This window comes from Pseudopipra pipra, unplaced genomic scaffold (genome assembly GCF_036250125.1).
Source record: "Pseudopipra pipra isolate bDixPip1 unplaced genomic scaffold, bDixPip1.hap1 HAP1_SCAFFOLD_203, whole genome shotgun sequence".
NCBI classification, from domain to species: Eukaryota; Metazoa; Chordata; class Aves; order Passeriformes; family Pipridae; genus Pseudopipra; species Pseudopipra pipra.
The window spans coordinates 1-66,445 of NW_026990682.1; the positions used below are offsets into that span (position 1 = coordinate 1).

At 57.6% G+C, this 66,445-nt stretch overlaps 5 long non-coding RNA genes across 7 annotated transcripts; 1 reads left to right on the forward strand and 4 right to left on the reverse strand.

Annotated features, from left to right (window-relative positions):
* The first annotated feature begins 2,054 nt into the window (after nucleotides 1–2,054).
* Nucleotides 2,055–4,658, forward strand: LOC135408153 (uncharacterized). Its single transcript, XR_010427288.1, has 4 exons — nucleotides 2,055–2,291; nucleotides 2,405–2,822; nucleotides 3,672–4,103; nucleotides 4,186–4,658. It is a non-coding gene; the product is annotated as an uncharacterized LOC135408153 (long non-coding RNA).
* A 4,903-nt stretch (nucleotides 4,659–9,561) lies between these two features.
* Nucleotides 9,562–16,797, reverse strand: LOC135408155 (uncharacterized). 2 transcript variants are annotated; one of them, XR_010427290.1, is made up of 4 exons: nucleotides 16,667–16,797; nucleotides 16,013–16,124; nucleotides 15,685–15,807; nucleotides 9,562–9,715 (listed from the first exon to the last, which is right to left on the reverse strand). It is a non-coding gene; the product is annotated as an uncharacterized LOC135408155 (long non-coding RNA). The 2 variants fall into 2 exon arrangements; XR_010427291.1 differs by lacking the exon at nucleotides 16,013–16,124.
* Nucleotides 12,610–13,700, reverse strand: LOC135408154 (uncharacterized). The gene is made up of 2 exons (XR_010427289.1): nucleotides 13,645–13,700; nucleotides 12,610–12,661 (listed from the first exon to the last, which is right to left on the reverse strand). It is a non-coding gene; the product is annotated as an uncharacterized LOC135408154 (long non-coding RNA).
* Nucleotides 16,798–22,090: 5,293 nt separating the features above from the next.
* LOC135408157 (uncharacterized) lies at nucleotides 22,091–26,629 on the reverse strand. Its single transcript, XR_010427294.1, has 3 exons — nucleotides 26,372–26,629; nucleotides 22,779–22,883; nucleotides 22,091–22,654 (listed from the first exon to the last, which is right to left on the reverse strand). It is a non-coding gene; the product is annotated as an uncharacterized LOC135408157 (long non-coding RNA).
* Nucleotides 26,630–27,270: 641 nt separating this feature from the next.
* LOC135408156 (uncharacterized) lies at nucleotides 27,271–30,079 on the reverse strand. 2 transcript variants are annotated; one of them, XR_010427293.1, is made up of 3 exons: nucleotides 29,952–30,079; nucleotides 29,268–29,424; nucleotides 27,271–27,597 (listed from the first exon to the last, which is right to left on the reverse strand). It is a non-coding gene; the product is annotated as an uncharacterized LOC135408156 (long non-coding RNA). The 2 variants fall into 2 exon arrangements; XR_010427292.1 differs by having other exon boundaries at nucleotides 29,268–29,427.
* Nucleotides 30,080–66,445: the final 36,366 nt, after the last annotated feature.

Here is a 66,445-nt window from a genome sequence, read left to right on the forward strand (position 1 = left end):
TCCCCCCTCACCTTGCCTCCCACCCCCCCTCCGCCACTACTCCCCCCTTCTCCTTCCCCCCCCCCCCCCCCGCCTTCCCCCCCGTTCCCCCCCGGGCAGGGGGTCCCGGGATGGGAGGAATCGCGGGGCGGATCTCCCCGCTCTGACCCCTCCCACCGCAGGACCCCACTCCCCCGGACGGGGGTCCCCCCGACCGCCCCCCGGGGCGGGGAGTCCCGAGGTGGGAGGGGCCAGAGGGAGGAACTCGCCCCTCCTCCCCTCCCACCCCGGGACCCCCTTTCCCGGAGGGGCCCCGCCCCCGACCGCCCCCCGGGGGAGGAGTCCCGGGGTGGGAGGGATCAGTGGGAGGAGTTCCCCCCTCTGACCCCTCCCACCCGAGGACCCCACTGCCCTGGAGGGGGTCCCCAGGCCACCCCTCAGGGCGGGGAGTCCCGGGGTGGGAGGGGCCCGACAGGGGGAAAACTCCCCCCTCCCACCCCGGGACCCCCTTCTCCGGAGGGGATCCCCCTGCCCCCCTCCCCTGGCCCCTCCTCCTCCCTCCTCCCCCCTCCCCGAGCCCCCCCTGCCCCCGCCCACCTCCCCGAGCCCCCTCCTCCGGAGGGGACCCTCATCCCCTGCCCCCCCCGCCTCCCCCTCGTCCCCCCCGAGCCCCCTCCTCCGGAGGGGACCCTCATCCCCTGCCCCCCCCGCCACCCCCTCGTCCCCCCGCCCGCGGAGCCCCCCGTGTGATGTCGGGACGGGACGGAGCCCCGGCGGTGTCGGGCGGTGCTTGTGAACTGCAGGGGGGACCCGCCGAGCGGGCCCGGCCCCGTGGAAAGGGGGATCCAGGGGGGGCGCCGGCTCCGGCCCTCGCGGCTTTATTAAAGCGGCGCCCCCAAGCCCGCGGCTGCGGGGACACGGCCCGGGGACAGGGGGACGGACGGGACGGGCGGGGGGGCAAGGACGGAGCGGGGGTGCGGGCAGGTCGGGCTGTGCAGCGGAGCAGCGAGGGGGGAGCAGGGGCAGGCAGGGGGGGCCGGGGGCAGGAGGGGGGGCCGGGCTGTGCAGGAGGGCAGCGACAGCGGCCGGGGAGAGGCGGCGTGCGGGGAGCGGGTGGAGGGTGGGGAGGAAGGGAGGGGACGAAAAAAAGGGGAAAAGCAAAAGAAAGACAAAAACAAAAGCAAAGAAAAAGGGCCGCGGCAGCGAGAGGCTCCCGCGGCGCTGCTGCCTCCCCGCGCACTGCCCGAGCAAATGGCCGCGGGGGCGAGTTCCGGCGCTTAAATACCCCCGCCCCGACCCGCCCCCTGCCCGTCCCCGCCCCGCGCACCTGGACGGGCCCCGCCTCGCACACCTGTGCGGGCCCCGCTCCGCCCCGGCCCCGCCCCGGCCCCGCCCCGGCCGCGCCGTTTAAAGCCGGCAGAGCCGCGCTCGTCCCGAGTTTGCGGAGGAACCTCGTACCGGGATGCTGCGGGAGCGGTCGGCGCGTCGGAAGACCGAGGGTGGCGATGGAGCTCGGCAGGAGGACCGGGACAAGGATCGGGGCCAGGACCGGGACCGCGACCGGAGGAGCGAGGTTGGTTTGGGGCTGGGATGGGGCTCGGCATCCGGACGGGGACCAGGATCGGTGCCGGGCTCATCCCAGCCCGGCCTCGCCGCCTGTGCCCCGGCAACGCGGGCGAGAAGAGCCGCTCCGGGCCGGGCGCTGGGGCCGAGCGCGGCGGGGCCGCTCGGGCCGGGGCTCGGCCGGGGCCCGGTCGGGGGAGAACGGCGGCGCGTTCGTCGTGTAGACGCGGAGCCGGGGCTGGGACCGGCCGGGGCGCGGGGACACGCCGGGCCGGCCCCGGGACCCCCGAGGAGGGGTGCCGCCCGTACCCCCCGCGGGATCGGAGCTTCCCCGCTCGGGCACCCCCGAGGCCACCGCACCCGCTCCCGGGGCGAACATCGCCCGTCTCCTCCTTAAACGCGGCCCCAGGAGGTTCCCACCCCCAGGGCCCCCGGGAACGAGGGCTCTGGGGCCCGCCGGGGCTCCGGCCACGGGCCCGCTCCGGCCGCGGGGAGCTGGGGCCTGCCGGGGAGGGAAGAACGGCGGCAGCCCTTTCCCCGTTCCTCCCGTGCTCCGGGACCCCGAGCAGAGCTGCTCGTTTGTCCCCGTGTCCCTGTGTCTGTCCTCAGGCGGCCCCAGGAGCTGGCACTGACCGTGCCGCGGCTCGGGCACAGGCTGCTCCCAGCTCTGCCTGCGGAACTTCGGCAATTACCGACAGCAGTTCTTTGCCCTGCCATCCAGAAGGTGCGGCTCATCTGACACCAGCCAGGTGAGACCTGAGGCTCTCCTTCCTCTCCCCCGCTTTCTCGGCAACTCGCACCCTCCCGGGGCAAACCCTCTGGTTTTCAAAATCCCGTTGAAACATTTCCTCTTTATTTGCAGACGGGGAAGGCCTTGCCTGGGAGGGAAACGGCTACAGGGGAGGAAACCAAGAAATGCTCCAACCGGATGGTGCTGCGCGAGTCAAAAGAGGGGCAAGACCGCGGGCAAATACAGTCAGGAAATGAGCTTTTATTCAATCTCTGCAGGAGCCCTTCGCAGCCACGGGCCGGAGGGAGCGCGGCCGGCTGGGCTGTGCCCGGCTGGGGACGGGCACCAATTCATCACTGCCCTGCTCAGGGAGGTTTTCCGGCCCCGTCCGGGCTTCACCCGACGGCTGCAAAGGTGCTCGTGCGGCATCCGAGCTCATTTCCAGGGATAAAGGAGCCAAACGAGTCCGGAGGGATCCCTCGCTCCGAGGCAAAGGCGTTTGGTCGAGTGTCGCCGCCTGGTCCCGCCTGCGGGGGAGCGTCTCCTCCAGGTGAGCCTTCGGAACCCAAAATGCCGGGGGGGCTCAGGTCGGGGCCGCTTTTCGGGCCCGGAGTTGGACGGAGCCCTCGGCGGCTCCCGCTTCCCGCCAGGAACGTTCTCGGGGCTCCCTGGGCAGTCCCAGCAGGGCAGGGAACGCGGACCGGGAGGAGGCCGGAGCGACAGACAGCGACCCAGCCCTGCTTGGGCTTCCTATTGCCAGGGGATGGATGAGCTGTGCCCTGGAGCCGTGCCCTACAGCCCCCGTGGGGTGGGCACGGGGAAAGGGCTGCCCGCGGCTCCTCAGCCGGGCGCTGCTCTGAACGGGCCCCCTGAGATGCCTCACCCTGGACACGCCCCAGCGCCAGCCCCAAAGGACCCAAAGAATCCAGCTGGCACTCGGCAGTGTCGGCACGGCGGGGCTGCAGAGCAGCGCGGGCAGCCATTCCCAGGGCCCACCTCCCAGAGCTCCCCCGCGCCCCCCACGTGTGTCCCGCCCGCCCCAAATCCCTGCCCTTCCAGCCGGAGGTGCTCTGAAAGCAGGGCTGTGCATCCCTTTCTTCGGGAAAAGAATTCCCCGGGGTCGCTCCCGAGGCTCGGAAGGGACAGCGGCTTCCCGGCCCGGAGAGACGTCCTCGCCCGTGCTCAGGGGCTGCCTCGCCCCGGGCCGGGAGCGCGTCCGGCCCCCGCCTTCTCCTGGGCGAACACATCCCCTGGAGCCCGGCCCGGGGCGGAGAATCGGCCGAATTCCAAGGAACTCGCTCAAGTCCCCCAGCGACACCGGCGGGGCTGGGGGAGGAGGGTTATAAACAGCAAAGTCTGTGGAAAATGAACCTGTCCTTGTCCCGATCCCGCTGAGCAGACCTGGAACCGTGGCTGCTTCCTGGCAAACCTGGCGTTAAAGTGGCAGCTCTGCGGGGGAAGATCCGGGCTCCAGGAGGCACTGGGAGGCTATTGCAGCAGGAATTCCCCATGGAATTGCGGGCTGTAGGTAGAATTCATCCAAACCTGCAATGCTGAGACCGGAACCCAAACCTGGGCCCCCCGCAGAGAACAATCTTTTTGCTGCCCTGTCGGCCAAAGCCGCTGCGCTGAGAGATCTTGGCAGCCTGAGGGAGGGCATTCTCTGCATCCCAGCAACCTCCATCTCCCTAGGGGACAATCAAAGTCCCAACCAATTCCTTTTGCCTTTCCACAGGGACACTGACCCTTATTTGGTCCTGCTCTTCCACGGTCCATTTTGGGGGATGAGTTTGTGCTGGTTTACGTTCCACGACTCCACCCACAGCTGGAGGTTTGGGGTTGTGCTTCTCTACTCCCAGCAAGTTCCCCTAAGGAGCCAGATACTCCAACAATCCCCTCGTTTGACTTTCTAGGTGAATTGTGCACAAGCCAGTCCCCCATTCCCTATCCAGGCTGGGAGTGCTCTTGCCCTTGGTACAGTTGGCTCTGGCTGGGCAGGAACTGAGAGCAGGACACGGGGCAGAGTGGATCAGCTGCCCAGGGAACCTCTAGGAGATGAAGCTACGGGATCCTCATTCCAATCAAGGGAACACATTCTGTCTCTGGCAGAAGCCGGGAGCCAAAGCAGATCCCGCCTGGCCAGGCTGGGGGGCAGCAGTTGGATCCACTCTGGGGGAAACCCCCTGTGCCTGCCAGGAGCTCTGACTCTGTTTGTCCTGCCAGCTCCTGACCAGTGTCAGGGCCCCTGGGAGGGATTCAGAATCCAAAGAAACCCCAAATCCTACCGCAGGATTCAATCAAAGGAAGAAAGCCATTATTGTCATAAAAAGCTTAAAAAGCTGTTAAAAATTCTAGGACAGCAATACTGGGATTCCCAGGAAACTTAGTAGTGTCTTGGTTCCATTTCAATGTATCTTTAGACCCTCAATGAACAGCTTGGAGAACTTCCCCTGGGATTTGGAGGCTGAGCAGGGTTTGCTTTGGATTGCTTGGCACCTCTGGCCCCAGCTGGTGCAAACACAACTTGGGCCAATGTGGTTAAACACACTTTCCCACACAAACAGTTGCTGTATCCTGCAGAAATTACCCCAAGTTTGCAGATAAAACCTTCATCTCTGTCCCTCCTCAGTTATCCCAGGTTTTCCGGGCTGGGAGTTACAAGGAGGCTGTAAATTCAAAGGCAAAAAGAGAAGGTCTGTCAGTAAAAGGCACAAAGAAGGGGAGAGGTTTCAAAAAACATTTCTGCAATCCAATGAATACCTCACTGAGGACCTCATTTATCCTTCAAAATATTCATTCTCTGCCCTGGACATTCCCTCAAGTTTTACCCCCAAAGGTTTCCCCTCCTGCCCACCCCTGACTGCCTCAGTGTCCATCAGGAGGTACATCCTCTCTGCTGCAGGTGACCTCACACTGGACCCACTGCATTTTCCTGACCTCTCCACATCTCAGCAACTCACTTCTACCTCAAGATGTTCATTCTCTACCCAGCAGACCACCTCCAGTTTACTCTCAACACTTTCCCCACCTCTCCACCACCCAGGAACTCATTTTCACCTCAGAAGATTCACTCTCTGCCCTGCAGATTCCCACAAGTTTTACCCCCCACATTTTCCCTGCAGGTCCGCAAGGTTTACCCCAGTTTACCCCAGGAGGTGCATTCTCTCTCCTCCACATGACCTCTGATTTTACAAACACAAATTTTCCCTCCCTGCCCACCACTGACTGCCTCACTGGACCTCAAAAGCCTCATTTTCTCCCCTAGGTGACATCCACACTTACCCTCACAGTTTTCCCTGCTTGCAAACTACTTATTACCTCATTTTTACCTCCAAACATTCATCCTCTGCCACAGAGATGACCTCAAAGTTTCCCCCAAAACCTCCTCACCTGTCCACTACTGTTTGCCCCAGTTTACCCCAGGAGGTGCATTCTCTCTCCTCCACATTACCTCAGGTTTGACAAACAAAGATTTCCCTCTCTGCCCACTGCTGACTGCCTCCCCTTACCCCAAAATATTCATTCTCTCTGTGACAGATTGCCCCACATTTTACTCCCAACATCTGCCTTACCTGTCCACGTCTGACCAGCTCCTTTGTACCTACAGAGGGTCATTCTGCACCCCACACACACCTCAGGCTTATCTCAAACCTCTCCCCACCTGTCTGCCACCCAGTGCCTCATCTTTACCTCAACAGGTTCCTTCTCTTCCCAGCAGATCACCTGAACTTTAACACCCACAATTGTCTGTGTCTCTCACCACTCATCACCTCAGGTTACCTCAGTGTGTTCATTCCCTGCCCTGCAGAGAATGAACCTCCTTTTTAACCCCCAAACTTTCCCCTTCCAGCCCACTCCTGATTACCTCTTCTTGAACACAAAAGAGTCATTCTCTCCCCAGAGTCTTCCCTACTGCACACTCCTGATTACCTCTTTTGGACCTCCAAATATTCATTCTCTGCCCTGCACATTTGCTCAAGTTTCACCCTCAGAAATTCCTCTGCCTCTCCCCTACTGACTGCCTCACTTTGTTCCAAAATGTTCCTTCTCTCTGCTGCACATTGCCACAGATTTGACCCCCACAATTTTCCCTACAAGTCCACCACTGAGTACCTCATGTTCATCTCTCGATATTCATTCTCTAACATAGAGATTGCCTCAGATATTTCCCTCCCAATTTTCCCTACGAGTCCACAACTGATTACCCCAGTTTACCTCAGGATGTACATTCTCTGCTCCACGTGACCTCAAATTTGACAAACACAAATTTTCTCTACCTGCCCAACACTGACTGCCTCACTTTACCCCAAGATATTCATTCTCTCTGCTACAGATTGCCCAGATTTTACTCCCAAAATTCTCCTTACCTACCCACACGTAGGGGTAGGTCAGCTCCTCTGTACAAATACATGTTCATTCTCTACCCTGTGAACTAACCCAAGTTTACCCTAAAACACTCCCCAACTGTCCACCACTGAGTACCTCATTTATCCTTCAAAATATTCACTCTCTGCCCTGGATGTTCCCTCAAGTTTTACCCCCAAAGGTTTCCTTTCCTGCCCACCCCTGACTGCCTCAGTGTCCATCAGGAGGTACATCCTCTCTGCTACAGGTGACCTCAAATTTGACAAACACAAATTTTCCCGACTTGCCCACCACTCACTGCCTCACTTTATCTCTAAATGGTCCTTCTGTCCTCTACAGATGAGATCAACTCTTACCCCCAACATTTCCCTTCCTCTACATCACCCATTTTCTCTTCCTGACACCCCAAATTTCCATTCCATCCCTACACATTCCCTGAGTGTTTCCCTCCCAAGCATCCTTCCCTTCTTCCCTGTTTAAGAACTCACACTCCAGCCCCAGGCTCTCCACTCCCCCCTCAGTGGGACCCCTCCAAAATGCCACCTCCCTCCCCTCTGTAGCACCTCACCTTTTCCTACACAAACAGTTGCTGGGTCCCCTCGAAATTACATTTCTGCAATCTAATGAATAACTCTTTCCAGTTTCCCAGGGAGAAGAACAGGAACTCACAGCCACCAAGGCCTGACAGTCCCCTGCAGCCAGAGCTCAGCACGCAGCCAGAGCTCAGCACACAGCCAGAGAGGCAATTCCAGCATCTAAAAGAAAAAAAAGAAGAAAAAAGTGATTTATTTTGGTTTAAAGTTATTTTAAGTTGTTCCAAGCAAAGCAAGCCTTGCTCTGGTTTCAGTTGGGTGAACAGTGAGCGCTGGGCACAGGGCATGTCATTAATGCCCAGGGGATGGGGCTTTGTGGGGGAGGGAAGAGCAGCTGATGGAGTTGCCCAGTCCAATTCCTGCCCCAGGCCTGACTGGCCCAGGACAAACCCTCTGGCAGGCAGTGGTTTTGTTCCCTCTCATGGTCTGTGCCCAGTGTGTCCCTGTGGGCAGTGCCAGGCTGGGGACAGGCACACGCAGCTGGCAGCACTCTCTGCTCCAAAGACACTTCTGGCCTCCTTGGCAAACTGCCTCTGACACTTGGTTTTCTCCAGCAAAAATTAAGGAATTGCTCATGGCAGTTTGGAGATGAAGTTATCCCAAAGGGAAGGAAAGAACAAATATTCCTGTCAGAGCCCTTGGGATCTGCTGGGCTGAATTGGGAAGGGTCCATTATCTGCAGAGCAAATACAGGACAACCTCAAACACAAAGCCCAGCCTGTCCAGTGGGGTGTGAAAGCACCACTGGGACAAACCTCCACTCTCCTGATTCTTTTCAGGGACTGCTCCAATCCAGCTCTGAAGCTGCCAAGCCCAAACTGTCCCCAGTGCTCTGGAACAACAGGATCTTCTCAGGGATGATGCATTGGAAGCACAGCCCTCGTTCTCACCTTCCACACGCTCCCAGGCTCACCCCAAATTCAGGACAAGGTGCCAAAGGCCCCTCGGGCCGGGGCTCTCTCTGTCTCTGCGGGCTCAGGGACTGCAGCCACCAGGGCCCTCCAGCACGGACAGCCTGGACCCAGAACAGATCCCTGGGCATTAGCAGCATCCTGGGCATACCTGGAGACCCACTCAGGGCTGGCTCCTGTTCCCTGGAGAACCTGCCCCAACCCCACTCTGGGCCAGCCTGAGCAGAAGCCACTGGGCTGCACAAGGAAGAACCCTCCCCTGGCTGCTGCAGCTGGAGGGAGATCCAGCTCCCAATGGAATCCTGGCAACAGCCTCCCAGAGGGTCTCTCCCCAGCCCTTGGCAGTGGCTCAGAATGGCAGCAGCTCCAGTGCCAGCTGGGTCCCTGCACGAGTCCTTGTCCCAGCCCTGCCACACGGACACACACGGGAGACACCCACGGGCACACAGGCCTTGCTTGCACGATTCCTCACCCACAGCTGAGGGAAAGCCACACAATATCAAGAAATACCCTGGGTTGAGAGCACTCATCACTCCAGTCCATCAGGACTTGGAGGCAGTTGGGGAGGCAACAGACCCAAATTCTAATCCTACCTCTACATTTCTAACAGGTTCTCTTAGAAAGATCCTGGACAGGAACTCAGACAACAGAACTCAAACACTGCACAAGCAATAGCAGAAGGTTTGCCAGGAAGAACAGAAGTTCCTTGTTTTCCTTAACACTCTGGGACTGTAGGACCCAATCTTTGCAACCAGGGGACACCAGAGATGTGATTAATACTTAAACCTCTCCCCCATGGTTCTGTCTCAGAGAACTGGGCCAGCCCTGAGCTACTCCCAGGTGCCTGCAGTGCTTTGGGGAGGGGCAGGACAATGTCCCACTTCTGCTTGGAAACATTCCAGATGAGGAAAAGCCACTTCTCTTCTCTCTCTCTGACCCAGAACCAAAGCAGTCCTGTGGGACAACACGGACTATGCACAGAAGGCCCGAGTCAGTGGGGGGAAAAAAACCTAAACAAACCAAACCACCCCAAATTTCAAGATCAAAACAGGCTGCTTCCTTAACAGGAGCACATCAAACTCATTGAAGCCAGAGAGGAAATTACAAACAAACAAACAAACAAAAGACCCAAAGAGATACTTTGCATTGATCATTCCGAAGGAAATTCTCCACAGATCAGAAGCAAGTACCAATACTTTGTCCTTTGTTGAAAATTAATGACTTGAGGGGCTGGACATGTCCAGTGAGGGTTCAGGGCTCTGGTGGGTCCTTTATGGCTGATCCTGACCGGCCCAGGCCAAACCCAACCACCCCCATCCCAAACCTGGGGGCAACATTCAGACAGTTTGGAAATACTGCCCTTCCCTGCTACTGCGTCCTTCCTTACACATCCAGGGCCCAGGGAGCAAATGCCAACACCAGGAGGAGAGAAACGTGTCCCTCTGACTTACCCCACCCCACGGGCAGCACCAGGAGCCCCCAGCCCGGCCGGCGGGGCTGCAGCCTCTTGCCTTTGGCTGCTCCCAGCCCAGGGCACTTGGCAGAGCTGGGCTGGATCAGGGCTTTGGCCTGGCCTGGAAGAGAAAAGAACAAGGCAATTAAGGGCACGGGGCAAGTCAAAGGCTCCTGCCCTTCACCCTTCTCTTCAATTGCTCACTAGAGAGTTTTAGCCATGAAAAATCCAGGGGGGACAACAAATAAAATGGGACCTTTTCCAGCATTTTTATTCCTGTCTATTTCAGGCACTAAAAGGAGGCTCATCTTTCTTACTGCATTCCTTGCCCCATTTGAACAGAACCCTTTTCATTCCAAACCTCCCTTGGGAGTCAGTCAATCCTCTGCCATTGGACTTTGGGCAAAGGAAGAGACACCTGGGACGCTGGACCCCAGGAAATGAGGGAGAGAAACCTGACAGGGAAAGGATTCAAGGCACTCCAGAACTCAGAAATGTGTTCATGCCTTGCCAGCCCACCCCCATTCTGTGCCACCCACCTGAGCTGGGCAGGTGAGGCCAAGGCTCCCCTTCCTGCTGCCAATCACTGTCCCAGCACATGGATCCCTGTGCTGGACAGCACTTGGAAAAACCTGGGAAAGGCAAAAGGAAAATGGCACTGCCTGTCAGAAAACATGTCTGTGAACAAACCTTCTGGACAAATGTAATCCCATCCCTCTGCCCCAATAAACCCAGGGCAGGCAGGTCTCTCCAGCCCAGGGAGAACAGGAAGGAGAACTGCAGGAACACAGGCAGGCACAGGCAGCTCTGGGCACTGATTCCCTGCAGACCTCTCTGCACCTGGGGCTCTTGGCACTTCATTTATAAGGAATGGGGGGACAGCAGCCCAGGAATGCCCCTCAAAAACAGGGGCCTGGGCACCTGGAGATTAGAGGAGGGGAGTTGTGAGGGGAGACACGGAGAGAGAACAGGAACAGGGGTTGTTTGGGAACAGGCTGTGTGTCCAGCAGGGACGGGAACTGTAAGGAGGGAGGCTGGAGGAAGGCAGGGGGTGAGCACGGGCCTGCCTTGGATGGATCCTTTTTCCCTTTGCTCAGGGGCCTCAACTCCACCCTCTCTGAGAGCAGCAGGGAACTGCTGCAGGGGAAGAGTTCATTTAGGCACAAGCCAGTGATGCAGCCACTGGGGCAGGGCAAGAGGGGAGAGGAACTGACACAAAAATGACACAATCACCACTGAAAGGGACTTTATTGAGCTGCAACACAAACACATTCACAGCAGGCCAGGGCAAGAGGTGCCCACAGGACACCAACACAGCAGCTGGGCTTGAAGGAGCATCATCTACTCAAGTTATGGAGCCAGGGGCTGACAGTTGGGATCCATCCCAAAGATGCACTCAGGCATCAGGGCAAAGTCCTGCCCAGTCACTGCAGACAGTTCAGCCCCAGCAGCAGTGGCATTTTCTGCCTCTCCCTCCAATATTATTTGGGACCCAACAGCTCAGTGCTGTGGAATTTCAGCTTCATAAATGTTTTACAAAGTTGTACTTCCTGAGAACTGGTGCATTTTTGAGTATTCCTGACTCTTCCAGGGCTGCACTTGCCAGGATCCTTTGGGCCTGGTGTTTTGCTGACAGGCAGGGCACTCTAGGAAACAACTCCTCACCACTCATGGAATAACAGGAACAGCTGGAATCAGAGTGGGGAAAGGAATTCTGTTATCCTGATGATGTTGGGCTGCAGGACACAGGCAGCAGGTACCCAACAGTTGGACCAATATTCGCCTGGGGAGGATGATGCCAAACTGTGCCATCCCCTGCCCCAGCCGATCCCTTTGCTCTTTTGGCAGCACTTCCCAGAACAGCCCAGCAGGCAGAGCCCAGGGGACGGCCCTGCTGCTGTGACACTGGGGCTGTGACTGGCACCGCTCACACAGGGGGACAACGATGCCAGGGAGACCCCCCGGACCCAGCACCGTAAGGGAAACTACAGCACTGCATGGCAACAGTGCTCCCAGCCCCTGGAATCACATCCATCCAATCCCACTGAGGGCACCAACAGCCGCCCGCACAATGAGCCCGACAGACCCCGGCCCTGCCAGAGAGTCCCCCCGGGCACAAAGGGAGACTGACCCCTGGCCAAGGGCCATTTGCTTCCCAGGTCACCTTGTCCTGGGGTCCTGGTTTGGAGCTGCTTTTCCACCTCCATCCAAATCAAACCAAGGCACCCGACCCAGGCACCTTTTCCAGGGAACTTTCCAGGGAACAGCATCGCCCAGAGGGACCACAAGGGCTGTGAGGATGGCCAGGATCCACAGTTTCTGTAAGATATCAAGCTACAACATGGCAATATCATTCCCTCCACTAACATTTATTCACAGGAATATATTCCCATTTTCCTTGTCTGCATTTAATCACTAATTCCGTGATGGTGTCACTTGGGAGCCAAGTAGCCAAACCACTGCCAACTGACCCCAAATCCCTACAAACCTGACACTGCCCTAGTTCTTCCTGTTTCATTCCCACAGGTACAGTGTCTCACTCAGCTCATGGACTACTTTTGCCTCCCCCTATCGTGACTTCAAACTCCCTCTGGCACGGGTTATAAGCTCCTGCTTTCCAAAAGTGCTTCCCACTGACAGATGTGGCTGACCCAGCAGTGAGCCATGCATGCTCCCTCTCTGCTCCCAGCACTTGCTCTGGGGCTTTTCCCCATTTCCCCAGTGATTTGTGCTCACTGTCCAGGGGATCGACACTTGTTGCTTCAACCACAGGGCCAGGGGCAACTCCCTCCCGAGGCCTCGCTCCTGCCCCGACCCCTGCTCTGGCTCTGGCTTGGATCCACCATCTCCATTCCATGGGGCTGCCTTCCTGAGCAGGGCCTGGCCTGGGCATCCTGGAGGAGCTTTTTACCCAAGGCCTTAGGGGGATTTCAGGCCCTCTTATCATTTATTAAGTTTCCACTAAAGCCCAAGAACATACTCAGAGCTGCTTCTCCAACAGGGTGTTATCTTGGGCTGGCTTCCAGTAACTTCCTATTCCCAAATCCTAAGGGCACTTCCTTCCTACCTGGAACAGTTCATTAGGATACAGGCCCAGAATAAAGACAAGTGCCACAAGCATTCAAACACACAAGATATCTTTATTGCAGTGAGAATAATAATAATAATAAACTTAGCAAAGAGAATCAAAAGTTAAAAAAGGATACAAATGAACTGCCTTATCATGTGGCATTAAAACAAATACTAAGAACAGCATTCAATACAGTATAATATTAACTAGTGAAAAGGGAGTTAAAGGGATACCAAAAAGGATCTTAACACAATATTATGGATAACTATTAACACGATATTTGGTCAGTACAAGGGGAAAGTAAAGGGAAAATATGAATACTAAATAAAGGGTATTAAAGGAACACTATAGGATGTTTAAAGTCTTCTTTCTCAGTTGCTTCCTATCACTAACCTGTGCCCACCCCCACAGCCAGGCAGGGCTGTCAGGATCTGCAGCAGCTGGTCGGTGCCCATCCCTTAGCGGGCGTCCCCGCGGAGCAACACAGGCTCGGTGGCAGGATGAGGATCGCTCAGCTCAGCAGTCCTGACAGCCCATTTGATCAGCTCCACATTACACCACGTAGGGCCAGGACACAGTGTAAGGGGAGGCCTGACTGGCAGCCAAACCCCGCCTGATCATTGCCTGGTGGCAACAGTCTGGGCCTGCCCTACTTGTAGGGCAAGGGGCCAGCCACCCCTGCCCACATCATCTTCCTCTCACCATCATCTTTCTCACCCCTAGGTATGACCTCTCCCATGGTGTTTCAAGGGTAGATGTACCTACCTTGCAAGATGTAGCAGAACCAAGGAAGAACTCAGCTCTGATAACAGGGGATATCAGGCTGACTTGCTGAAAAGCACAATGGACCTTACAATTAGCTTGTGCCATCAAGTTACATTGTACCACACTCCAGCTGGTTTCACAACCTAATATGATTTCTTTCTCACGCCTCTATGCTCCATTGATCATCTAATTCAAAAGTACCCCCCTTACATTACCCTACTTCTGCCAGAGGCTCCAATTGGCATCATTAGCACTGGCAGGAACCTTCCGTTCCCCCTCTGGAGCTCGTATTGGCCACAGGTCTGGAGCCTGTTGAATTGCTCCCTGAGCTGTTTCCAACCCTCCCTGCTGCTCATTTCCCACTCAAACTCACACTTCTGCCCTGGGACTTTATGGCCCAGGCCAAGGATTGGTCCCAAAGGAGGACCTTGTTGTCACCAAAAGCCAAACCAACCAATAAACTGCTGGGCTTCCACCTTGCTCTGGGGGTGACCAAGCCTGAAGTCTCCTGCCTAGTCCTGGGCAACAGTTCCTGGGGACCACAACACCTCTGAGTTCCTAAAACTATCACAGGTTGGGCAGGTGCTTGAATTCTGTCTGGATTAACTCCCCCCTTCCTTTCCATGTGCTGCCCTACTCATTCTAATGGTGCTTGTACTCCCTGAACCATTCCCTCACCCATCCAACCATCCCTTGTGCCCTCTCTGGCAAGGACAGTGGGTCCAGGTGTTCTGCCACGCTCCCAGGGCAGAGGGTGAGACTGTGGAGCCACCCTCGAGGGGGGAAACGTGCCCTGCCTGCCCTGCCCAGGGAAAGGGAACTGCCCCCAGTGTTCCCCAGCACAAGGCACCCTTGGGAATATCCACTGCAATGGGACACTCAGGGACAGCAACAAGCACTGCACAAGGCTGCTCTGGCACAGGACCAATTTTAAGCTCAGCTTTTCTCTGGACCACTGCACTTTGTTTCCCACCTCATCCTGCAGTCAGAACTTGCTGTCCTTGCAACTTTTTAGGGTGACCATAAATTACAGAGGCCTCTGCTCCAGCATCCACAAGGGCCTGAACCATCTGACAGGATCCATTTTTCCAGGGAATTCAAAGCTCCACCTAAGGATTAGGGTCTTTTCTCACCCACCCCTGTGCTGCAGCTTGGCTTCCATCTCACTCTGCTTTCAGTTCTCTCCATGGTTGAACATTGGCAGCCCTGGCCCTGGGTGGAGCTCGGCATCCTGATCCCATCCCTCCTGGCCCCGGAACCGCTGGCTCAGCAATGGGGGGCCCTCCATTGCCAAGGGCACGGTCCCGTCGGGGCTCACGGGGGGAGCAGGAGGTCGAAGGCTCCATCCCTGCTGCTACAACCTTCCAACACTACAGCCAACAGAGGGGCCTCTCAAGCCCTGCCTCCCAAGGCATCCTGAACAAACCCATCCCAACTCCACAGGACAAACTGCTCCCTCTCTGCACAGTCCAGTCTACTCTCAGGAATGCCTGAATCCATGGGAGGGACCTTGCTTTGAGCTCCCCAGGGCCGGGCACCCCGAGGATCTCCCCGAATAATCCTTTCGGTGCGCGCTGGAGTCCTCGGGGTGCCCCAACCCGGGGGGCACCAACAGCACTGTCCCTCCAGGGGGCCAATTTGGTCTCAAGCTTGCCATGGACAGCCCAAAAGGCATTTCAAGAGGCCTTCTTTGGAACCCACCAACGGGGACGGGGAGGAAGCCACAAGAAGGCCTCATTTCTAAAGGCAGGGGGGTCTTGCCTGTGTCCCAGACTGGTCCGGGGATCTGAGGCCCTTCCCGAGAAAATCTCGGTGCCGGCGTGAAGGGCCAGAGATCCCTTGGAGCCACGGGAGAGCAGGCACAGAGTCCCTCCTGCAAGGCCAATTCTGCTGCCTCAACTCAGCTCTTCAAAGAAGCCTCTAAGACTCAGCTGGTGAGTTTCAGAAGCCAGGCATTCCTTGCTTACAACACCCTGCCATGATCCCAGGCCCACGGGTGCCCTGGTAATCAGCTCCCAAAGGGCACACACAGGTATCTCTACTACAGCTGATGGGAGGGGTCAGCATTACAGGAGGATTCATTTTCCTCCCCTGCATTCCTGTTCCACAGTCAGGACATTTTCCAACACTTATCACCATACACACCTACCTTTAGAAGGTTTCCAAGGGGCTTCACTAAGGGCCTTCCCAGGTCTGCTCTGTCTGGAGCCCTCAAAGTCCTCAGTGCCTGTCTTAGGAACCTCAACACAACTCACCTGCTTACACAGCAACTTGCTGCTGCTTGGCTGCTGCCTCACTTTAATTCTTTCTTCACCTCCCTTGGTTGGTCCCTTTCAATCCCTTGGCTCAGCTCTGTGCAGTTTCCAGGCTACATCCCACTGCAAAAAGGATCAGCTCTTGTTACATCTCAACATGCACATATCATTCCCACTTTATACTTGACCCTAAGGATCCACTTTGTTCTGCTCACCAACCAAAAGGAGCTTTCTGAACTAAAGAACAACAGACCCCAGGTCCTTTTTCTGCAACTTCAGCTGCTATCAGTGTGACCCACAAGACCTGGAAAGGCCCTTCCCACTTCACCTGCAGGGCTGGCAGTGCCACCACTGGACACAGACCCAGGGGCTGGGCAGGAACGGAGGGGCTGGGGCGTCCAATCCATCGGCCCAGGCGGCACCAGGAGTTCCTGGAGTTCCTGCAGGGGAGAGCCTCAAGACAACAAAGGATTATGGAGATCATTTTAAACTTTAATATGTATATCTCCTCGAATATGGGGACTTTGACAAGGCCTACTGGGGCAACAAGGACACACTCAAGGCTATCTATTCAAAGGATCTACCAGCACTCAAAAGCTATCACTGTCCTTCTTTCAGGGGGAACTCAGAAAACTCTCTTGGCCAAGAGCCTCCTGGAGGATTTCCAGCTTTTGGGGCTCCCTTTTAACCATTTTTCCCATCACTGTAGCTGGGACTATCACCTGCCCTACAGGGGGAACAGCCCACAAAGTTCACTTGCAGGGATGCCATTAACTCAAAGTCCCTTCTCAGGGGGGTCACTGCACACCTTGTCCTTTGTTTGCCCTCCCCACCAAAGATGCTTCCAACAGTTCTGACACATCTGGCAGACCCAGAGCTCTCCTCAGGGAATGCTTCAGCTGCTTAAATGTTGCCCTTGCACCATCTAGCCAAGGCAGCAAATGCTTACAGGCTGTTTGAGAAGTTGGCATAACAGTCTTACCACACATCCAGAGGGAGCAATCCAGAGTCCATCCTGTCCTACCATTCCCAGGAAGGCAGTTCATGGGCTGTCTGGGGCTCAGGGAGGAGTCAGGGGGCTTCTTTTCTTCCTTCCCGTTTTCCAGATTTTCTCCTGCCAAAGCATAGGTTTCTTGGCTTTCCTTGCTCAAGGAGATGCAGCAAAGGCCATCTTTGCAATCCAATACTGGAAACTGCTTCACGTTGTCATTGAAGATGGTTCTCTCAGGTCCTGCACTAATCAATCATCTTGGCCATTGGTTTCTTGGCAGGTTCTTGCATTCAAATCCTACAAGCAAACCAGGAGGAGCAAATTTAGCTGTTACTGCAACCAATCCAGTCTGGCATTCTGATTTTAAAGGATACTGGGTTTGCCTTACCCATATAGATCCCACATCAGGGGTAATACCCACAGGTTCTGCCCTCTCCCACTCTCCTGCAATTCCACTGGCCCACACCACAGGAACAACTGCAGCTGCCACTTCAGTCAGGACCTTGCTACTGACAGGAGTTATTCCCTGCACAACAAGAGCTGCTGCTTGGACACATTTAGTTTCAGCAATTACAGTTTCAACATCCCCAGTTTTCAATTTCATTTCTGCCTCAACTTTTCCAGTCCATCTCTTCCTAGCACAGGTTTGGGTGAGTCTGGCAAATAGACCAACCGAGGAATTCCCCAATGTTTTCCCAGTTTAACCCCTGTCACACCCATCACCTTAACACTGCCAGTCCTTAATTCTCCCTCTACTGGGTTAAGGACTGAGGAAGTTGGACCTGTGTCTGACCAGGACATGTGCAAACCAAATGCTGGGGACTGGAACACCCACCTGGCACTCCTGCAGCTCTTACCATTATATTCAAGAGAAAACAGCCAATTGGACCCTCACTGCTCATTTCTTAATCCCAATCCCACACTGCTTTGGCACTTGGAGCACCACTTTTAGAACCCAATTCCAGTCCATTAGAGAGCTCCATGTCTAGCAGGGACAGGGACCCCTGGGATACTCTCAGCAATGCCTGAAACCATTGCAGGGACCTTGCTTTGAGCTCCCCAGGGCCGGGCACCCCGAGGATCTCCCCGAATAATCCTTTCGGTGCGCGCTGGAGTCCTCGGGGTGCCCCAACCCGGGGGGCACCAACAGCACTGTCCCTCCAGGGGGCCAATTTGGTCTCAAACTTGCCATGGACAGCCCAAAAGGCATTTCAAGAGGCCTTCTTTGGAACCCACCAACGGGGACGGGGAGGAAGCCACAAGAAGGCCTCATTTCTAAAGGCAGGGGGATCTTGCCTGTGTCCCAGACTGGTCCGGGGATCTGAGGCCCTTCCCGAGAAAATCTCGGTGCCGGCGTGAAGGGCCAGAGATCCCTTGGAGCCACGGGAGAGCAGGCACAGAGTCCCTCCTGCAGGGCCAATTCTGCTGCCTCAACTCAGCTCTTCAAAGGAACCTCTAAGACTCAGCTGCTGAGTTTTAGAAGCCAGGTATTCCTTGCTTACAACACCCTGCCATGATCCCAGGCCCACGGGTGCCCTGGCAATCAGCTCCCAAAGGGCACACAGACCTATCTCCACTGCAGATGATGGGAGGGGTCAGCATTACAGGAGGGTTCATTTTCCTTCCCTGCATTCCTGTTCCACAATCAGGACATTTTCCAACACTCATTACCATACACACCTACCTTTAGAAGGTTTCCAAGGGGCTTCACTGAGGGCCTTCCCAGGTCTGCTCTGTCTGGAGCCCTCAAAGTCCTCAGTGCCTGCCTTAGGAACCTCAACACAACTCACCTGCTTACACAGCAACTTGCTACTGCTTGGCTGCTGCCTCACTTTCCTTCTTTCTTCACCTCCCTTGGTTGGTCCCTTTCAATCTCTTGGCTCAGCTCTGTGCAGTTTCCAAGCTACATCCCACTGCAAAAATGATCACCTCTTGTTACGTCTCAACACTCAGAGAGCATTCCCCCTTTATTCTTGACACTGGGCCATCAGGCCAGTGTCTCATTATTTAAAGCAGAGTTTGACTCCTCAGTGACAACAACAGCTACAGCCCTGAATCCTAACACAGGCTGAGACACAAACACGGATGGGAACTCTGAAGGATCCACTTTGTTCTGCTCACCAATCCAAAGGAGCTTTCTGAACTCAAGAAAAAGAGACCCCAGGTCCTTTTTCTGCAACTTCAGCTGCTATCAATGTGACCCACAAGACCTGGAAAGGCCCTTCCCACTTCACCTGCAGGGCTGGCAGTGCCACCACTGAACACGGACCCAGGGGCTGGGCAGGAACGGAGGGGCTGGGGCGTCCAATCCATCGGCCCAGGCGGCACCAGGAGTTCCTGGAGTTCCTGCAGGGGAGAGCCTCAAGACAACAAAGGATTATGGAGATCATTTTAAACTTTAATATGTATATCTCCTCGAATATGGGGACTTTGACAAGGCCTACTGGGGCAACAAAGACACACTCAAGGCTATCTATTCAAAGGATCTACCAGCACTCAAAAGCTATCACTGTCCTTCTTTCAGGGGAACTCAGAAAACTCTCTTGGCCAAGAGCCTCCAGGAGCATTTCCAGCTTTTGGGGCTCTCTTTTAACTATTTTTATCATCACTGTAGCTGGGATTGTCACCTGCCCTACAGGGGGAACAGCCCACACAGTTCACTTGCAGGGATGCCATTAACTCCAAGTCCCTTCTCAGGGGGGTCACTGCACACCTTGTCCTTTGTTTGCCCTCCCCACCAAAGATGCTTCCAACAGTTCTGAGGCATCTGGCAGACCCAGAGCTCACCTCAGGGAATGCTTCAGCTGCTTAAAGGCTGCCCTTGCACCATCTAGCCAAGGCAGCAAATGCTTACAGGCTGTTTGAGAAGTTGGCATAACAGTCTTACCACATATCCAGAGGGAGCAATCCAGAGTCCATCCTGTCCTACCATTCCCAGGAAGGCAGTTCATGGGCTGTCTGGGGCTCAGGGAGGAGTCATGGGGCTTCTTTTCTTCCTTCCTGCTTTCCAGATTTTCTCCTTCAAAAGCAACAGCCATCTTTTAAACCTAAGGTTGTCATTGAAGGGGGTTCTCTCAGGTCCTGCACTCATCATTCATCTTGGACATTGGTTTTCTTGGCAGATTCTTGCATTCACATCCTACAAGCAAACCAGGAGGAGCCAATTTAGCTGTTACTGCAACCAATCCAGTCTGGCATTCTGATTTTAAAGGATACTGGGTTTGCCTTACCCATATAGATCCCACATCAGGGGTAATACCCACAGGTTCTGCCCTCTCCCACTCTCCTGCAATTCCACTGGCCCCCACCACAGGAACAACTGCAGCTGCCACTTCAGTCAGGACCTTGCTGCTGACAGGAGTTATTCCCTGCACAACAAGAGCTGCTGCTTGGACACATTTAGTTCCAGCAATTACAGTTTCAATAGCCCCAGTTTTCCATTTCATTTCTGCCTCAACTTTTCTACTCAATCTCTTCCTAGCAGAGGTTTGGGTGAGTTTGGCAAATAGGGAAACTGAGGAATTCCCCAATGTTTTCCCAGTTTCACCCCTGTCACACCCATCACCTTAACACTGCCAGTCCTTAATTCTCCCTCTACTGGGTTAAGGACTGAGGAAGTTGGACCTGTGTCTGACCAGGACATGTGCAAACCAAATGCTGGGGACTGGAACACACACCTGGCACTCCTGCACCTCTTACCATTACATTCCAGAGAAAACAGCCAATTGGACCCTCACTGCTCATTTCTTAATCCCAATCCCACACTGCTTTGGCACTTGGAGCACCACTTTTAGAACCCAATTCCAGTCCATTAGAGAGCTCCATGTCTAGCAGGGACAGGGACCCCTGGGATACTCTCAGCAATGCCTGAATCCATGGGAGGGACCTTGCTTTGAGCTCCCCAGGGCCGGGCACCCCGAGGATCTCCCCGAATAATCCTTTCGGTGCGCGCTGGAGTCCTCGGGGTGCCCCAACCCGGGGGGCACCAACAGCACTGTCCCTCCAGGGGGCCCAATTTGGTCTCAAGCTTGCCATGGACAGCCCAAAAGGCATTTCAGGAGGCCTTCTTTGGAACCCACCAACGGGGACGGGGAGGAAGCCACAAGAAGGCCTCATTTCTAAAGGCAGGGGGATCTTGCCTGTGTCCCAGACTGGTCCGGGGATCTGAGGCCCTTCCCGAGAAAATCTCGGTGCCGGCGTGAAGGGCCAGAGATCCCTTGGAGCCACGGGAGAGCAGGCACAGAGTCCCTCCTGGGGGGGCAATTTTCCTGCCTGAACTCAGCTCTTCAAAGAAGCCTCTAAGTCTCAGATGGAGAGGTTTAGAAGCCAGGCAATCTTTTATTCCTATGCTCTTGAATCATTCCAGACCGCCAGGTGCCCTGGCAATCAGCTCCCAAAGGGCACACACAGGTATCTCCACTGCAGCTGATATGGAAGCAATACAGGAGGGTTCACTTTCCTTCCCTGCATTTCTGTTCCACAGTGAGGACATTTTCCAACACTCATTACCATACACACCTACCCTTAGAAGGTTTCCAAAGGGCTTCACCGAGGGCCTTCCCAGGTCTGCTCTGTCTGGAGCCCTCAAAGTCCTCAGTGCCTGCCTTAGGAACCTCAACACAACTCACCTGCTTACACAGCAACTTGCTACTGCTTGGCTGCTGCCTCACTTTCCTTCTTTCTTCACCTCCCTTGGTTGGTCCCTTTCAATCTCTTGGCTCAGCTCTGTGCAGTTTCCAAGCTACATCCCACTGCAAAAATGATCACCTCTTGTTACGTCTCAACACTCAGAGAGCATTCCCCCTTTATTCTTGACACTGGGCCATCAGGCCAGTGTCTCATTATTTAAAGCAGAGTTTGACTCCTCAGTGACAACAACAGCTACAGCCCTGAATCCTAACACAGGCTGAGACACAAACACGGATGGGAACTCTGAAGGAACCACTTTGTTCTGCTCACCAATCCAAAGGAGCTTTCTGAACTAAAGAACAACAGACCCCAGGTCCTTTTTCTGCAACTTCAGCTGCTATCAATGTGACCCACAAGACCTGGAAAGGCCCTTCCCACTTCACCTGCAGGGCTGGCAGTGCCACCACTGGACACGGACCCACTGGCTGGGCAGGAACGGAGGGGCTGGGGCGTCCAATCCATCGGCCCAGGCGGCACCAGGAGTTCCTGGAGTTCCTGCAGGGGAGAGCCTCAAGACAACAAAGGATTATGGAGATCATTTTAAACTTTAATACGTATATCTCCTGGAATATGGGGACTTTGACAAGGCCTACTGGGACAACAAGGACACACTCAAGGCTATCTACTCAAAGGATCTATCAGCACTCAAAAGCTATCACTACCCTTCTTGCAGGGAGAACTCAGGAAACTCTGTAGGCCAAGGGCCTCCAGGAGGATTTTCAGCTTTTTGGGCTCTCTTTTAACCATTTTTCCCATCACTGTAGCTGGGACTATCACCTGCCCTACAGGGGGAACAGCCCACAAAGTTCACTTGCAGGGATGCCATTAACTCCAAGTCCCTTCTCAGGGGGGTCACTGCACACCTTGTCCTTTGTTTGCCCTCCCCACCAAAGATGCTTCCAAACAGTTCTGAGACATCTAGCAGACCCAGAGCTCTCCTCAGGGAATGCTTCAGCTGCTTAAAAGCTGCCCTTGCACCATCTAGCCAAGGCAGCAAATGCTTACAGGCTGTTCTTAAAAGCTGGTATAAAAGTCTTACCACACATCCAGAGGGAGCAATCCAGAGTCCATCCTGTCCTACCATTCCCAGCAAGGCAGTTCATGGGCTGTCTGGGGCTCAGGGAGGAGTCAGGGGGCTTCTTTTCTTCCTTCCTGCTTTCCAGATTTTCTCCTTCAAAAGCAACAGCCATCTTTTAAACCTAAGGTTGTCATTGAAGGTGGTTCTCTCAGGTCCTGCACTGATCAATCATCTTGGTCATTGGTTTCTTAGCAGGTTCTTGCATTCACGTCCTTCAAGCAAACCAGGAGGAGCCAATTCAGCTGTTACTGCAACCAATCCAAGCTGGCATTCTGATTTTAAAGGATACTGGGTTTGCCTTACCCATATAGATCCCACATTAGGGGTAATACCTACAGGTTCTGCCCTCTTCCACTCTCCTGCAATTCCACTGGCCCACACCACAGGAACAACTGCAGCTGCCACTTCAGTCAGGACCTTGCTGCTGACAGGAGTTATTCCCTGCACAACAAGAGCTGCTGCTTTGACACATTTAGTTCCAGTAATTATAGTTTCAACATCCCCAGTTTTCCATTTCATTTCTGCCTCAACTTTTCCAGTCCATCTCTTCCGAGCACAGGTTTGGGTGAGTTTGGCAAACAGACAAACTCAGGAATTCCCCAATGTTTTCCCAGTTTCACCCCTGTCACACCAATCACCTTAACACTGCCAGTCCTTAATTCTCCCTCTATTGTGTTAAGGACTGAGGAAGTTGGACCTGTGTCTGACCAGGACAAGTGCAAACCAAATGCTGGGGACTGGAACACACACCTGGCACTCCTGTAGCTCTTACCATTATATTCAAGAGAAAATAGTCAACTGTACCATCACTGCTCATTTCTTCTGTGCCACAGCAACATCATTCCAGGCCTCTCACTGCCAACCCTATGCTTCTCCCAGCAGCTCCAGTGGCACCAAAACCTGTCCTGAAGGCACAAAGGCTCCTTTTGGGAGCACCATGACCCACCCAGACTGTAGCACTGGAATTCCATCTCCTGGACAAGCTGGGAGAAGCAGGGAAGAAAAACAAGGACCTTACAGGTCAATTGGAGGCACCTCTTCATCCAACAGCAGCTCCAAGAAAGGTACTGAGTCAACACCTCACCAAAAACACAGGAAAGCAAGTGCCAACACCTCGACAATCACTCCAGTTTTCAACTGATAAAGCAACACTGAAGAAAAGCTTTTCAGACACTTGGGAAGAGTCCAGCCCACTTGAACCAGTGTGTGGGACTCGTTCCCAGCCTCCTGAGGTTCATTTCCCACCTCACTGTTACGACCCGCCCCAGGAAAAGGGGAGAGGGGGGTAACTCAGGTTTTTATCAATAATTCCTTTGGGGTGGATTAAAGCGAAACGACACTAGATAATCGGTGTATGAAAACATATATTGATAAGATTTATTTTAACAATTTGGAACTAGTAGGTAAGTTAACATTTTTTGGGTGCTGTCATACCACAGTGTGACACAGAGATAACCTTTTGAGTGGGGGGAGAAAATGCATAGGGGAGAGAAAGGCAGGATAAGAGCAAGGGAGAGTAAGAGAAAGAAAAGCTGAGAGAGGACAGATGTCTATAGTCACCGCCCACGGGGTCCAGCGATGCTTCCATGTCTGTCAGTTGAAGTGGTGAAGTGATCTGCTGGGGGTGAAGGAGGGAAGCCCCCATACTCCAAGAAATTATGGGTTATTATATCCATGGTTAGTGTCACGGGCCGTGCCTCGAGCCTCCAGCATCTCCTGGGTCTGTGCTGAGTTTTTGTGTCTGGCCTGGTTCCCGCCCTTTTCCCGACAGGCAGAGGGGGGGGATGAGCTCCCATGGGCCATCAGAGGTACAGTGTAACAGTCAAAAGCCTGCAAGCTCGGCTCTTCCCGCCTTTTCAGGGCTTGACATCTTCTGCCCTGGAGGAGGGGGGATGGGCCCAGTTGCCCATCAAAAAGTCAAAGCCTGCAAAAGTCTCCTAGAATGCATAAATCATCAAACACTTCAGTCTCTGACACTCACTCAGGGCTGCAGTACACCTGGTTCTACACACACACAGGGAGCTGCTGCTCCTGCATTCCAGTCTCCTGGTTCTCCTTGCAACTCCTCCAGCTGCTTGCCCAGCTCTCCAGTGCCCATTCCTTTGCCCACTGCACTTGTTCACAGCCCCAGGGCTCCCAGGGCCACCCTGGGCTCTCCCCTGCCCTGACACTCAGGGCCCTTTCCCAGCCCCGACTCCATCCAGCACTGACCCAGCTGCTGCACCTGCAATTCTCCTGCTCCTGCCCTCCCTCTGCCTGAAAAACACCCCTGCCAGCTCCTGCACCCCACCTCTTACCTCCCAGCTAAGCAGAGCTGCATCCTCCTGCATCCTCCAGCTGGATGCTGCTGGCTCTGGGCAGCTCCCACCCTTCAGCAGGGAATGCCAAAGGCAGCTCTGGGGACTGTCCCGAGGGCAGGGACACCCACTCTGGGTCACACCAACACTCAGCCAGCTCAGGCCTGGGCTCTTCTGCCTGCAGGGCAACAAACAGCCAAGCAGGGACACTGGGACACTCCAAGGAAACAGGCAAAACAAACTCAGCAGCCTGGCACACCACAGCCCCCAAACCTGCCCAGGCTCCAGCTGCTGCACAGACCTGTGGCCACACAGGACCCAAACCCACCCCCAGCACAGACAACCCTGGGCAGGTCAAGCTGCTCATTCCCAACCACAACCAAACATCCAGTGCCACTGTCTGCCAGCCCCTGCTCCCAGCAATCAATCATCTTTCCCATTTCCTTTCTTTACAGGTCCTTGCATTCACATTCTACTATCAAACCATGATCAGCAAATTTAGCTGTTACTAGAACCAATCCAGCTTGGCTTCCTAATTTTAAAGGATACTTGGTTTGCCTTACCAGGAGAGACTCTGGCTTAGGGGTAATTCTTACAGCTTCTGTCCTTGTCCATTTTCTTGGAATTCCACTGGCCCACACCACAGGAACAACTGCAGCTGCCACTTCAGTCAGGACCTTGCTGCTGACAGGAGTTATTATCGCTCTGTAAACACCAAACTGCTTCAATACAAACAATCCAGTGGACACTACAACTCCTTGGCACTTTCAGTGTAACCAGTGCAAGTCAGTTGCTAAGTTACACAAGCTTTTCTTCTCAAGTTGTAATTAATTAAGATATCAAAACAACAACAACTGTGAGATAAGAGATCCCCCCCAACGGTTCTACTTTTAGGGAAACAAAAACCCAAACCCCCATCCCCAGTACTACAATAGCTCAGGCTCCCAGAAAGGCCCAGGGGTTGGGCTGGGGCTTTTGGCTGCCCTGGAGCACAGGCAGGAACACGATGTCACCACCCCACAGCCACAGCTGAGAACCCAAAGAGCAGCCACACCAGCAGCTCCTGCCAGTCCTCCTGGGCTGGGCCTTGGAGAGGAAGGGCACTGGCCTTTCTTCCTGCCTAGGAGCAAAGAGCCTCCTTGCTGAGCACTTCTGCCAAGACCATCAGCTCAGATGGGAAGTTCATCAAGTGCAACTTCTTGCACTGAGTAAGATTCCTCTTCCCTGGACAATCACTTTCCAACGGAACTCAGAAGTACACACAAAAGTTCAGGTGTTACCTAAAATTTCATACAAGAACCTCTGAGACTCAATTGATGAGTTTTAGAAGCCAGGCAATCTTCTATTCCTATGCTCTTGAATCATTCCAGCCCGCCAGGAGTCCTGGCAATCAGCTCGCAAAGGGCACACAGACCTATCTCCACTGCAGCTGACATGGCAGCATTACAGGAGGATTCATTTTCCTTCCCTGTATTCCTAATCCCTACTCAGGACATTTTCCAACACTCATTACCATACACACCTACCCTTAGAAGGTTTCCAAGGGGCTTCACCGAGGGCCTTCCCAGGTCTGCTCTGTCTGGAGCCCTCAAAGTCCTCAGTGCCTGCCTTAGGAACCTCAACACAACTCACCTGCTTACACAGCAACTTGGTGCTGCTTGTCTACTGCCTCACTTCCCTTCTTCCTTCTTTCTTCACCTCCTTTGGTTGGTCCCTTTCAATCCCTTGGCTCAGTTCTGTGCGGTTTCCAGTCTACATCCCACTGCAAAAAGGATCAGCTCTTGTTACATCTCAACACTCAGGTATCATTCCCTCTTTATTCTTGACACTTGTCCACTAGGCCAGTGTCTCATGATTTAAAGCAGAGTTTGACTCCTCAGTGACAACAACAGCTACAGCCCTGAATACTAACACAGGCTGAGACACAAACACGGATGGGAACTCTGAACTTTGTCCTGCTCACCAATCAAAAGGAGCTTTCCGAACTCAAGAAGAGACCCAACATCCTTTTTCTGCAACTTTGGCTACTCTAAATGTGACCCACAAGACCTGGAAAGGCCCTTCCCACTTCACCTGCAGGGCTGGCAGTGCCACCACTGGACACAGACCCAGGGGCTGGGCAGGAACGGAGGGGCTGGGGCGTCCAATCCATCGGCCCAGGCGGCACCAGGAGTTCCTGGAGTTCCTGCAGGGGAGAGCCTCAAGACAACAAAGGACTATGGAGATCATTTTAAACTTCAATATGTATATCTCCTGGAATATTGGGACTTTGGCAAGGCCTACTGGTGCAACAAGGACACACTCAAGGCTATCTACTCAAAGGATCTATCAGCACTCAAAAGCTATCACTGTCCTTCTTGCAGGGGGAAGTCAGGAAACTCTGTTGGCCAAGAGCCTCCAGGAGGATTTTCAGCTTTTGGGGCTCTCTTTTAACCATTTCTCCCATCACTGTAGCTGGGACTGTCACCTGCCCTACAGGGGGAACAGCCCACACAGTTCACTTGCAGGGATGCCATTAACTCCAAGTCCCTTCTCAGGGGGGTCACTGCACACCTTGGCCTTTGTTTGCCCTCCCCACCAAAGATGCTTCCAACAGTTCTGACACATCTGGCAGACCCAGAGCTCTCCTCAGGGAATGCTTCAGCTGCTTAAATGTTGCCCTTGCACCATCTAGCCAAGGCAGCAAATGCTTACAGGCTGTTTGAGAAGTTGGCATAACAGTCTTACCACACATCCAGAGGGAGCAATCCAGAGTCCACCCCGTCCTACCATTCCCAGGAAGGCAGTTCATGGGCTGTCTGGGGCTCAGGAGGAGTCATGGGGCTTCTTTTCTTCCTTCCCGCTTTCCAGGTTTTCTCCTTCGAAAGCAAAGGTTTCTTGGCTTTCCTTGCTCAAGGAGATGCAGCAAAGGCCATCTTTGCAATCCAATACTGGAAACTGCTCGAGATTGTCATTCAAGGTGGTTCTCTCAGGTCCTGCACTAATCAATCATCTTGGTCATTGGTTCCTTGGCAGGTTCTTGCATTCACATCCTACAAGCAAACCAGGATGAGCAAATTCAGCTGTTACTGCAACCAATCCAAGCTGGCATTCTGATTTTAAAGGATACTGGCTTGGCCTTACCAGCAGAGATCCCACAGTAGGGGTAATACCTACAGGTTCTGCCCTCTCCCACTCTCCTGGAAGTCCACTGGCCCACATCACAGGAACAACTGCAGCTGCCACTTCAGTCGGGACCTTGCTGCTGACAGGAGTTATTCCCTGCACAACAAGAGCTGCTGCTTTGACACATTTAGTTCCAGGAATTGCAGTTTCAACATCCCCAGTTTTCCATTTCATTTCTGCCTCAACTTTTCCAGTGCATCTCTTCCGAGCACAGGTTTGGGTGAGTTTGGCAAACAGACAAACTGAGGAATTCCCCAATGTTTTCCCAGTTTCACCCCTGTCACACCAATCACCTTAACACTGCCAGTCCTTAATTCTCCCTCTACTGGGTTAAGGACTGAGGAAGTTGGACCTGTGTCTGACCAGGACATGTGCAAACCAAATGCTGGGGACTGGAACACACACCTGGCACTCCTGCACCTCTTACCATTACATTCCAGAGAAAACAGCCAATTGGACCCTCACTGCTCATTTCTTAATCCCAATCCCACACTGCTTTGGCACTTGGAGCACCACTTTTAGAACCCAATTCCAGTCCATTAGAGAGCTCCATGTCTAGCAGGGACAGGGACCCCTGGGATACTCTCAGCAATGCCTGAATCCATGGGAGGGACCTTGCTTTGAGCTCCCCAGGGCCGGGCACCCCGAGGATCTCCCCGAATAATCCTTTCGGTGCGCGCTGGAGTCCTCGGGGTGCCCCAACCCGGGGGGCACCAACAGCACTGTCCCTCCAGGGGGCCCAATTTGGTCTCAAGCTTGCCATGGACAGCCCAAAAGGCATTTCAAGAGGCCTTCTTTGGAACCCACCAACGGGGACGGGGAGGAAGCCACAAGAAGGCCTCATTTCTAAAGGCAGGGGGATCTTGCCTGTGTCCCAGACTGGTCCGGGGATCTGAGGCCCTTCCCGAGAAAATCTCGGTGCCGGCGTGAAGGGCCAGAGATCCCTTGGAGCCACGGGAGAGCAGGCACAGAGTCCCTCCTGGGGGGGGCAATTTTCCTGTCTGAAATCAGCTCTTCAAAGAAACTTCTAAGATTCAATTGGTGAGTTTTAGAAGCCAGGCATTCCTACACACTATGAGATATTTTAAAAGCTTACTGAGTGAAAAAACAAAGCTTTTATCAGTGACATCTGATCTCAAACAGACAGCTCCTTTCTCCTTTCAGTACAAAATTATTTTCATGGAATCATTTAATAGGAAGTGCCCAGGAACCCCAGACTGTGCTTTCCAGAACAGAAAATAAACAGAGGGAAGGAGCTTTGCACTAGTGTACCATACCCCAGAACACACCTGACTTTAGTTTTACTCTGTATGTTCAAATATAGCAGAAGACAAAAACTCCAGCAGGAGAGCTGGCACATTACCCATGGTACCCTGAAAGTCCACCTTAAGAGACCTGGAGAAAAATCGCAGTTGTGCGAGTCCCTTTTGCCTGCAGATGGCTGGGGATCCTCTCCATCCACCTCGTGCTCTCCCAACAGCAGAAAGGGGAACCTCAGGGACACGGTGGCACTCGACATCCTGCTGAGAGAGCAAGGAAACCTTTAGCATAAAGGGGAGTTGGAATCTAAAACTTCCTTTCCTGGGAGCTTTGTGAAGCCTGCAACCAAGAGGGGGAAAATTTGCATCTCCTTTGGTGCAGGTGTCAACAGAGGCCAACAGAGCTTTCACCTTTTTCAGACAACTGTGCCCCTTTTGGCTCCCTGGCAGCTCCAATGGCACCAGAACCCCCTTCCTGCACACCCACGGGTGTCACACACAGGCACCCACACACCTTTGCTCCAGCCCACACGGGGCCAACATTTCCTCAGCATGGACATCCCAAGGGGAGTATTTTTGCTAGAGAGCACAGCAACCCCCCTGTCCTCACAAACTGCCTCCCTGCAACAAAAAGGAATAATTTCTCCTGGACACTCCTCCCACAGTCAAGGGCTTTTAAAATGTGCTCAGGGTCCCTCCCAGCTTCTGCCTGTCCTTGCATTTAAAGGCATGGGCATGTTTCAACAGCAAACCCAGCTCCTCACTGGCAGTATAAGCCCTGCTCTTACCTGGACAGACTCCCGGGCTCGGCACAGCTGTGGCTCATGGAGCAGCTTCCCAAGGCCCTTCTCTCTCCCAGCAGGAAGCACAACTCGCCTCCACTCCCCGGCACCAGGGGAAACCACGAGCCAGGCTGGAAACTGACACACAACGAGCAAAAAGCATTAATGCAGCACCAAGAAATCAAGTTAAGGCAGTCTTTGCCTCATAACCCTGCACGGGGAAAGCCTTTGGGATTCCGAGGCAATCCCTGAGACACCCAGAGAGCAACAGCCCCGCAGCCCTGCCGCGGCTCCCCCCAGGCGCACCCGGCAGGTAAGGGGCTTACCCGGCCCCCGCTGCCCAGCACAAGGCGCCCCTAAACGCCCCCCGGCTCCCCCGGTCCATAACCCAGCGGCCAAGGCGCTCTCCCCTCCGCAGCCCGGGCAGCAGCGGGGCACCACCCTCAACCCTCACACACAACCGACCGCACCCGCCCCGCCGGCCCTTTATACCGCGGGCCGGCAGCGCTGCCCAATCAGCGCTCGAGCGCCGCCGCCCAATCCCAGCCCGCCTGGCCCTGCGGCCCCGCCCCGCCCGCTCAGCTGAGGGGAGATCGGGAACTGGGGACAGGAACCTGCTGCTGGGGGAGAGCCTGGAGATGGAATTAGCACACGGGCACCTGAAACCCCAGGCGATTTGCTTGCCTTGGCAAGGCCCTGTCACAGGAAATCTTGCTCCCAGTCACAGGAAATCTCTGTTTCCCTGCCCATCCCCTGGAGACAGGTGGCCCCTAAAATGCCCGGCAATCAGGAAGCACAGGCTGGAGGAGCTGGCAGGACCCAGTGGCCGTGTGTGCTGTGTGACACCGTGTCCTGCAGCCCCACGGACCTGCACAGCAGGGACAGGTCCTGGCTAGCGTTTCAGTGCCGCGGCCAAAGCTCCCAGGGAACGGGGCAGTGACAGGGCAGAGCAGCAGGCAGGAAACCCCCTTCTTTTCTGCAGCCCAATGACTAACTGTGTGTGAAGGACAGCGACTCTGGTACCAACTCCACCTCCCACTTCTTGTCACAGATTGATCTGAGGCACTTGTCAGGTCAATACCTGCTCTTTTCAGGAGCACCAGGCTTGTGGTCAGTGTCCTCATTGTAGCCCACGAATCCCTCTAGGTGTTAAATCAGCCTCTCTGTCCTGATTCTTCTCATGAAGATTAGATTTAATGAGATATACAAATTATCCTGAGAGGGTCTATGTTACAAGCTCAGTTTGGCAGTGTTGCTACCCTGGAAAGTGTGGAACAGTGACTGTCAGTTCTCCTTATGCTGCTCTTAAACACCATCCCTACATTCCCAGGAGAACTCTGGAGGGAGAGACAGAGAGTTTAGAACATGAAACCTTGGCATTGCAATTGTTATTTCTAAGGATGTGTTTCTATCTGATACAGTTGTTGGGGTGATTACTCTGGGAGTGTGTTTTTGTACCTCAGGCAGTAAGTCTGGTGTATCAGCCTCCTCGTGAGCAGGAACCAGCAGGTTCCCCAAAGGAATGTTCTGTCAGACTCTGTCAAACACAGCACGGAGGTGAGCAGAGTGGTGCTTGTGCACAGCTGAAGTGAAGCACCCTTGGATTCGAACTGCTCTGGGAGATCTTTGTTGAGATGGGTATTTCTGCACAGCTTCTTGTTGCATGTTGAATTTAGAGATGAGCTGATAAAGGCAGTGACACTGTTTCTGTCATCACTGAGCTTTTGAGATTTCAAACCCCTTCCTCTTAAGTCCAGGGCTCGTTGCCGGGGTCCGTGCTCGGGGGTTTGTTCCCGGGGCTCGTTGCCGGTCCCGGCCGTGCCCGCTGCGGGTCCTGGCCGGTGCCGCCCTGCTTTGGTTTTTTTTGCTTTTTTCTTGTTTTGTTATTTTTTGATTTTTTTCATTTTTTTTGTTTTTTCGCCCCGGCAGGCGGAGTGGGGGCCCCGCGGCGGGAGACCGAGGTGGGATTGGGGCTGGGACCCCCCCAGGGAACGGGACACGGTCCCGCTCGGGCCGGGGGAGCCGGGGCTGTGCCTTGGCACGGGAGAGCGGTGACCCCGGTGGGCACGGCCGGGACTGCAGCCCCGGGGCGCGACCCAAAAGCGGGGGATGGACCCCAAAGCACGGCTGGGATGTGAGAGAGTGTGTCGTGGGTGGCCATAACCACTTGTCCCTCCCGCAGTCCTCGGCCCTGTCGGTCAAGTCCTGCAGTGCGGACTCGCCGTTCCCGGTAGCCGGAGAGGGCTCCCATCCCCGGGCAGCCCCAACGCCCCTAAATCCCGCAGCTCCTGCTCCCGATCCCGGGGTGCCGGGTCTTCTCGTCCCGCCCCTGCCGCAGGTATCTGTACGAGTACGCCAGCAGCTACAGCCAGGCCCCTCTGCCTGTGCTCCTGGGCTCCACCAGGACCTTCCTCTCCATGGTCTCCACCTGCTGCATCTACCTGCACCCACCGCCTGCTTCCTGAAGGAGGTGACACCCCTGGCACCAGTGGGCTCATCTCCGTGCTGCTCCTTGGCAATCCAGGCGAACCAATGACGCCTGCTTCCAAATTGCCAGCCACTCCCCCATACCACCACAGTGATCCTCAGACCTCAATTCAATCAGACAAGACTCGACACATAAGGAGCGAAAATGGACATGAACTCTCCCATAAATGCATAAAGCTACTTTATTTTCAGTATACATTTCATTTGAAAAATATAAATGCTAAAGTATCTCATCATCTTCATCTTTTGATTCATAAAAGTCACAATAGAGAGCTTCATAAAACTCTAAAATACTATAATGTTATAAAGAACTTCATGGTTTATATTACTGGGAAAAAAATCACTTTAATAATATTTGAAACGTTCTCCGCTTTTTTCCTTTTTGTTCCACCATCCTGATCCACTTCATTTAATCCCAAGTTTTCATTCTCTCCTCCAAAGCAAATACAGACTTAGGAGAATTAAAAACAATAATAAAAGTAGCTGAAAAGTGCTGTTGATTCAAAATAAAAATACAAATACAAAGGTGTATCAGCAGGCCAGAGGCTGGTGGCCACCGTGTTCCCGGAGCTGGGACAAAGCTGTTTGTGGCTGGTGGCCGTCGGGGTCCCACCGGGAGCTGGGACCTTGGATTTGTGAGGGGAAGGTCGTTGTTGACGGCCCGACTCTGATCTCAGAGGGCTTTGGGTCAGCCTCCACACCTATTCCCTGAAGCGCCCACCCAGGCTTTTCCTACGAAATACCCAATTTGGATTGACGGCTCCTCTCAGGCCTTTTCCCATGTCTCTCCAGCCTTTTCAGAGCAGGTTTCAGCTGCGTTCCTGTGACACACAACACAGCTTTCATGGAAACGGAAGCGAAGACCCCTCGAGAGTGAGCGGGGATGTACGGAGGACACGGATCCTTCGTGGGAACAGATGCTAAAATTTGGCATTTAAGGTCTCAGCACAATCAGAAAATCCTCTCAACTTCACCAACAGGAACTTTGGTTTCACAAGGACCAAGCAGCAGCACATGCCCTTCCTCTGCAGTGGGGTTGTCTCCATCAGGGAATTCACCTGACAGCTCAGGGATTCTTTCATCTTTAATTTTTGGACGAAGCTTTTAGTGTGTTCCCTCATGTCCCCAGCGTCCTCCTCTAAACCCGACACAAATGAGAATTCCTCGCAGGGAAAAGTGCAAGCACAGAAAGCCCTGCCTGCCCATAGAGTGCCAGGCTGCGCCACACAATGCACCTGAAAGCCAAACGTCACAAGCTTTCTGTCCCGGAAAAGAAGGCTGCTGCTGTCCCCCCCTTTGGTCAGCCCCGCCCCGCCATTGCCGGCCACCCGATCCAAACCCGATCCAAATGAGGATTCCTCGCAGGGAAAAGGTGCCAGCACAGAAAGCCCCTGCCTGCCCACAGAGTGCCCAGGCTGCGCCACACACTGCACCTGAAAGCCAAACCTCACAAGCTTTCTGTCCCGGGAAACAGGGCTGCTGTCCCCCTTTGGTCAGCCCCGCCCCGCCATTGCCGGCCACACCGATCCAAACGAGGATTCCTCGCAGGGGAAAAAGGTGCCAGCACAGAAAGCCCTGCCTGCCCACGGACACCCCAGGCTGCGCCACACACTGCACCTGAAAGCCAAACCTCACAAGCTTTCTGTCCCGGGAAAAGAAGACTGCTGCTGTCCCCCCTTTGGTCAGCCCCGCCCCGCCATTGCCGGCCACCCGATCCAAACCCGATCCAAATGAGGATTCCTCGCAGGGAAAAGGTGCCAGCACAGAAAGCCCTGCCTGCTCACGGACACCCCAGGCTGCGCCACACACTGCACCTGAAAGCCAAACTTCACAAGCTTTCTGTCCCGGGAAACAGGGCTGCTGTCCCCCCTTTGGTCAGCCCCGCCCCGCCATTTTTAGCAGCCCCCCCAAAACCCGATCCAAATGAGGATTCCTCGCAGGGAAAAGGTGCCAGCACAGAAAGCCCTGCCTGCTCACGGACACCCCAGGCTGTGCCACACACTGCACCTGAAAGCCAAACCTCACAAGCTTTCTGTCCCGGGAAAAGAAGGCTGCTGCTGTCCCCCATTTGGTCAGCCCAACCCGCCATAGCCGGCCACCCGATCCAAACCCGATCCAAATGAGGATTCCTCGCAGGGAAAAGGTGCCAGCACAGAAAGCCCTGCCTGCCCACAGAGTGCCCAGGCTGCGCCACACACTGCACCTGAAAGCCAAACCTCACAAGCTTCTGTCCCGGGAAAAGAAGACTGTTGCTGTCCACCGTTTGGTCAGCCCCGCCCCGCCATTGCCGGCCACCCGATCAAACCCGATCCAAATGAGGATTCCTCGCAGGGAAAAGGTGCCAGCACAGAAAGCCCTGCCTGCTCACGGACACCCCAGGCTGTGCCACACACTGCACCTGAAAAGCCAAACCTCACAAGCTTTCTGTCCCGGGAAAAGAAGACTGCTGCTGTCCCCCCTTTGGTCAGCCCCGCCCCGCCATTGCCGCCACCCGATCCAAACCCGATCCAAATGAGGATTCCTCGCAGGGAAAAGGTGCCAGCACAGAAAGCCCTGCCTGCTCACGGACACCCCAGGCTGCGCCACACACTGCACCTGAAAGCCAAACCTAACAAGCTTTCTGTCCCGGGAAACAGGGCTGCTGTCCCCCCTTTGGTCAGCCCCGCCCACCACTGCCGGCCATCCGATCCAAACTCGATCCAAAGGAGGATTCCTCGCAGGGAAAAAAGTGCCAGCACAGAAAAACCCTGCCTGCCCACAGAGTGCCCAGGCTGTGCCACACACTGCACTGAAAGCCAAACCTCACAAGCTTTCTGTCCCGGAAACAGGGCTGCTGTCCCCCCTTTGGTCACCCCCGCCCCGCCATTTTAGCAGCCCCCCCCAAAACCCGATCCAAATGAGGATTCCTCGCAGGGAAAAGGTGCCAGCACAGAAAGCCCTGCCTGCCCACAGTGTGCCCAGGCTGCGCCACACACTGCACCTGAAAGCCAAACCTCACAAGCTTTCTGTCCCGGGAAACAGGGCTGCTGTCCCCCCTTTGGTCAGCCCCGCCCCGCCATTGCCGGCCACCCGATCCAAACCCCGATCCAATGAGGATTCCTCGCAGGGAAAAAGGTGCCAGCACAGAAAGCCCTGGCTGCCCACAGAGTGACCAGGCTATGCCACACACTGCACCTGAAAGCCAAACCTCACAAGCTTTCTGTCCCGGGAAACAGGGCTGCTGTCCCCCCTTTGGTCACCTCCGCCCCGCCATTGTGGGCCACCCGATCCAAACCCGTTCCAAATGAGAATTCCTCGCAGGGAAAAGGTGCCAGCACAGAAAGCACTGCCTGCCCACAGAGTGCCCAGGCTGTGCCACACACTGCACCTGAAAGCCAAACCTCATAAGCTTTCTGTCCCGGAAACAGGGCTGCTGTCCCCCACTTTGGTCAGCCCCGCCCCGCCATTTTAGCAGCCCCCCCAAAACCCCATCCAATGAGGATTCCTCGCAGGGAAAAGGTGCCAGGACAGAAAGCCCTGCCTGGCCACGGACACCCCAGGCTGCGCCACACACTGCACCTGAAAGCCAAACCTCACAAGCTTTCTGTCCCGGGAAACAAGGCTGCTGTCCCCCCTTTGGTCAGCACCGCCCCGCCTTTGCCGGCCACCCGATCCAAACCCCACCCAAATGAGGATTCCTCGCAGGGAAAAAGGTGCCAGCACAGAACGCCCTGCCTGCCCACAGAGTGCCCAGGCTGTGCCACACACTGCACCTGAAAGCCAAACCTCACAAGCTTTCTGTCCCGGGAAACAGGGCTGCTGTCCACCCTTCGGTCAGCCCCGCCCCGCCATTTTAGCAGCCCCCCCAAAACCCGATCCAAATGAGGATTCCTCGCAGGGAAAAGGTGCCAGCACAGAAAGCCCTGCCTGCCCACGGACACCCCAGGCTGCGCCACACACTGCACCTGAAAGCCAAACCTCAGAAGCTTTCTGTCCCGGGAAACAGGGCTGCTGTCCCCCCTTTGGTCAGCCCTGCCCCGCCATTTAGCAGCCCCCCCAAAACCGATCCAAATGAGGATTCCTCGCAGGAAAGAGGTGCCAGCACAGAAAGCCCTGCCTGCCCACGGACACCCCAGGCTGCGCCACACACTGCACCTGAAAGCCAAAGCTCACAAGCTTTCTGTCCCGGGAAACAGGGCTGCTGTCCCCCCTTTGGTCAGCCCCGCCCCGCCATTGCCGGCCACCCGATCCAAACCCGATCCAAATGAGGATTCTCGCAGGGAAAAGGTGCCAGCACAGAAACCCCTTCCTGCCCACAGAGTGCCCAGGCTATGCCACACACTGCACCTGAAAGCCAAACCTCACAAGCTTTCTGTCCCGGGAAACAGGGCTGCTGTCCCCCCTTTGGTCACCCCCGCCCCGCCATTTTAGCAGCCCCCCCAAAACTCGATCCAAATGAGGATTCCTCGCAAGGAAAAGGCGCCAGCACAGAAAGCCCTGCCTGCCCACAGAGTCCCCAGGCTGTGCCACACACTGCACCTGAAAGCCAAACCTCACAAGCTTTCTGTCCCGGGAAACAAGGCTGCTGTCCCCCCTTTGGTCAGCACCGCCTCGCCTTTGCCGGCCACCCGATCCAAACCCCACCCAAATGAGGATTCCTCGCAGGGAAAAGGTGCCAGCACAGAACGCCCTGCCTGCCCACAGAGTGCCCAGGCTGTGCCACACACTGCACCTGAAAGCCAAACCTCACAAGCTTTCTGTCCCGGGAAACAGGGCTGCTGTCCACCCTTCGGTCAGCCCCGCCCCGCCATTTTAGCAGCCCCCCCAAAACCCGATCCAAATGAGGATTCCTCGCAGGGAAAAGGTGCCAGCACAGAAAGCCCTGCCTGCCCACAGAGTGCCCAGGCTGTGCCACACACTGCACCTGAAAGCCAAACCTCACAAGCTTTCTGTCCCGGGAACAGGGCTGCTGTCCCCCCTTTGGTCAGCCCCGCCCACCACTGCCGGCTATCCGATCCAAACCCGATCCAAAGGAGGATTCCTCGCAGGGAAAAGGTGCCAGCACAGAAAGCCCTGCCTGCCCACGGACACCCCAGGCTGCGCCACACACTGCACCTGAAAGCCAAACCTCACAAGACTTTCTGTCCCGGGAAACAGGGCTGCTGTCCCCCCTTTGGTCAGCCCCGCCCCGCCATTTTAGCAGCCCCCCCAAAACCCGATCCAAATGAGAATTCCTCGCAGGGAAAAGGTGCCAGCACAGAAAGCCCTGCCTGCACACGGATTGCCCAGTCTGCGCCACACACTGCACCTGAAAGCCAAACCTCACAAGCTTTCTGTCCCGGGAAACAGGGCTGCTGTCCACCCTTTGGTCAGCCCCGCCCCGCCATTGCCGGCCACCCGATCCAAACCCGATCCCAAATGAGGATTCCTAGCAGGGAAAAGGTGCCAGCACAGAATGCCCTGCCTGCCCACGGGACACCCCAGGCTGCGCCACACACTGCACCTGAAAGCCAACCTCACAAGCTTTCTGTCCCGGGAAACAGGGCTGCTGTCCCCCCTTTGGTCAGCCCCGCCCACCACTGCCGGCCATCCGATCCAAACCCGATCCAAAGGAGGATTCCTCGCAGGGAAAAGGTGCCAGCACAGAAAGCCCTGCCTGCCCACGGACACCCCAGGCTGCGCCACACACTGCACCTGAAAGCCAAACCTCACAAGCTTTCTGTCCCGGGAAACAGGGCTGCTGTCCCCCCTTTGGTCAGCCCCGCCCCGCCATTGACGGCCACCCGATACAAACCCGATCCAAATGAGGATTCCTCGCAGGGAAAAGGTGCCAGCACAGAAAGCCCTGGCTGCCCACAGAGTGCCCAGGCTATGCCACACACTGCACCTGAAAGCCAAACCTCACAAGCTTTCTGTCCCGGGAAACAGGGCTGCTGTCCCCCCTTTGGTCAGCCCTGCCCCGCCATTTTAGCAGCCCCCCCAAAACCCGATCCAAATGAGGATTCCTCGCAGGGAAAAGGTGCCAGCACAGAAAGCCCTGCCTGCCCACGGACACCCCAGGCTGCGCCACACACTGCACCTGAAAGCCAAACCTCACAAGCTTTCTGTCCCGGGAAACAGGGCTGCTGTCCCCCCTTTGGTCAGCCCTGCCCCGCCATTTTAGCAGCCCCCCCAAAACCCAATCCAAATGAGAATTCCTCACAGGGAAAAGGTACCAGCACAGAAAGCCCTGCCTGCCCACGGAGTGCCCAGTCTGCGCCACACACTGCACCTGAAAGCCAAACCTTACAAGCTTTCTGTCCCGGGAAACAGGGCTGCTGTCCCCCCTTTGGTCACCCCCGCCCCGCCATTGCCGGCCACCCGATCCAAACCCGATCCAAATGAGGATTCCTCGCAGGGAAAAGGTGCCAGCACAGAAAGCCCTGCCTGCCCACAGAGTCCCCAGGCTGTGCCACACACTGCACCTGAAAGCCAAACCTCACAATCTTTCTGTCCCGGGAAACAGGGCTGCTGTCCCCCCTTCGGTCACCCCCGCCCCGCCATTTTAGCAGCCCCCCCAAAACTCGATCCAAATGAGGATTCCTCGCAGGGAAAAGGCGCCAGCACAGAAAGCCCTGCCTGCCCACAGAGTCCCCAGGCTGTACCACACAGTGCACCTGAAAGCCAAACCTCACAAGCTTTCTGTCCCGGGAAACAGGGCTGCTGTCCCCCCTTTGGTCAGCCCCGCCCCGCCATTGCCGGCCACCCGATCCAAACCCGATCCAAATGAGGATTCCTCGCAGGGAAAAGGTGCCAGCACAGAAAGCCCTGCCTGCCCACAGAGTGCCCAGGCTGTGCCACACACTGCACCTGAAAGCCAAACCTCACAAGCTTTCTGTCCCGGGAAACAAGGGCTGCTGTCCCCCCCTTTGGTCAGCCCCGCCCACCACTGCCGGCCACCCGATCCAAACCCGATCCAAATGAGGATTCCTCGCAGGGAAAAGGTGCCAGCACAGAAAGCCCTGCCTGCCCACAGAGTGCCCAGGCTGCGCCACACACTGCACCTGAAAGCCAAACCTCACAAGCTTTCTGTCCCGGGAAACAGGGCTGCTGTCCCCCCTTTGGTCACCCCCGCCCCGCCATTTTATCAGCCCCCCCAAAATCCGATCCAAATGAGGATTCCTCGCAGGGAAAAGGTGCCAGCACAGAAAGCCCTGCCTGCCCACAGTGTGCCCAGGATGTGCCACACACTGCACCTGAAAGCCAAACCTCACAAGCTTTCTGTCCCGGGAAACAGGGCTGCTGTCCCCCCTTTGGTCAGCCCCGCCCACCACTGCCGGCCATCCGATCCAAACCCGATCCAAATGAGGATTCCTCGGAGGGAAAAGGTGCCAGCACAGGAAGCCCTGCCTGCCCACAATATGCCCAGGCTGCGCCACACACTGCACCTGAAAGCCAAACCTCACAAGCTTTCTGTCCCGGGAAACAGGGCTGCTGTCCACCCTTTGGTCAGCCCCGCCCCGGCATTGAGGGCCACCCGATCCAAACCCGATCCAAATGAGGATTCCTCGCAGGGAAAAGGTGCCAGCACAGAATGCCCTGCCTGCCCACGGACACCCCAGGCTGTGCCACACACTGCACCAGAAAGCCAAACCTAACAAGCTTTCTGTCCCGGGAAACAGGGCTGCTGTCCCCCCTTTGGTCACCCCCGCCCCGCCATTGCCGGCCACCCGATCCAAACCCGATCCAAATGAGGATTCCTCGCAGGGAAAAGGTGCCAGCACAGAAAGCCCTGCCTGCCCACAGAGTCCCCAGGCTGTGCCACACACTGCACCTGAAAGCCAAACCTCACAAGCTTTCTGTCCCGGGAAACAGGGCTGCTGTCCACCCTTCGGTCAGCCCCGCCCCGCCATTGCCGGCCACCCGATCCAAATCCGATTCAAATGAGGATTCCTCGCAGGGAAAAGGTGCCAGCACAGAAAGCCCTGCCTGCCCACAGAGTGCCCAGGCTGTGCCACACACTGCACCTGAAAGCCAAACCTCACAAGCTTTCTGTCCCGGGAAACAGGGCTGCTGTCCACCCTTTGGTCAGCCCCGCCCCGCCATTGCCGCCACCCGATCCAAACCCGATCCAAATGAGGATTCCTCGCAGGGAAAAGGTGCCAGCACAGAATGCCCTGCCTGCCCACGGACACCCCAGGCTGCGCCACACACTGCACCTGAAAGCCAAACCTCACAGGCTTTCTGTCCCGGGAAACAGGGCTGCTGTCCCCCCCCTTGGTCAGCCCCGCCCACCACTGCCGGCCACCCGATCCAAACCCGATCCAAATGAGGATTCCTCGCAGGGAAAAGGTGCCAGCACAGAAAGCCCTGCCTGCTCACGGACACCCCAGGCTGTGCCACACACTGCACCTGAAAGCCAAACCTCACAAGCTTTCTGTCCCGGGAAACAGGGCTGCTGTCCCCCCTTTGGTCACCTCCGCCCCGCCATTGTGGGCCACCCGATCCAAACCCGTTCCAAATGAGAATTCCTCGCAGGGAAAAGGTGCCAGCACAGAAAGCACTGCCTGCCCACAGAGTGCCCAGGCTGTGCCACACACTGCACCTGAAAGCCAAACCTCATAAGCTTTCTGTCCCGGGAAACAGCGCTGCTGTCCCCCCTTTGGTCAGCCCCGCCCCGCCATTTTAGCAGCCCCCCCAAAACCCGATCCAAATGAGGATTCCTCGCAGGGAAAAGGTGCTAGGACAGAAAGCCCTGCCTGGCCACGGATACCCCAGGCTGCGCCACACACTGCACCTGAAAGCCAAACCTCACAAGCTTTCTGTCCCGGGAAACAGGGCTGCTGTCCCCCCTTTGGTCAGCCCTGCCCCGCCATTTTAGCAGCCCCCCCAAAACCCGATCCAAATGAGAATTCCTCGCAGGGAAAAGGTGCCAGCACAGAAAGCCCTGCCTGCCCACAGAGTGTCCAGGCAGCGCCACACACTGCACCTGAAAGCCAAACCTCACAAGCTTTCTGTCCCGGGAAACAGGGCTGCTGTCCCCCCTTTGGTCAGCCCCGCCCCGCCATTGCCGGCCACCCGATCCAAACCCGATCCAAATGAGGATTCCTCGCAGGGAAAAGGTGCCAGCACAGAAAGCCCTGCCTGCCCACAGAGTGCCCAGGCTGTGCCACACACTGCACCTGAAAGCCAAACCTCACAAGCTTTCTGTCCCGGGAAACAGGGCTGCTGTCCCCCCTTTGGTCACCCCCGCCCCGCCATTGTGGGCCACCCGATCCAAACCCGTTCCAAATGAGAATTCCTCGCAGGGAAAAGGTGCCAGCACAGAAAGCCCTGCCTGCCCACAGAGTGCCCAGGCTGTTCCACACAATGCACCTGAAAGCCAAACCGCACAAACTTTCTGTCCCGGGAAACAGGGCTGCTGTCCCCCTTTGGTCAGCCCCGCCCCGCCATTGCCGGCCACCCGATCCAAACCCGATCCAAATGAGGATTCCTCGCAGGGAAAAGGTGCCAGCACAGAAAGCCCTGCCTGCCCACAGAGTGCCCAGGCTCTGCCACACACTGCACCTGAAAGCCAAACCTCACAAGCTTTCTGTCCCGGGAAACAGGGCTGCTGTCCCCCCTTTGGTCACCCCCGCCCCGCCATTTAGCAGCCCCCCCAAAACCCGATCCAAATGAGGATTCCTCGCAGGAAAAAGGTGCCAGCACGGAAAGCCTGCCTGCTCACGGACACCCCAGGCTGCGCCACACACTGCACCTGAAAGCCAAACCTCACAAGCTTTCTGTCCCGGGAAACAGGGCTGCTGCCCCCTACCTTGGTCAGCCCCGCCCACCACTGCCGGCCACCCGATCCAAACCCGATCCAAATGAGGATTCCTCGCAGGGAAAAGGTGCCAGCACAGAAAGCCCTGCCTGCCACAGTGTGCCCAGGCTGCGCCACACACTGCACCTGAAAGCCAAACCTCACAAGCTTTCTGTCCCGGGAAACAGGGCTGCTGTCCCCCCTTTGGTCAGCCCCGCCCGCCATTTTAGCAGCCCCCCCAAAACCCGATCCAAGTGAGGATTCCTCGCAGGAAAGAGGTGCCAGCACAGAAAGCCCTGCTGCCACGGACACCCCAGGCTGCGCCACACACTGCACCTGAAAGCCAAACCTCACAAGCTTTCTGTCCCGAGAAACAGGGCTGCTGTCCCCCCTTTGGTCAGCCCCGCCCCGCCATTGCCGGCCACCCGATCCAAACCCGATCCAAATGAGGATTCCTCGCAGGGAAAAGCTGCCAGCACAGAAAGCCCTGGCTGCCAACAGAGTGCCCAGGCTATGCCACACACTGCACCTGAAAGCCAAACCTCACAAGCTTTCTGTCCCGGGAAACAGGGCTGCTGTCCCCCCTTTGCTCAGCCCCGCCCCGCCATTTGAGCAGCCCCCCCAAAACCCCATCCAAATGAGGATTCCTCGCAGGGAAAAGGTGCCAGCACCGAAAGCCCTGCCTGCCCACAGAGTGCCCAGGCTGTGCCACACACTGCACCTGAAAGCCAAACCTCACAAGCTTTCTGTCCCGGGAAACAGGGCTGCTGTCCACCCTTTGGTCAGCCCCGCCCCGCCATTGCCGGCCACCCGATCCAAACCCGATCAAATGAGGATTCCTCGCAGGGAAAAGGTGCCAGCACAGAATGCCCTGCCTGCCCACGGACACCCAGGCTGCGCCACACACTGCACCTGAAAGCCAAACCTCACAGGCTTTCTGTCCCGGGAAACAGGGCTGCTGTCCCCCCCCTTGGTCAGCCCCGCCCACCACTGCCGGCCACCCGATCCAAACCCGATCCAAATGAGGATTCCTCGCAGGGAAAAGGTGCCAGCACAGAAAGCCCTGCCTGCTCACGGACACCCCAGGCTGTGCCACACACTGCACCTGAAAGCCAAACCTCACAAGCTTTCTGTCCCGGGAAACAGCGCTGCTGTCCCCCCTTTGGTCAGCACCGCCCCGCCTTTGCCGGCCACCCGATCCAAACCCGATCCAAATGAGGATTCCTCGCAGGGAAAAGGTGCCAGCACAGAAAGCCCTGCCTGCCCACGGACACCCCAGGCTGCGCCACACACTGCACCTGAAAGCCAAACCTCACAAGCTTTCTGTCCCGGGAAACAGGGCTGCTGTCCCCCCTTTGGTCAGCCCCGCCCCGCCATTGCCGGCCACCCGATCCAAACCCGATCCAAATGAGGATTCCTCGCAGGAAAAGGTGCCAGCACAGAAAGCCCTGCCTGCCCACAGAGTGCCCAGGCTGTGCCACACACTGCACCTGAAAGCCAAACCTCACAAGCTTTCTGTCCCGGGAAACAGGGCTGCTGTCCCCCCTTTGGTCACCCCCGCCCCGCCATTTTAGCAGCCCCCCCAAAACCCGATCCAAATGAGGATTCCTCGCAGGGAAAAGGTGCCAGCACAGAAAGCCCTGCCTGTTCACGGACACCCCAGGCTGCGCCACACACTGCACCTGAAAGCCAAACCTCACAAGCTTTCTGTCCCGGGAAACAGGGCTGCTGCCCCCTACCTTGGTCAGCCCCGCCCACCACTGCCGGCCACCCGATCCAAACCCGATCCAAATGAGGATTCCTCGCAGGGAAAAGGTGCAGCACCGAAAGCCCTGCCTGCCCACAGAGTGCCCAGGCTGTGCCACACACTGCACCTGAAAGCCAAACCTCACAAGCTTTCTGTCCCGGGAAACAGGGCTGCTGTCCCCCCTTTGGTCAGCCCCGCCCCGCCATTTTAGCAGCCCCCCCAAAACCCGATCCAAGTGAGGATTCCTCGCAGGAAAGAGGTGCCAGCACAGAAAGCCCTGCCTGCCCACGGACACCCCAGGCTGCGCCACACACTGCACCTGAAAGCCAAACCTCACAAGCTTTCTGTCCCGGGAAACAGGGCTGCTGTCCCCCCTTTGGTCACCCCCGCCCCGCCATTTTAGCAGCCCCCCCAAAACCCGATCCAAGTGAGGATTCCTCGCAGGAAAGAGCTGCCAGCACAGAAAGCCCTGCCTGCCCACGGACACCCCAGGCTGCGCCACACACTGCACCTGAAAGCCAAACCTCACAAGCTTTCTGTCCCGGGAAACAGGGCTGCTGCCCCCTACCTTGGTCAGCCCCGCCCACCACTGCCGGCCACCCGATCCAAACCCGATCCAAATGAGGATTCCTCGCAGGGAAAAGGTGCCAGCACAGAAAGCCCTGCCTGCCCACAGTGTGCCCAGCTGCGCCACACACTGCACCTGAAAGCCAAACCTCACAAGCTTTCTGTCCCGGGAAACAGGGCTGCTGTCCCCCCTTTGGTCAGCCCCGCCCCGCCATTTTAGCAGCCCCCCCAAAACCCGATCCAAGTGAGGATTCCTCGCAGGAAAGAGGTGCCAGCACAGAAAGCCCTGCCTGCCCACGGACACCCCAGGCTGCGCCACACACTGCACCTGAAAGCCAAACCTCACAAGCTTTCTGTCCCGAGAAACAGGGCTGCTGTCCCCCCTTTGGTCAGCCCCGCCCCGCCATTGCCGGCCACCCGATCCAAACCCGATCCAAATGAGGATTCCTCGCAGGGAAAAGGTGCCAGCACAGAAAGCCCTGGCTGCCAACAGAGTGCCCAGGCTATGCCACACACTGCACCTGAAAGCCAAACCTCACAAGCTTTCTGTCCCGGGAAACAGGGCTGCTGTCCCCCCCCTTGGTCAGCCCCGCCCACCACTGCCGGCCACCCGATCAAACCCGATCCAAATGAGGATTCCTCGCAGGGAAAAGGTGCCAGCACAGAAGCCCTGCCTGCCCACAGAGTGCCCAGGCTGTTCCACACAATGCACCTGAAAGCCAAACCGCACAAGCTTTCTGTCCCGGGAAACAGGGCTGCTGTCCCCCCTTTGGTCAGCCCCGCCCCGCCATTGCCGGCCACCCGATCCAAACCCGATCCAAATGAGGATTCCTCGCAGGGAAAAGGTGCCAGCACAGAAAGCCCTGCCTGCCCACAGTGTGCCCAGGCTGCGACACACACTGCACCTGAAAGCCAAACCTCACAAGCTTTCTGTCCCGGGAAACAGGGCTGCTGTCCCCCCTTTGGTCAGCCCCGCCCCGCCATTTTAGCAGCCCCCCCAAAACCCGATCCAAGTGAGGATTCCTCGCAGGAAAGAGGTGCCAGCACAGAAAGCCCTGCCTGCCCACGGACACCCCAGGCTGCGCCACACACTGCACCTGAAAGCCAAACCTCACAAGCTTTCTGTCCCGGGAAACAGGGCTGCTGTCCCCCCTTTGGTCAGCCCTGCCCCGCCATTTTAGCAGCCCCCCCAAAACCCGATCCAAATGAGAATTCCTCGCAGGGAAAAGGTGCCAGCACAGAAAGCCCTGCCTGCCCACGGAGTGCCCAGTCTGCGCCACACACTGCACCTGAAAGCCAAACCTCACAAGCTTTCTGTCCCGGGAAACAGGGCTGCTGTCCCCCCTTTGGTCAGCCCCGCCCCGCCATTTTAGCAGCCCCCTCAAAACCCGATCCAAATGAGGATTTCCCCTCGCAGAGAAAAGGTGCCAGCACAGAATGCCCTGCCTGCCCACGGACACCCCAGGCTGCGCCACACACTGCACCTGAAAGCCAAACCTCACAGGCTTTCTGTCCCGGGAAACAGGGCTGCTGTCCCCCCCCATGGTCAGCCCCGCCCACCACTGCCGGCCACCCGATCCAAACCCGATCCAAATGAGGATTCCTCGCAGGGAAAAAAGTGCCAGCACAGAAAGCCCTGCCTGCCCACAGAGTGACCAGGCTGTGCCACACACTGCACCTGAAAGCCAAACCTCACAAGCTTTCTGTCCCGGGAAACAGTGCTGCTGTCCACCCTTCGGTCAGCCCCGCCGCGCCATTTTAGCAGCCCCCCCAAAACCCGATCCAAATGAGGATTCCTCGCAGAGAAAAGGTGCCAGCACAGAAAGCCCTGCCTGCCCACGGAGTGCCCAGTCTGCACCACACACTGCACCTGAAAGCCAAACCTCACAAGCTTTCTGTCCCGGGAAACAGGGCTGCTGTCCCCCCCCTTGGTCTGCCTCGCCCCGCCATTGCCGGCCACCCGATCCAAACCCGATCCAAATGAGGATTCCTCGCAGGGAAAAGGTGCCAGCACCGAAAGCCCTGCCTGCCCACAGAGTGCCCAGGCTGTGCCACACACTGCACCTGAAAGCCAAACCTCACAAGCTTTCTGTCCGGGAAACAGGGCTGCTGTCCACCCTTTGGTCAGCCCCGCCCCGCCATTGCCGGCCACCCGATCCAAACCCGATCCAAATGAGGATTCCTCGCAGGGAAAAGGTGCCAGCACAGAATGCCCTGCCTGCCCACGGACACCCCAGGCTGCGCCACACACTGCACCTGAAAGCCAAACCTCACAGGCTTTCTGTCCCGGGAAACAGGGCTGCTGTCCCCCCCCTTGGTCAGCCCCGCCCACCACTGCCGGCCACCCGATCCAAACCCGATCCAAATGAGGATTCCTCGCAGGAAAAGGTGCCAGCACAGAAAGCCCTGCCTGCTCACGGACACCCCAGGCTGTGCCACACACTGCACCTGAAAGCCAAACCTCACAAGCTTTCTGTCCCGGGAAACAGCGCTGCTGTCCCCCCTTTGGTCAGCCCCGCCCCGCCATTGCCGGCCACCCGATCCAAACCCGATGCAAATGAGGATTCCTCGCAGGGAAAAGGTGCCAGCACAGAAAGCCCTGCCTGCCCACAGTGTGCCCAGGCTGCGACACACACTGCACCTGAAAGCCAAACCTCACAAGCTTTCTGTCCCGGGAAACAGGGCTGCTGTCCCCCCTTTGGTCAGCCCCGCCCCGCCATTTTAGCAGCCCCCCCAAAACCCGATCCAAATGAGAATTCCTCGCAGGGAAAAGGTGCCAGCACAGAAAGCCCTGCCTGCCCACGGAGTGCCCAGTCTGCGCCACACACTGCACCTGAAAGCCAAACCTCACAAGCTTTCTGTCCCGGGAAACAGGGCTGCTGTCCCCCCTTTGGTCAGCCCCGCCCACCACTGCCGGCCACCCGATCCAAACCCGATCCAAATGAGGATTCCTCGCAGGGAAAAGGTGCCAGCACAGAAAGCCCTGCCTGCTCACGGACACCCCAGGCTGTGCCACACACTGCACCTGAAAGCCAAACCTCACAAGCTTTCTGTCCCGGGAAACAGGGCTGCTGTCCCCCCTTTGGTCACCTCCGCCCCGCCATTGCCGGCCACCCGATCCAAACCCGATCCAAATGAGGATTCCTCGCAGGGAAAAGGTGCCAGCACAGAAAGCCCTGCCTGGCCACGGATACCCCAGGCTGCGCCACACACTGCACCTGAAAGCCAAACCTCACAAGCTTTCTGTCCCGGGAAACAGCGCTGCTGTCCCCCCTTTGGTCAGCCCCGCCCCGCCTTTGCCGGCCACCCGATCCAAACCCGATCCAAATGAGGATTCCTCGCAGGGAAAAGGTGCCAGCACAGAAAGCCCTGCCTGCCCACGGACACCCCAGGCTGCGCCACACACTGCACCTGAAAGCCAAACCTCACAAGCTTTCTGTCCCGGGAAACAGGGCTGCTGTCCCCCCTTTGGTCAGCCCTGCCCCGCCATTTTAACAGCCCCCCCAAAACCCGATCCAAATGAGAATTCATCGCAGGGAAAAGGTGCCAGCACAGAAAGCCCTGCCTGCCCACGGAGTGCCCAGTCTGCGCCACACACTGCACCTGAAAGCCAAACCTCACAAGCTTTCTGTCCCGGGAAACAGGGCTGCTGTCCCCCCTTTGGTCACCCCCGCCCCGCCATTGTCGGCCACCCGATCCAAACCCGATCCAAATGAGATTCCTCGCAGGGAAAAGGTGCCAGCACAGAAAGCCCTGCCTGCCCACAGAGTGCCCAGGCTGTGCCACACACTGCACCTGAAAGCCAAACCTCACAAGCTTTCTGTCCGGAAACAGGGCTGCTGTCTCCCCTTTGGTCACCCCCGCCCCGCCATTGTGGGCCACCCGATCCAAACCCGTTCCAAATGAGAATTCCTCGCAGGGAAAAGGTGCCAGCACAGAAAGCCCTGCCTGCCCACAGAGTGCCCAGGCTGTTCCACACAATGCACCTGAAAGCCAAACCGCACAAGCTTTCTGTCCCGGGAAACAGGGCTGCTGTCCCCCCTTTGGTCAGCCCCGCCCCGCCATTGCCGGCCACCCGATCCAAACCCGATCCAAATGAGGATTCCTCGCAGGGAAAAGGTGCCAGCACAGAAAGCCCTGCCTGCCCACAGAGTGACCAGGCTGTGCCACACACTGCACCTGAAAGCCAAACCTCACAAGCTTTCTGTCCCGGGAAACAGGGCTGCTGTCCCCCCTTAGGTCACCCCCGCCCCGCCATTTTAGCAGCCCCCCCAAAACCCGATCCAAATGAGGATTCCTCGCAGGGAAAAGGTGCCAGCACAGAAAGCCCTGCCTGTTCACGGACACCCCAGGCTGCGCCACACACTGCACCTGAAAGCCAAACCTCACAAGCTTTCTGTCCCGGGAAACAGGGCTGCTGCCCCCTACCTTGGTCAGCCCCGCCCACCACTGCCGGCCACCCGATCCAAACCCGATCCAAATGAGGATTCCTCGCAGGGAAAAGGTGCCAGCACCGAAAGCCTGCCTGCCCACAGAGTGCCCAGGCTGTGCCACACACTGCACCTGAAAGCCAAACCTCACAAGCTTTCTGTCCCGGGAAACAGGGCTGCTGTCCCCCCTTTGGTCAGCCCCGCCCCGCCATTGCCGGCCACCCGATCCAAACCCGATGCAAATGAGGATTCCTCGCAGGGAAAAGGTGCCAGCACAGAAAGCCCTGCCTGCCCACAGTGTGCCCAGGCTGCGACACACACTGCACCTGAAAGCCAAACCTCACAAGCTTTCTGTCCCGGGAAATAGGGCTGCTGTCCCCCCTTTGGTCAGCCCCGCCCCGCCATTTTAGCAGCCCCCCCAAAACCCGATCCAAGTGAGGATTCCTCGCAGGAAAGAGGTGCCAGCACAGAAAGCCCTGCCTGCCCACGGACACCCCAGGCTGCGCCACACACTGCACCTGAAAGCCAAACCTCACAAGCTTTCTGTCCCGGGAAACAGGGCTGCTGTCCCCCCTTTGGTCAGCCCCGCCCCGGCATTGACGGCCACCCGATCCAAACCCGATCCAAATGAGGATTCCTCGCAGGGAAAAGGTGCCAGCACAGAAAGCCCTGCCTGCCCACAGAGTCCCCAGGCTGTGCCACACACTGCACCTGAAAGCCAAACCTCACAAGCTTTCTGTCCCGGGAAACAGGGCTGCTGTCCCCCCTTTGGTCAGCCCTGCCCCGCCATTTTAGCAGCCCCCCCAAAACCCGATCCAAATGAGAATTCCTCGCAGGGAAAAGGTGCCAGCACAGAAAGCCCTGCCTGCCCACGGAGTGCCCAGTCTGCGCCACACACTGCACCTGAAAGCCAAACCTCACAAGCTTTCTGTCCCGGGAAACAGGGCTGCTGTCCCCCCTTTGGTCAGCCCCGCCCCGCCATTTTAGCAGCCCCCCCAAAACCCGATCCAAATGAGGATTCCTCGCAGAGAAAAGGTGCCAGCACAGAATGCCCTGCCTGCCCACGGACACCCCAGGCTGCGCCACACACTGCACCTGAAAGCCAAACCTCACAGGCTTTCTGTCCCGGGAAACAGGGCTGCTGGCCCCCCCCATGGTCAGCCCCGCCCACCACTGCCGGCCACCCGATCCAAACCCGATCCAAAGGAGGATTCCTCGCAGGGAAAAAAGTGCCAGCACAGAAAGCCCTGCCTGCCCACAGAGTGCCCAGGCTGTGCCACACACTGCACCTGAAAGCCAAACCTCACAGGCTTTCTGTCCCGGGAAACAGGGCTGCTGTCCCCCCCCTTGGTCAGCCTCGCCCCGCCATTGCCGGCCACCCGATCCAAACCCGATCCAAATGAGGATTCCTCGCAGGGAAAAGGTGCCAGCACAAAAAGCCCTGCCTGCCCACGGACACCCCAGGCTGCGCCACACACTGCACCTGAAAGCCAAACCTCACAAGCTTTCTGTCCCGGGAAACAGGGCTGCTGTCCCCCCTTTGGTCACCCCCGCCCCGGCATTGACGGCCACCCGATCCAAACCCGATCCAAATGAGGATTCCTCGCAGGGAAAAGGTGCCAGCACAGAAAGCACTGCCTGCCCACAGAGTGCCCAGGCTGTACCACACACTGCACCTGAAAGCCAAACCTCACAAGCTTTCTGTCCCGGGAAACAGGGCTGCTGTCCACACTTCGGTCACCCCCGCCCCGCCATTTTAGCAGCCCCCCCAAAACCCGATCCAAATGAGGATTCCTCGCAGGAAAGAGGTTCCAGCACAGAAGGCCCTGCCTGCCCACGGACACCCCAGGCTGCGCCACACACTGCACCTGAAAGCCAAACCTCACAAGCTTTCTGTCCCGGGAAACAGGGCTGCTGTCCCCCCTTTGGTCAGCCCCGCCCCGCCATTGACGGCCACCCGATCCAAACCCGATCCAAATGAGGATTCCTCGCAGGGAAAAGGTGCCAGCACAGAAAGCCCTGGCTGCTCACAGAGTGCCCAGGCTACGCCACACACTGCACCTGAAAGCCAAACCTCACAAGCTTTCTGTCCCGGGAAACAGGGCTGCTGTCCCCCCTTTGGTCAGCCCCGCCCCGCCATTTTAGCAGCCCCCCCAAAACCCGATCCAAATGAGAATTCCTCGCAGGGAAAAGGTGCCAGCACAGAAAGCCCTGCCTGCCCACGGAGTGCCCAGTCTGCGCCACACACTGCACCTGAAAGCCAAACCTCACAAGCTTTCTGTCCCGGGAAACAGGGCTGCTGTCCCCCCTTTGGTCAGCCCCGCCCACCACTGCCGGCCATCCGATCCAAACCCGATCCAAATGAGGATTCCTCGCAGGGAAAAGGTGCCAGCACAGAAAGCCCTGCCTGCCCACGGACACCCCAGGCTGCGCCACACACTGCACCGGAAAGCCAAACCTCACAAGCTTTCTGTCCCGGGAAACAGGGCTGCTGTCCCCCCTTTGGTCAGCCCCGCCCCGCCATTGTGGGCCACCCCATCCAAACCCGTTCCAAATGAGAATTCCTCGCAGGGAAAAGGTGCCAGCACAGAAAGCCCTGCCTGCCCACAGAGTGCCCAGGCTGTGCCACACAATGCACCTGAAAGCCAAACCTCACAAGCTTTCTGTCCCGGGAAACAGGGCTGCTGTCCCCTACCTTGGTCAGCCCCGCCCACCACTGCCGGCCACCCGATCCAAACCCGATCCAAATGAGGATTCCTCGCAGGGAAAAGGTGCCAGCACAGAAAGCCCTGCCTGTTCACGGACACCCCAGGCTGCGCCACACACTGCACCTGAAAGCCAAACCTCACAAGCTTTCTGTCTCGGGAAACAGGGCTGCTGTCCCCCCTTTGGTCAGCCCCGCCTCGCCATTTTAGCAGCCCCCCCAAAACCCGATCCAAGTGAGGATTCCTCGCAGGAAAGAGGTGCCAGCACAGAAAGCCCTGCCTGCCCACAGTGTGCCCAGGCTGCGCCACACACTGCACCTGAAAGCCAAACCTCACAAGCTTTCTGTCCCGGGAAACAGGGCTGCTGTCCCCCCTTTGGTCAGCCCCGCCCCGCCATTGACGGCCACCCGATCCAAATGAGGATTCCTCGCAGGGAAAAGGTGCCAGCACAGAAAGCCCTGCCTGCCCACAGAGTGCCCAGGCTATGCCACACACTAAACCTGAAAGCCAAACCTCACAAGCTTTCTGTCCCGGGAAACAAGCTGCTGTCCCCCCTTTGCTCAGCCCTGCCCCGCCATTTTAGCAGCCCCCCCAAAACCCGATCCAAATGAGAATTCCTCGCAGGGAAAAGGTGCCAGCACAGAAAGCCCTGCCTGTTCACGGACACCCCAGGCTGCGCCACACACTGCACCTGAAAGCCAAACCTCACAGGCTTTCTGTCCCGGGAAACAGGGCTGCTGTCCCCCCCCCTTGGTCAGCCCCGCCCACCACTGCCGGCCACCCGATCCAAACCCGATCCAAAGGAGGATTCCTCGCAGGGAAAAAAGTGCCAGCACAGAAAGCCCTGCCTGCCCACAGAGTGCCCAGGCTGTGCCACACACTGCACCTGAAAGCCAAACCTCACAAGCTTTCTGTCCCGGGAAACAGGGCTGCTGCCCCCTACCTTGGTCAGCCCCGCCCACCACTGCCGGCCACCCGATCCAAACCCGATCCAAATGAGGATTTCTCGCAGGGAAAAATGCCAGCACAGAAAGCCCTGCCTGCCCACAGAGTGCCCAGGCTGTGCCACACACTGCACCTGAAAGCCAAACCTCACAAGCTTTCTGTCCCGGGAAACAGGGCTGCTGTCCCCCCTTTGGTCACCCCGGCCCGCCATTGTGGGCCACCCGATCCAAACCCGATCCAAATGAGGATTCCTCGCAGGGAAAAGGTGCCAGCACAGAAAACCCTGCCTGCCCACAGAGTGCCCAGGATGTGCCACACACTGCACCTGAAAGCCAAACCTCACAAGCTTTCTGTCCCGGGAAACAGGGCTGCTGTCCCCCGCTTTGGTCAGCCCCGCCCACCACTGCCGGCCATCCGATCCAAACCCGATCCAAATGAGGATTCCTCGCAGGGAAAAGGTGCCAGCACAGAAAGCCCTGCCTGCCAACAGAGTGCCCAGGCTATGCCACACACTGCACCTGAAAGCCAAACCTCACAAGCTTTCTGTCCCGGGAAACAGGGCTGCTGTCCCCCCCTTGGTCAGCCCTGCCCCGCCATTTTAGCAGCCCCCCCAAAACCCGATCCAAATGAGAATTCCTCGCAGGGAAAAGGTGCCAGCACAGAAAGCCCTGCCTGCCCACGGAGTGCCCAGTCTGCGCCACACACTGCACCTGAAAGCCAAACCTCACAAGCTTTCTGTCCCGGGAAACAGGGCTGCTGTCCCCCCTTTGGTCAGCCCCGCCCCGCCATTGACGGTCACCCGATCCAAACCCGATCCAAATGAGGATTCATCGCAGGGAAAAGGTGCCAGCACAGGAAGCCCTGCCTGCCCACAATGTGCCCAGGCTGAGCCACACACTGCACCTGAAAGCCAAACCTCACAAGCTTTCTGTCCCGGGAAACAGGGCTGCTGTCCCCCCATTGGTCAGCCCCGCCCCGCCATTTTTGCAGCCCCCCCAAAACCCGATCCAAATGAGGATTCCTCGCAGGGAAAAGGTGCCAGCACAGAAAGCCCTGCCTGCCCACGGACACCCCAGACTGCGCCACACACTGCACCTGAAAGCCAAACCTCACAAGCTTTCTGTCCCGGGAAACAGGGCTGCTGTCCCCCCTTTGGTCACCCCCCGCCCCGCCATTTTGGCAGCCCCCCCAAAACCCGATCCAAAGGAGGATTCCTCGCAGGGAAAAGGTGCCAGCACAGAAAGCCCTGCCTGCCCACAGAGTGCCCAGGCTGCGGCACACACTGCACCTGAAAGCCAAACCTCACAAGCTTTCTGTCCCGGGAAACAAGGCTGCTGTCCCCCCTTTGGTCAGCCCCGCCCCGCCATTGCCGTGCACCCGATCCAAACCCCACCCAAATGAGGATTCCTCGCAGGGAAAAGGTGCCAGCACAGAAAGCCCTGCCTGCCCACAGAGTGCCCAGGATGTGCCACACACTGCACCTGAAAGCCAAACCTCACAAGCTTTCTGTCCCGGGAAACAGGGCTGCTGTCCCCCGCTTTGGTCAGCCCCGCCCACCACTGCCGGCCATCCGGTCCAAACCCGATCCAAATGAGGATTCCTCGCAGGGAAAAGGTGCCAGCACCGAAAGCCCTGCCTGCCCACAGAGTGCCCAGGCTGTGCAACACACTGCACCTGAAAGCCAAACCTCACAAGCTTTCTGTCCCGGGAAACAGGGCTGCTGTCCACCATTTGGTCAGCCCCGCCCCGCCATTGCCGGCCACCCGATCCAAACCCGATCCAAATGAGGATTCCTCGCAGGGAAAAGGTGCCAGCACATAATGCCCTGCCTGTCCACGGACACCCCAGGCTGCGCCACACACTGCACCTGGAAGCCAAACCTCACAAGCTTTCTGTCCCGGGAAACAGGGCTGCTGTCCCCCCTTTGGTCAGCCCCGCCCACCACTGCCGGCCACCCGATCCAAACCCGATCCAAATGAGGATTCCTCGCAGGGAAAAGGTGCCAGCACAGAAAGCCCTACCTGCCCACGGACACCCCAGGCTGCGCCACACACTGCACCTGAAAGCCAAACCTCACAAGCTTTCTGTCCCGGGAAACAGGGCTGCTGTCCCCCCTTTGGTCAGCCCCGCCCCGCCATTGACGGCCACCCGATCCAAACCCGATCCAAATGAGGATTCCTCGCAGGGAAAAGGTGCCAGCACAGGAAGCCCTGCCTGCCCACAATGTGCCCAGGCTGCGCCACACACTGCACCTGAAAGCCAAACCTCACAAGCTTTCTGTCCCGGGAAACAGGGCTGCTGTCCCCCCTTTGGTCAGCTCCGCCCCGCCATTTGAGCAGCCCCCCCAAAACCCGATCCAAAGGAGGATTCCTCGCAGGGAAAAGGTGCCAGCACAGAAAGCCCTGCCTGCCCACAGTGTGCCCAGGCTGCGCCACACACTGCACCTGAAAGCCAAACCTCACAAGCTTTCTGTCCCGGGAAACAGGGCTGCTGTCCCCCCTTTGGTCACCCCCGCCCCGCCATTGTGGGCCACCCGATCCAAACCCGATCCAAATGAGGATTCCTCGCAGGGAAAAGGTGCCAGCACAGAAAGCCCTGCCTGCCCACAGAGTGCCCAGGCTGTGCCACACAATGTACCTGAAAGCCAAACCTCACAAGTTTTCTGTCCCGGGAAACAGGGCTGCTGTCCCCCCTCTGGTCAGCCCCGCCCCGCCATTGCCGGCCACCCGATCCAAACCCGATCCAAATGAGGATTCCTCGCAGGGAAAAGGTGCCAGCACAGAAAGCCCTGCCTGCCCACAGAGTGCCCAGGCTGTGCCACACACTGCACCTGAAAGCCAAACCTCACAAGCTTTCTGTCCCGGGAAACAGGGCTGCTGTCCCCCCTTTGGTCACCCCCCGCCCCGCCATTGTGGGCCACCCGATCCAAACCCGTTCCAAATGAGAATTCCTCGCAGGGAAAAGGTGCCAGCACAGAAAGCCCTGCCTGCCCACAGAGAGCCCAGGCTGTGTCACACAATGCACCTGAAAGCCAAACCTCACAAGCTTTCTGTCCCGGGAAACAGGGCTGCTGTCCCCCCCTTTGGTCAGCACCGCCCCGCCATTTTAGCAGCCCCCCCAAAACCCGATCCAAATGAGGATTCTCGCAGGAAAAAGGTGCCAGCACAGAAAGCCCTGCCTGCCCACGGACACCCCAGGCTGCGCCACACACGGCACCTGAAAGCCAAACCTCACAAGCTTTCTGTCCCGGGAAACAGGGCTGCTGCCCCCCTTTGGTCAGCCCCGCCCACCACTGCTGGCCACCCGATCGAAACCAGATCCAAATGAGGATTCCTCGCAGGGAAAAGGTGCCAGCACAGAAAGCCCTGCCTGCCCACAGAGTGCCCAGGCTGAGTCACACACTGCACCTGAAAGCCAAACCTCACAAGTTTTCTGTCCCGGAAACAGGGCTGCTGTAACCCCTTTGGTCAGCCCCACCCCGCCATTATAGCAGCCCCCCAAAAACCCGATGCAAATGAGGATTCCTCGCAGGGAAAAGGTGCAGCACAGAGAGCCCTGCCTGCCCACAGAGTGCCCAGGCTGCACCACACACTGCACCTGAAAGCCAAACCTCACAAGCTTTCTGTCCCGGGAAACAGGGCTGCTGTCCCCCCCCTTGGTACAGCCCCGCCACGCCATTGCCGGCCACCCGATCCAAACCCGATGCAAATGAGGATTCCTCGCAGGGAAAAGGTGCAGCACAGAAAGCCCTGCTGCCCAAAGAGTCCCCAGGCTGTGCCACACACTGGACCTGAAAGCCAAACCTCACAAGCTTTCTGTCCCGGGAAACAGGGCTGCTGTCCCCCACCTGGTCAGCCCCGCCACCACTGCCGGCCACCCGATCCAAACCCGATCCAAAGGAGGATTCCTCGCAGGGAAAGGTGCCAACACAGAAAGCCCTGCCTGCCCACAGAGTGCCCAGGCTGTGCCACACACTGCACCTGAAGCCAAACCTCACAAGCTTTCTGTCCCGGGAAACAGGGTGCTGTCCCCCCTTTGGTCAGCCCCGCCCCGCCATTTAGCAGCCCCCCAAAAACCCGATCCAAATGAGGATTCCTCGCAGGAAAAGGTGCCAGCACCGAAAGCCCTGCTGCCCACAGAGTGACCAGGCTGCGCCACACACTGCACCTGAAAGTCAAACCTCACAAGCTTTCTGTCCCGGGAAACAGGCTGCTGTTCCCCTTTGGTCACCCCCGCCCAACACTGCCGGCCATCCGATCCAACCCGATCAAATGAGGATTCTCGCGGGGAAAAGGTGCCAGCACAGAAAGCCCTGCCTGGCCACGGACAGACCAGGCTGCGCCACACACTGCACCTGGAAGCCAAACCTCACAAGCTTTCTGTCCCGGGAAACAGGGCTGCTGTCCCCCGCTTTGGTCAGCCCCGCCCACCACTGCCGGCCATCCGGTCCAAACCCGATCCAAATGAGGATTCCTCGCAGGGAAAGGTGCCCAGCACCGAAAGCCCTGCCTGCCCACAGAGTGCCCAGGCTGTGCAACACACTGCACCTGAAAGCCAAACCTCACAAGCTTTCTGTCCCGGGAAACAGGGCTGCTGTCCACCATTTGGTCAGCCCCGCCCCGCCATTGCCGGCCACCCGATCCAAACCCGATCCAAATGAGGATTCCTCGCAGGAAAAGGTGCCAGCACATAATGCCCTGCCTGTCCACGGACACCCCAGGCTGCGCCACACACTGCACCTGGAAGCCAAACCTCACAAGCTTTCTGTCCCGGGAAACAGGGCTGCTGTCCCCCCTTTGGTCAGCCCCGCCCACCACTGCCGGCCACCCGATCCAAACCCGATCCAAATGAGGATTCCTCGAAGGGAAAAGGTGCCAGCACCGAATGCCCTGCCTGCCCACAGAGTGCCCAGACCTGTGCCACACACTGCAGAACAAAAGCCAAACCTCACAAGCTTTCTGTCCCGGGAAACAGGGCTGCTGTCCACCCTTTGGTCAAGCCCCGCCCCGCCATTGCCGGCCACCCGATCCAAACCCGATCCAAATGAGGATTCCTCGCAGGGAAAAGGTGCCAGCACAGAAAGCCCTGCCTGCCCACGGACACCCCAGGCTGCACCACACACTGCACCTGAAAGCCAAACCTCACAAGCTTTCTGTCCCGGGAAACAGGGCTGCTGTCCCCCCTTTGGTCAGCCCCGCCCACCACTGCCGGCCACCCGATCCAAACCCGATCCAAATGAGGATTCCTCGCAGGGAAAAGGTGCCAGCACAGAAAGCCCTACCTGCCCACGGACACCCCAGGCTGCGCCACACACTGCACCTGAAAGCCAAACCTCACAAGCTTTCTGTCCCCGGGAAACAGGGCTGCTGTCCCCCCTTTGGTCAGCCCCGCCCCGCACATTGACGGCCACCCGATCCAAACCCGATCCAAATGAGATTCCTCGCAGGAAAAGGTGCCAGCACAGGAAGCCCTGCCTGCCCACAATGTGCCCAGGCTGCGCCACACACTGCACCTGAAAGCCAAACCTCACAAGCTTTCTGTCCCGGGAAACAGGGCTGCTGTCCCCCCTTTGGTCAGCTCCGCCCCGCCATTTGAGCAGCCCCCCCAAAACCCGATCCAAAGGAGGATTCCTCGCAGGGAAAAGGTGCCAGCACAGAAAGCCCTGCCTGCCCACAGTGTGCCCAGGCTGCGCCACACACTGCACCTGAAAGCCAAACCTCACAAGCTTTCTGTCCCGGGAAACAGGGCTGCTGTCCCCCCTTTGGTCACCCCCGCCCGCCATTGTGGGCCACCCGATCCAAACCCGATCCAAATGAGGATTCCCTCGCAGGGAAAAGAGTGCCAGCACAGAAAGCCCTGCCTGCCCACAGAGTGCCCAGGCTGTGCCACACAATGTACCTGAAAGCCAAACCTCACAAGTTTTCTGTCCCGGGAACAGGGCTGCTGTCCCCCTCTGGTCAGCCCCGCCCCGCCATTGCCGGCCACCCGATCCAAACCGATCCAAATGAGGATTCCTCGCAGGGAAAAGGTGCCAGCACAGAAAGCCCTGCCTGCCCACAGAGTGCCCAGGCTGTGCCACACACTGCACCTGAAAGCCAAACCTCACAAGCTTTCTGTCCCGGGAAACAGGGCTTGCTGTCCCCCCTTTGGTCACCCCCGCCCCGCCATTGTGGGCCACCCGATCCAAACCCGTTCCAAATGAGAATACCTCGCAGGGAAAAGGTGCCAGCACAGAAAGCCCTGCCTGCCCACAGAGAGCCCAGGCTGTGTCACACAATGCACCTGAAAGCCAAACCTCACAAGCTTTCTGTCCCGGGAAACAGGGCTGCTGTCCCCCCTTTGGTCAGCACCGCCCCGCCATTTTAGCAGCCCCCCCAAAACCCGATCAAATGAGGATTCCTCGCAGGAAAAAGGTGCCAGCACAGAAAGCCCTGCCTGCCCACGGACACCCCAGGCTGCGCCACACACGGCACCTGAAAGCCAAACCTCACAAGCTTTCTGTCCCGGGAAACAGGGCTGCTGCCCCCCTTTGGTCAGCCCCGCCCACCACTGCTGGCCACCCGATCGAAACCAGATCCAAATGAGGATTCCTCGCAGGGAAAAGGTGCCAGCACAGAAAGCCCTGCCTGCCCACAGAGTGCCCAGGCTGAGTCACACACTGCACCTGAAAGCCAAACCTCACAAGTTTTCTGTCCCGGGAAACAGGGCTGCTGTAACCCCTTTGGTCAGCCCCACCCGCCATTATAGCAGCCCCCCCAAAACCCGATGCAAATGAGGATTCCTCGCAGGGAAAAGGTGCCAGCACAGAGAGCCCTGCCTGCCCACAGAGTGCCCAGGCTGCACCACACACTGCACCTGAAAGCCAAACCTCACAAGCTTTCTGTCCCGGGAAACAGGGCTGCTGTCCCCCCCCTTGGTCAGCCCCGCCACGCCATTGCCGGCCACCCGATCCAAACCCGATGCAAATGAGGATTCCTCGCAGGGAAAAGGTGCCAGCACAGAAAGCCCTGCCTGCCCAAAGAGTCCCCAGGCTGTGCCACACACTGGACCTGAAAGCCAAACCTCACAAGCTTCTGTCCCGGGAAACAGGGCTGCTGTCCCCCACCTTGGTCAGCCCCGCCCACCACTGCCGGCCACCCGATCCAAACCCGATCCAAAGGAGGATTCCTCGCAGGGAAAAGGTGCCAACACAGAAAGCCCTGCCTGCCCACAGAGTGCCCAGGCTGTGCCACACACTGCACCTGAAAGCCAAACCTCACAAGCTTTCTGTCCCGGGAAACAGGGCTGCTGTCCCCCCTTTGGTCAGCCCCGCCCCGCCATTTTAGCAGCCCCCCAAAAACCCGATCCAAATGAGGATTCCTCGCAGGGAAAGGTGCCAGCACCGAAAGCCCTGCCTGCCCACAGAGTGACCAGGCTGCGCCACACACTGCACCTGAAAGTCAAACCTCACAAGCTTTCTGTCCCGGGAAACAGGGCTGCTGTTCCCCCTTTGGTCACCCCCGCCCAACACTGCCGGCCATCCGATCCAAACCCGATCCAAATGAGGATCCTCGCGGGGAAAAGGTGCCAGCACAGAAAGCCCTGCCTGGCCACGGACAGCCCAGGCTGCGCCACACACTGCACCTGAAAGCCAAACCTCACAAGCTTTCTGTCCCGGGAAACAGGGCTGCTGTCCCCCCTTTGGTCACCCCGCCCCGCCATTGTGGGCCACCCGATCCAAACCCGATCCAAATGAGAATTCCTCGCAGGGAAAAGGTGCCAGCACAGAAAGCCCTGCTGCCCACAGAGTCCCCAGGCTGTGCCACACACTGCACCTGAAAGCCAAACCTCACAGGCTTTCTGTCCCGGAAACAGGGCTGCTGTCCCCCCTTTGGTCAGCCCCGCCCCGCCATTGCCGGCCACCCGATCCAAACCCGATCCAAATGAGGATTCCTCGCAGGGAAAAGGTGCCAGCACCGAAAGCCCTGCCTGCCCACAGAGTGCCCAGGCTGCGCCACACACTGCACCTGAAAGCAAACCTCACAAGCTTTCTGTCCCGGGAAACAGGGCTGCTGTCCCCCCTTTGGTCAGCCCCGCCCTGCCATTGCCGGCACCCGATCCAAACCCGATCCAAATGAGGATTTCTCGCAGGGAAAAGGTGCCAGCACAGAAAGCCCTGCCTGCCCACAGAGTGCCCAGGCTGCGCCACACACTGCACCTGAAAGCCAAACCTCACAAGCTTTCTGTCCCGGGAAACAGGGCTGCTGTCCCCCTTTGGTCAGCCCCGCCCCGCCATTTTAGCAGCCCCCCCAAAACCCGATCCAAATGAGGATTCCTCGCAGGGAAAAGGTGCCAGCACAGAAAGCCCTGCCTGCTCACGGACACCCCAGGCTGCGCCACACACTGCACCTGAAAGCCAAACCTCACAAGCTTTCTGTCCGGAAACAGGGCTGCTGTCCCCCCTTTGGTCAGCCCCGCCCCGCCATTGCCGGCCACCCGATCCAAACCCGATCCAAATGAGGATTCCTCGCAGGGAAAAGGTGCCAGCACAGAAAGCCCTGCCTGCCCACAGAGTGTCCAGGCAGCGCCACACACTGCACCTGAAAGCCAAACCTCACAAGCTTTCTGTCCCGGGAAACAGGGCTGCTGTCCCCCCCTTTGGTCAGCCCCGCCCCGCCATTTTAGCAGCCCCCCCAAAACCCGATCCAAATGAGGATTCCTCGCAGGAAAAGGTGCCAGCACAGAAAGCCCTGCCTGCTCACGGACACCCCAGGCTGTGCCACACACTGCACCTGAAAGCCAAACCTCACAAGCTTTCTGTCCCGGAAACAGGGCTCCTGTCCCCCGTTTGGTCAGCCCCGCCCCGCCATTTTAGCAGCCCCCCCAAAACCCGATCCAAATGAGGATTCCTCGCAGGGAAAAGGTGCCAGCACAGAAAGCCCTGCCTGCTCACGGACACCCCAGGCTGTGCCACACACTGCACCTGAAAGCCAAACCTCACAAGCTTTCGGAACCGGGAAAAGAAGACTGCTGCTGTCCCCCCTTTGGTCAGCCCCGCCCCGCCATTGCCGGCCCACCCGATCCAAACCCGATGCAAATGAGGATTCCTCGCAGGAAAAGGTGCCAGCACAGAAAGTCCAGGTTGGCCAGAGAGTGCCCAGGCTGTGCCACACACTGCACCTGAAAGCCAAACCTCACAAGCTTTCTGTCCCGGGAAACAGAGGTGCTGTCCCCCCTTTGATCAGCCCCGCCCCGCCATTTTAGCAGCCCCCCCAAAACCCGATCCAAATGAGGATTCCTCGCAGGGAACGGTGCCAGCACAGAAAGCCCTGCCTGCTCACGGACACCCCAGGCTGCGCCACACACTGCACCTGAAAGCCAAACTTCACAAGCTTTCTGTCCCGGAAACAGGGCTGCTGTTCCCCCTTTGGTCACCCCCGCCCAACACTGCCGGCCATCCGATCCAAACCCGATCCAAATGAGGATTCCTCGCAGGGAAAAGGTGCCAGCACAGAAAGTCCAGGTTGGCCAGAGAGTGCCCAGGCTGTGCCACACACTGCACCTGAAAGCCAAACCTCACAAGCTTTCTGTCCCGGGAAACAGGGCTGCTGTCCCCCCTTTGGTCACCCCCGCCCCGCCATTGTGGGCCACCCGATCCAAACCCGTTCCAAATGAGAATTCCTCGCAGGAAAAGGTGCCAGCACAGAAAGCCCTGCCTGCCCACAGAGAGCCCAGGCTGTGTCACACAATGCACCTGAAAGCCAAACCTCACAAGCTTTCTGTCCCGGGAAACAGGGCTGCTGTCCCCCCTTTGGTCAGCACCGCCCCGCCATTTTAGCAGCCCCCCCAAAACCCGATCCAAATGAGGATTCCTCGCAGGAAAAAGGTGCCAGCACAGAAAGCCCTGCCTGCCCACGGACACCCCAGGCTGCGCCACACACGGCACCTGAAAGCCAAACCTCACAAGCTTTCTGTCCCGGGAAACAGGGCTGCTGCCCCCCCTTTGGTCAGCCCCGCCCACCACTGCTGGCCACCCGATCGAAACCAGATCCAAATGAGGATTCCTCGCAGGGAAAAGGTGCCAGCACAGAAAGCCCTGCCTGCCCACAGAGTGCCCAGGCTGAGTCACACACTGCACCTGAAAGCCAAACCTCACAAGTTTCTGTCCCGGGAAACAGGGCTGCTGTAACCCCTTTGGTCAGCCCCACCCCGCCATTATAGCAGCCCCCCAAAACCCGATGCAAATGAGGATTCCTCGCAGGGAAAAGGTGCCAGCACAGAGAGCCCTGCCTGCCCACAGAGTGCCCAGGCTGCACCACACACTGCACCTGAAAGCCAAACCTCACAAGCTTTCTGTCCCGGGAAACAGGGCTGCTGTCCCCCCCCTTGGTCAGCCCCGCCACGCATTGCCGGCCACCCGATCCAAACCCGATGCAAATGAGGATTCCTCGCAGGGAAAAGGTGCAGCACAGAAAGCCCTGCCTGCCCAAAGAGTCCCCAGGCTGTGCACACACTGGACCTGAAAGCCAAACCTCACAAGCTTTCTGTCCCGGGAAACAGGGCTGCTGTCCCCCACCTTGGTCAGCCCCGCCCACCACTGCCGGCCACCCGATCCAAACCCGATCCAAAGGAGGATTCCTCGCAGGGAAAAGGTGCCAACACAGAAAGCCCTGCCTGCCCACAGAGTGCCCAGGCTGTGCCACACACTGCACCTGAAAGCCAAACCTCACAAGCTTTCTGTCCCGGGAAACAGGGCTGCTGTCCCCCCTTTGGTCAGCCCCGCCCCGCCATTTTAGCAGCCCCCCAAAAACCCGATCCAAATGAGGATTCCTCGCAGGGAAAAGGTGCCAGCACCGAAAGCCCTGCCTGACCACAGAGTGACCAGCTGCGCCACACACTGCACCTGAAAGTCAAACCTCACAAGCTTTCTGTCCCGGGAAACAGGGCTGCTGTTCCCCCTTTGGTCACCCCCGCCCAACACTGCCGGCCATCCGATCCAAACCCGATCCAAATGAGGATTCCTCGCGGGGAAAAGGTGCCAGCACAGAAAGCCCTGCCTGGCCACGGACAGCCCAGGCTGCGCCACACACTGCACCTGAAAGCCAAACCTCACAAGCTTTCTGTCCCGGGAAACAGGGCTGCTGTCCCCCCTTTGGTCACCCCCGCCCCGCCATTGTGGGCCACCCGATCCAAACCCGATCCAAATGAGAATTCCTCGCAGGGAAAAGGTGCCAGCACAGAAAGCCCTGCCTGCCCACAGAGTCCCCAGGGCTGTGCCACACACTGCACCTGAAAGCCAAACCTCACAGGCTTTCTGTCCCGGGAAACAGGGCTGCTGTCCCCCCTTTGGTCAGCCCCGCCCCGCCATTGCCGGCCACCCGATCCAAACCCGATCCAAATGAGGATTCCTCGCAGGGAAAAGGTGCCAGCACCGAAAGCCCTGCCTGCCCACAGAGTGCCCAGGCTGCGCCACACACTGCACCTGAAAGCCAAACCTCACAAGCTTTCTGTCCCGGGAAACAGGGCTGCTGTCCCCCCTTTGGTCAGCCCCGCCCTGCCATTGCCGGCCACCCGATCCAAACCCGATCCAAATGAGGATTTCTCGCAGGGAAAAGGTGCCAGCACAGAAAGCCCTGCCTGCCCACAGAGTGCCCAGGCTGCGCCACACACTGCACCTGAAAGCCAAACCTCACAAGCTTCTGTCCCGGGAAACAGGGCTGCTGTCCCCCCTTTGGTCAGCCCCGCCCCGCCATTTTAGCAGCCCCCCAAAACCCGATCCAAATGAGGATTCCTCGCAGGGAAAAGGTGCCAGCACAGAAAGCCCTGCCTGCTCACGGACACCCCAGGCTGCGCCACACACTGCACCTGAAAGCCAAACCTCACAAGCTTTCTGTCCCGGGAAACAGGGCTGCTGTCCCCCCTTTGGTCAGCCCCGCCCCGCCATTGCCGGCCACCCGATCCAAACCCGATCCAAATGAGGATTCCTCGCAGGGAAAAGGTGCCAGCACAGAAAGCCCTGCCTGCCCACAGAGTGTCCAGGCAGCGCCACACACTGCACCTGAAAGCCAAACTCACAAGCTTTCTGTCCCGGGAAACAGGGCTGCTGTCCCCCCCTTTGGTCAGCCCCGCCCCGCCATTTTAGCAGCCCCCCCAAAACCCGATCCAAATGAGGATTCCTCGCAGGGAAAAGGTGCCAGCACAGAAAGCCCTGCCTGCTCACGGACACCCCAGGCTGTGCCACACACTGCACCTGAAAGCCAAACCTCACAAGCTTTCTGTCCCGGGAAACAGGGCTCCTGTCCCCCGTTTGGTCAGCCCCGCCCCGCCATTTTAGCAGCCCCCCCAAAACCCGATCCAAATGAGGATTCCTCGCAGGGAAAAGGTGCCAGCACAGAAAGCCCTGCCTGCTCACGGACACCCCAGGCTGTGCCACACACTGCACCTGAAAGCCAAACCTCACAAGCTTTCGGACCGGGAAAGAAGACTGCTGCTGTCCCCCTTTGGTCAGCCCCGCCCGCCATTGCCGGCCACCCGATCCAAACCCGATGCAAATGAGGATTCCTCGCAGGGAAAAGGTGCCAGCACAGAAAGTCCAGGTTGGCCAGAGAGTGCCCAGGCTGTGCCACACACTGCACCTGAAAGCCAAACCTCACAAGCTTTCTGTCCCGGGAAACAGAGGTGCTGTCCCCCCTTTGATCAGCCCCGCCCCGCCATTTTAGCAGCCCCCCCAAAACCCGATCCAAATGAGGATTCTCGCAGGGAAACGGTGCCAGCACAGAAAGCCCTGCCTGCTCACGGACACCCCAGGCTGCGCCACACACTGCACCTGAAAGCCAAACTTCACAAGCTTTCTGTCCCGGGAAACAGGGCTGCTGTTCCCCCTTTGGTCACCCCCGCCCAACACTGCCGGCCATCCGATCCAAACCCGATCCAAATGAGGATTTCCTCGCGGGAAAAGGTGCCAGCACAGAAAGCCCTGCCTGCCCACGGACACCCCAGGCTGCGCCACACACTGCACCTGAAAGCCAAACCTCACAAGCTTTCTGTCCCGGGAAACAGGGCTGCTGTCCCCCCTTTGGTCAGCCCCACCCTGCCATTGCCGGCCATCCGATCCAAACCCGATCCAAATGAGGATTCCTCGCAGGGAAAAGGTGCCAGCACAGAAAGCCCTGCCTGGCCACGGACAGCCCAGGCTGCGCCACACACTGCACCTGAAAGCCAAACCTCACAAGCTTTCTGTCCCGGGAAACAGGGCTGCTGTCCCCCCTTTGGTCACCCCCGCCCCGCCATTGTGGGCCACCCGATCCAAACCCGATCCAAATGAGAATTCCTCGCAGGGAAAAGGTGCCAGCACAGAAAGCCCTGCCTGCCCACAGAGTCCCCAGGCTGTGCCACACACTGCACCTGAAAGCCAAACCTCACAGGCTTTCTGTCCCGGGAAACAGGGCTGCTGTCCCCCCTTTGGTCAGCCCGCCCTGCCATTGCCGGCCACCCGATCCAAACCCCATCCAAATGAGGATTTCTCGCAGGGAAAAGGTGCCAGCACAGAAGCCCTGCCTGCCCACAGAGTGCCCAGGCTGCGCCACACACTGCACCTGAAAGCCAAACCTCACAAGCTTTCTGTCCCGGGAAACAGGGCTGCTGTCCCCCCTTTGGTCAGCCCCGCCCCGCCATTTTAGCAGCCCCCCCAAAACCCGATCCAAATGAGGATTCCTCGCAGGAAAAGGTGCCAGCACAGAAAGCCCTGCCTGCTCACGGACACCCCAGGCTGCGCCACACACTGCACCTGAAAGCCAAACCTCACAAGCTTTCTGTCCCGGGAAACAGGGCGCTGTCCCCCCTTTGGTCAGCCCCGCCCCGCATTGCCGGCCACCCGATCA